Source organism: Oryza sativa, chromosome 1 (genome assembly GCF_034140825.1).
Source record: "Oryza sativa Japonica Group chromosome 1, ASM3414082v1".
Taxonomy (NCBI): Eukaryota; Viridiplantae; Streptophyta; class Magnoliopsida; order Poales; family Poaceae; genus Oryza; species Oryza sativa.
In genome coordinates this window covers 40963425-41023270 of record NC_089035.1, presented here as the reverse complement: position 1 = coordinate 41023270, position 59846 = coordinate 40963425, and the positions used below count along the sequence as shown (strand labels likewise).

General features: G+C 39.9%; 4 protein-coding genes and 3 long non-coding RNA genes across 9 annotated transcripts; 3 read left to right on the top strand and 4 right to left on the bottom strand.

The window, feature by feature from the left end:
• Positions 1 to 927: 927 nt before the first annotated feature.
• Positions 928 to 1509, bottom strand: LOC4327249 (uncharacterized). The gene has a single exon (XM_015772262.3). It carries the CDS (start codon positions 1372 to 1374, stop codon positions 1147 to 1149), a length of 228 nt encoding a protein of 75 aa, XP_015627748.1. The 5' UTR covers positions 1375 to 1509; the 3' UTR covers positions 928 to 1146.
• A 4898-nt stretch (positions 1510 to 6407) lies between these two features.
• Positions 6408 to 8673, bottom strand: LOC4327248 (uncharacterized). Of its 3 annotated transcripts, none has more exons than XM_066310503.1 (2): positions 8246 to 8673; positions 6408 to 6675 (listed from the first exon to the last, which is right to left on the bottom strand). In XM_066310503.1, exons 1-2 carry the CDS (start codon positions 8591 to 8593, stop codon positions 6670 to 6672), a joined length of 354 nt encoding a protein of 117 aa, XP_066166600.1. In that variant the 5' UTR covers positions 8594 to 8673; the 3' UTR covers positions 6408 to 6669. The 3 variants fall into 3 exon arrangements, with proteins under 3 accessions (XP_066166600.1, XP_066166599.1, XP_015611393.1); XM_066310502.1 differs by lacking the exon at positions 6408 to 6675 and adding an exon at positions 6978 to 7556; XM_015755907.3 differs by lacking the exon at positions 6408 to 6675 and having other exon boundaries at positions 8079 to 8673.
• Positions 8674 to 15027: 6354 nt separating this feature from the next.
• LOC112937617 (uncharacterized) lies at positions 15028 to 15925 on the top strand. Its single transcript, XR_003240265.2, has 3 exons — positions 15028 to 15157; positions 15526 to 15634; positions 15755 to 15925. It is a non-coding gene; the product is annotated as an uncharacterized lncRNA (long non-coding RNA).
• A 350-nt stretch (positions 15926 to 16275) lies between these two features.
• On the bottom strand, positions 16276 to 36190 carry LOC4327247 (MADS-box transcription factor 51-like). The gene is given in 6 exon segments (XM_066310499.1): positions 16276 to 16690; positions 16692 to 16760; positions 17635 to 17731; positions 17819 to 17865; positions 18278 to 18359; positions 35925 to 36190. Coding segments are annotated over 6 exon segments (522 nt in total). The 5' UTR covers positions 36110 to 36190; the 3' UTR covers positions 16276 to 16648.
• Positions 36191 to 41172: 4982 nt separating this feature from the next.
• LOC107278893 (uncharacterized) lies at positions 41173 to 43826 on the top strand. The gene is made up of 2 exons (XR_001539810.3): positions 41173 to 41364; positions 42665 to 43826. It is a non-coding gene; the product is annotated as an uncharacterized lncRNA (long non-coding RNA).
• A 1074-nt stretch (positions 43827 to 44900) lies between these two features.
• Positions 44901 to 49594, bottom strand: LOC4327245 (squamosa promoter-binding-like protein 2). The gene is made up of 3 exons (NM_001409063.1): positions 48241 to 49594; positions 46927 to 47057; positions 44901 to 46106 (listed from the first exon to the last, which is right to left on the bottom strand). Exons 1-3 carry the CDS (start codon positions 48654 to 48656, stop codon positions 45415 to 45417), a joined length of 1239 nt encoding a protein of 412 aa, NP_001395992.1. The 5' UTR covers positions 48657 to 49594; the 3' UTR covers positions 44901 to 45414.
• Positions 46063 to 46869, top strand: LOC107278895 (uncharacterized). The gene is made up of 3 exons (XR_001539812.3): positions 46063 to 46202; positions 46303 to 46452; positions 46695 to 46869. It is a non-coding gene; the product is annotated as an uncharacterized lncRNA (long non-coding RNA).
• Positions 49595 to 59846: the final 10252 nt, after the last annotated feature.

Sequence of the window (59846 nt, the reverse complement as noted above, 5' to 3'; positions counted from 1 at the left end):
TTAAAAAAAAGCTTAATTCTTGAAAATGGATTGCCAAATCGAAATGTTTCTTATTATCAAAATCCTCCTGAAGCCAGCATGGAGCTGCTTTTGTGGATTGACAGATGTTTGAGATATGATGTTTTAAAACTTCATGTAATAGTTCTATATAAATTTTATATTTCATTTGTATATCAAGATCCAAACACACAATCCGCTCTAAATATCTAACTCTTCGAAAGAAACAGGATTGTGAAAAAAAAAAGCGCATTGCGCAATTTCTACAAGGCCTGGGCCTGTTGGGCTTCAAAAGTGCGGAGTCTGCTGGGTGTACTACTGTGTGTATGGGCCAAATATTTTGAAGTTCGATTTTGCTATATCTCACACGAAAGATTTTTTCTTATCTCTCACTCGATTTTCTCACTCAAATTTACAGTGCATTTTCTTGTAAGTTACAGTGTAATTTATGAAACTTACACTGTAACTTTTGTAAGTTACACTGTAATTTTTGAATCTTCGCATGTAAATTTTAAATTTTGTATTGGATTTGGTCTTTTTCTTGAGGATATGGTAATTTAGTGTCCATTATGGTGTTTCTTAATTGCTTTTTGCTTTTTATTATATCTATCGGATTTTAATCTAAAGATTAAAAATCTGTGTGATACGATCATAAAAATCTTTCGAAAGATGTATAGGTACTCCCATCACAAATAAAAGTTCGAAGCGTGTGTGCAACAAACTTTCATCATCTTTTGGCAACACACAAAAAGGAAAAGGTAAAATGCCAGCAGCATCGAACTCCGAAATTAACCAGCAGCCAGATTCGCGTGAATTGAGATCCAGTGCAGTTGCTATTGTGACTGTACAATAGCAACTGCACACAATCTCAGCCCTCTATTTGTTGATCCAATGGTCTAAACTGCATACAATCTCAGCCCTCTTATCGAGTGAACAAATCGTTCTTCGTCCCATCTATATTTTAAAGTTGCGTCCGCCGCTGTTCTGTAAATACACACAGACTGAAACAAACGGTAATTTTAATTTCTCTTCACCAAGAACTATACAAATATACGCATGCACATCCTGTTCCTGCTTAATGCTACTCGCAAGAACTGACCAAACAAGCAGGCAGAACGGGAAGAAGAAGAAGTTCAAGTAATTAAGTAATTAGGCGGCGTAAACGTGGACGCCGATGGCGACGACGAAGATGGTGAGGAGGCAGAAGAAGATGACGGCGTGGACGAGGATGGCGATGGCGCTGGTTGCCATGTTGCCGAACTCCACCACCCTCGCCCTCGCCGGCAGCTGGAACAGCAGCCCCGGCGACAGCACCACGAACAGGATCACCGCCACGATGATCGGCCCCCAGTCCGTGCTCGCCGCCGGCGGCGCCATAGACGATGCTCAGCCTCAATCGATCTCAACTAAAACCTACTCGATCTCGACCTCTGCTGGTGTATGTACAATGTATGCCTCGCTATAGCTGATCTCTGTATGATTATATCGCATGTACATTGGAATTGGGAATGCAGTATATGTGTGCAAGTTGATGCTGCATATGTAGGGGGGAGTGAGGTTGGAGCTTGCTTGGCCATGGCTGCATATGGCGGTGGAGAAGGAAGGAATGCATGCCATGCTTGTGTGCTAAGCAACGGAATATTGCCACCGGGCCAGACCGCCAGATGTTCGTGTGTCTCTTTTCTCCTTTTTTTTTTCTTTTCATCGTTTGCTTTACAGATTTAAAAGTGTTCAAGCTTCATTTTTCATTTTTTTTCTTCTTTGGTTAGAAAAAGAGAAAATCCTGGTATACTATATGATGATACTACCTTCGTTCACAAATACTTGCGGTTTCAGTACCGAGTGTAGATGATTTTAACTTTTGTTTATTTGAGCAACAACATGAGTTAACAATGTACTCTTGATTAAATTAAATGATACAACTTTAATGCTAAATAATTAGATTGTTCAATCAATAATTTTTAGTCAGTCTATAAATCCGACAATCATTTTCAAGCAGAGTGAGTAACAGTTTCCAGTATAATCTTTTTATTTGCATAATAATTGAGAGGACCTTTAGCTTCACCATTTTTTCTTTTATATTCATAGGTAGAAAAGCAACTGATTGTTATAACTGTTTAGGGTAGAAAAGGCACTACAAGGTATTCAACTCGGTGCTCTCCTTGGTGTCCGTGGTTTTTGTTGATGAAAAAATCGAATACACCGGCCTGAGAAATCTGCTTAGCTCCTGTGCAGGTTCTAAGATTAATGAGATGCGGGCGTGCCAGTCAGTTTAATCCTACAACTGACAAGATTTGCAAATAATAGATCAAACAGCCGATCGGCTAACAAGCCGATGGAGTAATTCCAGCCGATAGTCGATAATAGCCGATGCCGATACCAGCCGATAGCGATAGGGTTTAAGCAATCGGCTATATGTCTAAGGTAGATAATGATATAAATGCAATCGACTGATGATAATATAATATAGCAATATAATTCAGTAGAAACCTATCGGCTAACAATATGAAATAGTAGAACAAATATTAATCCGAAGGTTAAAGCACACATCGGCTGGAGGTCCGATGTCATAAGATCCACAAGATTAGATTAAACAGTGAAACCTTTGTTGCCATCGGCTAAATCCAACTTATATGTATATGCAATCCCTACAAGCCGATGCAACGTCCAGATAACTTATCGGCTAGCACCCCGATAAAACATTAGCATGAACCTATCGGCTTAACAAGACTTATATTATCAACAACAATCTAATAGATCGAACCTAACCGATGCAGCACGAGATTGTATATGATAATCTAATACTCGATGAGCCGATAGATCTGTCTAATGTGATGGATATAACAAATCTATTTAGAACAGCATTATGATTGTAGAGATATATCGGCTAAGACATGAGATCAGACCTAACCGAGACAGTCCCAACTAAACCGATGCGTCTCTAAACACAATGCAATTAGAGATAGAATTGAGATATCAGGTAGGCAAACATATCAACCAAACCAGAGCGATCCAAGAGATCGAATCGATGCAGCCTTGAACAACACCAATGTAGCCGACAGATTCACCAGGGCCTGACAGAACATAGGACTTACCCCTTCGCTGGAGATCGAAAGCCGATGCAGCCTTGCGTCAGGTGCCCAAGTTCCGCCGGAAGATAAGTAAAAACCTCAGGGAAGAGGGTGGCGATGCGCCAAGAGTATTATTGATCGATAGATTGATAGATTACAATGACCTCGGGTGTACATATTTATACCCATAGGGAGATACTAGTCCTTGTCGGACAAGAAAGAAACTAAAAAGGAAAAGATAAAGTCCTTATCGGACACTAAACACACTTTCCTAAAGATAAAAGGAAACTAACAAACTATGCCTAATTAATAGATAACTGTCATGTCGCATCCTTCTTGAACTCGAACTCTTCTAGATAAGCTTCCTTTGATTGATCCGACTCCACCAAGAACACGACATCGTGGCGACTTGACTCCCATCGGCTGTTTCTAGAACTTTGAAGCCGATATTGACTCTAAACCGATGGTAACTTTGGGCTTACCAAATTTCACTGTTAACACATGCCCCCCAGTTTTGGAGTATGAGAACTCATGCTTCAAAATTTATTGTCTTGATAACTCCAAAACCGATCTTCCTTTGCTTCGTGCAATCGGCTTTCATGAGCCGATATTGTTTGCATTAGATGAGCTAGACTGTCAAACTCATGGAAAAAGAATCTATCTCTGATAGGTGCTGATAATCCTTGGAATGCAAGATCCGCTAGCTGTTCATCGCTTAGGCTCAAACTATAACATCGGCTGCGGACATTACGGAATCTCTGAATATATTCCATAGCCGATTCTCCTTCTTGCGGCTCAACTGATATTAAGTCTGCAAGCTTCAACTCACTGACTCCAGCAAAGAAGTAGTCATGAAATTGCTTCTCAAGATCGGCCCATCCTTGGATAGAATTTGATGGTAGCGATGAAAACCATGTGAAAGCCGATCCAGTCAAGGATAATGGAAAAAAAAATCTAACTTTCAGAGCTTCTTCAGCCGATGCCTCCCCACATTGTGCTAAGAATCGGCTGATGTGTTCCATTGTAGATATATCATCTTGCCCTGAAAATTTAGAGAAGTCTGGAACCTTGTATTGGTATGGCAATGGAATCCTATCAAATCACTCAGGATATGGCAGCCGATACACAGAAGTATGTTCCTTAGGTTTGATTCCAAACTGCTCCTCTATTATCTTTGCAATTCTATCGGCCCAATCTTCTATATTCTGATATCTTTGAGATTCTTCTGGCCGATACTGTTGATATAGCTCATCATGCTGACATTGATGTGCCTGCCCCCCAAGCTGATGCTGTTGTTGTTCTTCAATCTGCCCCCCGAGCTGGCTTTTCTGACTAATTAACTCATCAACTGTTACCTTGATCAAATGTTGTAATGTATCTGCCACAACTCAGATTGATCAAACAATGCGCGATGAACTGCTTCATCAACTGTATCTGGAAGTATTTCAACTATCGGCTTGGGGAATCGAGTCTTCTGAGTTGGCCCTTCTGTTGTCTTGATGAAACATTGAAGACAACGCATTTGAAAATCAGCTACAAACTTCTCTATCTGTTGCCTTTGTTCCTCCGTTAAATTCTCCACTGTGACAATGATCTTGGCATTGACTTCTTCTTCAGACATGTGGATATAAAATTCGTGGTCCCACCGGGCGTGCCAATCTGTGTTGATGAAAAAATCGAACACACCGGCCTGAGAGATCTGCTTAGCTCCTGTGCAGGTCCAAAGATTAATGAGATGCGGGCGTGCCAGTCAGTTTAATCCTGCAACTGACAAGATTTGCAAATAATAGATCAAACAGCCGATCGGCTGACAAGCCGATGGAGTAGTTCCAGCCGATAGTCGATAATAGCCGATGCCAATACCAGCCGATAGCGATAGGGTTTAAGCAATCGGCTCTATGTCCAATGTAGATAATGATATAAAGTCAATCGGCTGATGATAATATAATATAGCAATATAATCCAGTAGAAACCTATCGGCTAACAATATGAAATAGTAGAACAAATATTGATCCGAAGGTTAAAGCACACATCGGCTGGAGGTCCAATGTCATAAGATCCATAAGATTAGATTAAACAGTGAAACCTTTGTTGCCATCGGCTAAATCCAACTTATATGTATATGCAATCCCTACAAGCCGATGCAACGTCCAGATAACTTATCGGCTAGCACCCCGATAAAACATTAGCATGAACCTATCGGCTTAACAAGACTTATATTATCAACAACAATCTAGTAGATCAAACCTAACCGATGCAGCACGAGATTATATATGATAATCTAATACTCGATGAGCCGATAGATCTGTCAAATGTGATGGATATAACAAATCTATTTAGAACAGCATTATGATTGTAGAGATATATCGGCTAAGACATGAGATCAGACCTAACCGAGACAGTCCCAACTAAACCGATGCGTCTCTAAACACAATGCAATTAGAGATAGAATTGAGATATCAGGGAGGCAAATATATCAACCAAACCAGAGCGATCCAAGAGATCGAATCGATGCAGCCTTGAACAACACCAACGTAGCCGACAGATTCACCAGGGCCTGACAGAACGTAGGACTTACCCCTTCGCTGGAGATCGAAAGCCGATGCAGCCCTGCGTCAGGTGCCCAAGTTCCACCGAAAGATAAGTAAAAACCTCAGGGAAGAGGGTGGCGATGCGCCGAGAGTATTATTGATCGATAGATTGATAGATTACAATGACCTCGGGTGTACATATTTATACCCATAGGGAGATACTAGTCCTTGTCGGACAAGAAAGAAACTAAAAAGGAAAAGATAAAGTCCTTATCGGACACTAAACACACTTTCCTAAAGATAAAAGGAAACTAACAAACTATACCTAATTAATAGATAATTGTCATGTCGCATCCTTCTTGAACTCAAACTCTTCTAGATAAGCTTCTTTTGATTGATCCGACTCCACCAAGAACACGACATCGTGGCGACTTGACTCCCATCGGCTGATTCTAGAACTTTGAAGCCGATACTGACTCTAAACCGATGATAACTTTGGGCTTACCAAATTTCACTGTTAACAGTTTTAGAGTTCATTAACTCGGAAGGTCGTCTGTGGTTTTCCGCGGGCATTGCTGCTTTTGGGGGTTCTTTGGGAGTGTAGTGTGACTCTGGCTCCACCACTCCACCCTCCCATTGTTTGGAGTAGCTTTTTTTTCCGCAGTAGCTTTCTCCTTCTTTAACCTAGCTACAGCTTTGGTTTTTTCTTTTTCTCCCTGTTAGAGTATATGGATAAGATCATATTGTATCTAGTTTGTTATGGTAGGATAGGATTAGTTTCCATCTCTATCTATCTAGGTTTACTTAAGATCCAATCAATGTACTCCTGTATATATCGGCTCCTGAGGCTCAATACAATATAAACAACGTTACGCAGTATATCTCTCATCTTGTGCTATCCAACTCTTTCCCTCTCTGGCATAGGCGTGTCTGGCCGATTACGTTGCTTTCGCGAAAAAAAGAGTAGAATAGGCTAAAAGGCAACGCGTTTAGGGGCGGCCGTTTTGCCTTTTGCCAGATGCTGCCTTTGCGTGCGAGCTCTCTGCAGGCAGGCAGACAGAAACCAGAGCTCAATGCTGCAAAGAAGAATCTGAGATTTACTTTGCCGTTTAGGTCACACGGAAAACATCGAAAACAAACCAGACAAAATTTACTAAAAAATTAAACTTCTGTTCAATTTTATTGAACATAGTTGCAGGGTCATTATCGTTACCGCGCCTAGCAATAAGCTTTGGTTACCTTAGTTCGATAATATGCAATTAGCTAGTGGCCATTGAACAGAATAGCCGTGTCCTATGGAGAAAAAGAAACAAAGAAGAAAACAAATACTAGTAGCAGTTGTAAATTTGTACAGGGCTATCTAGTACACGTCACCTGATACGGATATACGACACTTGCATTGACAATTTATTCAATAGGACTACTTAAAAAAAAGAGTGAGACATCATGTACAATAGCAAAGCTATCAGCTAGCTATAAACAATAGAGGAGAGAGAAGCAGCAGGCTACAGATTTATAGCCAGTTGTAATACGAACTTTAAGACACAATGTGTATGACAAGTAGGACCATATATTAATAGTGTAGTATGTAATTATTGTATGATTTAGCTATTAAATTGACTATAGATAATTTGAAGCCAGTAGTTGGCTGTACTATTAAACTTGCTCTCACAGAAACGAAGGTCTCCCGTCAATCGAAAACGACCAATTAAACTATCTCCCGATCGCTTTTGACACGCAAGCACCACTCCTTGCGCCACATGCTGGTTGCTCAAATCCAGTGAACAAGCTCAATCACTTGCATCGCTTTCAGGCACAAACGCGCAGGATTGTCGTGCGGATCGATCGGTGTCTCGCCACTAGCAGACACGCGCGAGTAGTCACCGTAGCAAAGTCGCATCGCAGTGCTACTGCTCATGACGCCAACGTCTCACCGTGCAGCCTCGCGATCACCATACTTATCAAGAAAAATTGGAGATTCAGAGTCAAGAGATTGAGGCCATTGGAGAGGAGAAACTCGCAAATCTACACTCCTTTTAAATATCTTAATTGTGATGATGAGCGATAAATCTGTCACCACCTATCACTAGTGTCAAAAAATGAGGTAGGTAAACTTTTATACCTTCTCTAATCGTAAGCTGACATGCATGAAAATTTTCTTTTCAAGTGAGGTATAAAATAAATAATATGATCTACTTCGATTCATTAACATTAATATAAATATGGAAAAATGTTATAATGGCTTACATTATGAAACCGAGGAAGTACGAGGATAATTTTATTTTAATTTTTACGGTTTTAAAGTATAAAAAGTAACAGATGCTGTATAATGTTTGACGTTAACAAAGTGAACATTTTTTCCTTACGATTTGCGGATCAAGAAGCAAAACGTTGTGTGATTAATACATGAACGTGTTTGTGAGAAACTATCCGGATGAAAGAACAATTCTCTTTTTTTTTCATCCTTTTGGACGCATCATGCAACGAACAAAGAAGCAGAGCATCTCAATAATTCAGAGGACAACAACAACAAAAAGAGGATGCGTTTTTCTTTTTACAAAGGGATCACCAACCAATTAAAGGCTAATGATCAATCTCCTAAGCTACCACTAATACAGGCTTATTATCCGAAGAAGCGTGGCTCACCGGAGAAGAGGCGGCGGCGGCGGCCTTGCCGAAGACGCCGGAGGAGAGGGTGGAGACGGCGGCGGAGAGGCCGAACAGCAGCGCGACGCCGGCGACCCACGGCATGAGGAGGAGCCCGATCGCGAACGTCACCGACCCGCACAGCATCAGCGCCACCGACGCGCCGAGCAGCATCGTCGCCGCCGCCGCGGGCGACATCCCCGGAGACCTCGCCGCCGCCGCGGTGGAGGAGGAGGAGGAGGGGGAGATGATGGCGGCGAGCAGCGCGCACAGCTCCCGGATGAGCCGCGAGTAGTGCTCCCCGTCGCCGCAAGTGGCGGCCGCCTCCTTGTACATCGTGGACACCATGGTCAACCTCTGAATCGAATCATTGAGCTCTCGAGCAGCGAAGCGAGGAGGAGGAGGAATCAATGGCGGGGTGGAAGGGGAAGAAGAACGGGTCGTCGTCGACGATTTATAGGGCCCACGGCGCAGTGACCGACGCGCGGGCCCCACCACGACACGCACCGATTTTGTCACGTCAAACCACGCAGACGTGTGGGGCGCACCGTGCTCTGGGACCCACTTGTCAGTGGCGGCTGTAGGTCGCCGTTACGTACGGTTAGGTGGACGGGGTGAGGCGTTTCTGTTCCGGATAGGGCAAGGAAGAGAGAGAACGGAACGAATTTATATCTCTATTATAAAAATCGAAGGTGTTTTTACGGTATTTTAGTACATCATCTATATTTGAGTTATTTTTTAAATTCGTTTGCTTTTAAAAATATAAAAAAAGTTGTATAAGAAATCTCTTTAAAAAAACTCACATACTAACTTGAGATAAAAGTCGGACTTCTAATTGTAGTTTATAATTTTCTAAAAAAGAAATATCTAAGCGAATTCTCAAAGTCGTATAACAATAATATGATTAAAATATCATTCCGATGTAGCGCATGGTTTTTTTAGTTTATATAAAAATTGAAAAAAAAATAGGAATTAAAAAAAATGGGGAAAAGGTGATACACGCGACGCGTCTCGGTCTCTCGGATTAGTGTTAGACCGATCGCTATCCTGCGCCGAGTCATGGCCGCATCGTATTCGTTGATGGGTGTTATCCCTTTTCCGACATGTGGGGCCCGCGGGTCAGGGGGAGGTTTTGTGGCTGGGATGATTCGGGGTGGGGGTGACGTGGCGGCACGGGGGTGTGGGGCCGGCGCGGCGGTCGTTGTGGCTGTGGTGGCCGCCATCACCGCCGTGCGGGACCAAGAAAAGGATAGCGCGAAAAGGGGAAAGAAGGGAGAAAAGCGTAGAGCGAGGTGACGTGGGGGTGACGGCGAAGGTACGGGGAGGTGGACCGGGCCCCACGCCCCTGCGCTTTTCTAGTCTCTTCATTTTAATTTTGAGAAGAATAAGGGCATCAATTTGCTATGGTAATTTTTTTGGCAAAAGTTTTGGTGGTAAAAGATTTGGCATTAAAGTTTTGCTAGTTGGTGTTTACCAGTAAAGACAGAGAGAGCACGGCACCTAACGCATTTTTTGACAAAATATGCTACTTTAGACTCCTAAATGATAAATGCTAAATTGCTACTAATATTTAGATCCATTTTGGTGAAAAGTGCTCCAAAACAACAAAATTTTTGCTATTTTAGAGGAACTAAACAGGGCCTAAGTTTGTTGGTGATATGGGCCCGGGGATATCAGGTTTAGAGGAAGGAGGCTGCCCCCCGATGCCACGTGGCCCTCCCCCGAGGGGAGTCAGGCCCGAGGTAGGACGGCGGCCACTCCTTCCCAGAGACTGGATGGAGGAGGCTGCCCTCTAATGCCACGTGGCCCTCCCCCGAGGGGGGTCGGGTCCGAGGTAGGGCGGCGGCCACTCCCTAGCCGAGACTAGAGGGTCTGTGACCGGTCGAATGACCGATGGGACTGGCTAGTGCGCCTGTGCACTACTCGTGTGTCAGGCGGCGTGCAGCCTGACATGTCCCATCAAATAGTGATGGTGAGAGATTCTCATCCTCTTATCCCAGCCGGAGTCGGTCCTCCCGCTCTGGTCAAAGCAAGGCTCCCATTTCTCGGTGTAATAGGAGCCCAGAAGTCTTCACCCATTAAATGGTGAATGACAGGGGCACCCCCCGTGTCAGGCGGCAAGATTTGACATGCCCTATCATCAAGACGACGTGTGCTTGGCTTCCCAAGTCAAGAGACAAGACATGCATTTAATGCAAAGATTATAATACTTCTCCACCGGAGCAGGTTAGGTTGTTGGGCCCATGTGGTAACCCCTTGAGGTATAAAAGGAGGTCCAAGCCTAGTGGTGGAGGGGGGGGGACTTCCGAGCGAACGGGCGCTTGAGTCTCGCAACCCCAAACACTTGTGTTCTCCACTCAATCAATCAAGCACAGGAGTAGGGTATTACGCTTCTCAGCGGTCCGAACCTGTATAAATCCCTTTTGTCCCATCGTCTTTGGGGGATTGAACCCCCTCAAGATCACACAGCTCTGCTCACCAAGCCCTCGAATCTCACCTGCTGCCCCCGGCCGAACTCACAAAGGGGGGCCTCACGGTTCCCTGGTGGAGGAGTTCATTCTCCGACAAAGTTAATTAACTTTAAGTTTACATGCTCTAACCACGGTATCAAAAATGTTGAGCCCTTATGTTTTATAAAGCCGAGTTAAATATGATCATACAATATGAATGTTTGTCTTGGGTGATGTGACATCCTAGTTAGCAAATAAATAAATAACATGCGGAGTTCATACATAAACGGCTTCCACCTCTCCTCACTCTTCCCCCATCTCCACCTCTCTAATCTCTTCCCAAGAGCTCGCCGACGAGGAGAGTGGTGGCAGTTAATTAGCAAGCCTATCTATGGAAGACGGTAGCCACAGTGGCTAGTGGGAGATCGGCAAAGAGGGAACGTCGGTGGTTTGCGGTGACTCACATTGCCATGCAAGCCGCGCTGGTCCGTCTCCTCGGCCCTGCTATTGATGTAAAAACACGAGGCCTGGGAGATCTGTTTAACTCCAGTGCAGGTCCAAAACTTGTCTTTGGGTGTGTGAGCGTGCCAGTTGATTTAATCATGCAATCAATAAGAAACAAAGACAAAGAAACCGTGGTTAAATCCATAAACGATAGCCGATCGGCTAGTCGCCGATGACATATCATTTATCTTTGAGCCGATATCATGTATGCATTGATCGACAGCCATTACTAAGTAAGAAAGAACTAAATCTACTCGATCAGCTGTAGATATTAACAATATATAATCCTTATATCGATATATACTTAAATCAAGTGATTGGGATATATCGGTCACCATGCAGAGACAGTATAAATCACTTAGATCGAAATATATACTAATAATGAGACTATATATGTTTATAGCATAGCTGATCAAATAGATTTAGCATGTATCGGCTAGTACTCCGATACCACTCTATATTAAGATATTAAAGCAAGTATAATATACCAAACAGAAGCCTAATATACTTAAATGCAACAAGATCTTAACATAAAGGGGAGATTTAACATGTCAACTAAGCACATAAGATAAATATAGTCAAATCAGATAAGATCGGCTGAAACCCCGATGCTACCCTAATTGGCAACCAAAGGCAGGCTAGAGATTGAGATTCTAATCACGATTCATAAGATCAAACTCAACTGATGTAGCTATAAGTATGAAAAGAAGGACAATATCAAGACAATCAAGTCGTTGGATGTTTCATAGGGTGGTGGATATCGTATATAATCTAAGTCAACATCGGTATTTAACCTAATCGGCTGCCTTCTACTGATAGATGTTAGCCGATTGTAGGTTAGATAGCGATATTTGCCGGAGATTATATAAGATATATGATAACTCGACGAATTACATAAACAAGATTAGAGTATCATGGAGATGGAAGCACTAATCATGAGAACGCAAGCCGCCATAACAAGTTTTACCTATTGTTGAAGATCGAAACCGATACAGCTCAACCCGAAAGCAAGAACTCGTCGATACAAAACGAAAGTAAAAAATGGTGGCGATGCGCCGAGATTGTATTGAACGTGTGTTAATTTGATTACATGGGGCTCGGAGTCTATTTATACCCGAGAATTACAAAATACGTCCATATCAGACACGACTCTTATCTCTAACAAACTCTAATATACCACAAGTCTTTGCGGCAGACTTTTGCGCAAACATATCTCTAAGGAAATTACATAAAATATCATAATTAATAGATACTATTGCCTTCTAAGGACTCTATCCATGCATGGCAATCATCATGAAGTACGTCAACCTAACCCGACAACGTATGCCATGTCATATTGTCGGATTCGGCTCAATCGGCTAACCCTGTCCGACTCGAACTCTGTCGATCCTAGTCGCAGCCGATTCGGACTTCAGCCGATCCTTACTCTGTTTCCGGGACGATCTCTATCTCGAACTCCGTCTCGATTCCTTCTTCATCTCCGATCCTTGGATTACCAAATTCGGTCGTTAACACCTGCCTGCCATCTCCACGTGCAGTTGGCATCCATGGACCACCGTGCCTAACCCCGCGCATGTGGCCACCACCATCATCGCCGATTTGCACAGATGCCCACGGGAACTCACAGCGGGAGTCCAAGTCCTGCGGCGCCAAATCTCCGCGGAGCACTAGGGCAATGCGGCGCGCTGCTACCTCGCCATAGCCGAGAGGCCCCGATAGTGGATTAATGGGACTGGCTCATCACCATTGCGCAGGCGCTAGTGCGTAGTGAGGAAGAAGTTAGGAAGTTGAATTGCGCCGTCCTCCGCCCGTGCAGTGGTGACACATAGGACACCGCACTTCTAGGCAGCCCCATGGACGGGAGCTCAAGCTGTTCACCGCTCCATCATCAATCCTAGTCTTCTCTATCGACACTATGCTGGCACCAATCCTATATGTTGCCGTCACCTCCGAGCCTGGACTTATAGATGGATGAGCAGATTCGATAATGTTGTGGTCTCGCTTCCGCCGCTCCTCTTTCACCTAGCCTCCCGCTGCTCCTACTCCACGCCCACCTTCGCTCCCCCCTCCGCCCGACCTCTTCCTCCTAGCCTTGCTCCCACCGCTTCTCCTCTGACTAGCTTTGCTCCTGCCGCTCCTTCCCACGATGCTCCTCGCTCACCTCCCCCTCCTCGCCCTTCTCACGGACGCAGTCGACAGAGGGATAAGAAGGAAGTGTTGTTTCACTTATATGTGGGCCCCATATAGTTTTTTATTTTTGCTTTGGTACCACGTTAGCACCACTTCAGCCAAAACCACCTCTAATACCGTCTTGGGACTACATTGCACCGGTTTTAAAAGATAAGGGACACGATATATATGGTATTGCGGTTGAAGGACACTTTTTGAACCGACGACAAGATAAGGGAATTAAAGTGAACTTATTTCTTTTGAGATAGGATCTCTGGTTCTGCAAGGGAAAGTGGGCTGGGCTGAGTCGAGGCCCATCTTTCAAAAAAGCCTTATTTTGAAAGGGCCGAATTCTCGTCCCACTGTTGTTTCTGGGCTGGTATCGTAGTTTAGTTTTTCAAGCACATGGACGTATATGGCCGGACTCGAAAGCTGGAAACGAAACCTTATGAAAGAAAATGTGTCAGAGAAATATATCTTTAGAAATCCCATCAAAAGGTTTATTCCAGCAAATTACAAAACCAGCTTTTTGAGCAAATACACCAAAAATATATAGCGATGTGGTCATGTGAACATGGTTTAAAACGGCACAACATGATCTATACAGAAAGGCAAATGAATAAATAAAAAAGAACTAGTAATTAGATACCGCTTACAATAAAAAATAAAAAGGAAACATACAATGTCTTATCTCTATGATATGTATCCCTGTACAAACCAAACCATCACATATTACCTTGGTATGCTCACACCAAATTTAACTGCAAATTTATATCAATAGTACTAGTAAAGAGTGGTCGGGGCGGCCGCCATAGCGGAAGCAAGGTATTCCCCGCTACTGCGACGATGTTGCGCTTTCAGATACCATGTGCAAAACATGGTCATGGACGAATTGCCCACCATTTGGTACGTAAAAAGGTACTCCAATCCGTCCTAAAATATAGCAATCTTGTTCAGATTCGTTGTACTGGGATATAACCAATCATAATCACTCACCATTCAACTTTCTTACCTATCTGCACTTCTTAATCAAGCATAGCTTTTTTCAGTTTAGTTCTAGAACATTTTGAACGGAGGTAATACTACTCCACATTTTATTTTTGTTTGTGTCAACATGAGTAGTCGTGTGGCGACTGGCGAGTCGGCAGGGAAGAACCAACCGGAGTAGTAGTAGTAGTGGTACCGCGGTTTGCCGCTTGGGTTGCGACAGGTGTCGACGCGGGCGCGTGGCCAAAAGCCGCGGCCCCGCGCCACCCGTCGCACCCCGGCCGCGACACTCCATTCCGATCTCTTTCTCCTCGCGCCCTCGATCTGCGTCTTCTTCCATTCCCCTCTCCCTCTGCCCCCCTCATCGTTGAGCTTCTTCTTCTTCTTCTTCTTCTTGCAGCATTTTTGTTGGATTTTTTGTTGAGGGAGGGAGAGGGAATGCGGCGGCGGGTTGGGCTGCATGGTCGTCCAACGTGTCGACGGGTGGCGGCCGCGTGTCCGCGAGTGGGGTGATGCGTCAACACGTCGTGGGGCGAGGACAGGTCAACCCAGCAATGCCGCATTGCCACCTAGACCGACGCCGTACGGCCGCTCGATCCGCCTCCGCTCTTTGTTTAATGCGGCTCTCCACGAAGACGAGGCGGCAGAGGGAGGGCGATGCGCGCCGCCATTGCCGCCGGAGAAAGGTCGCCGCCGCCTGCCGTTTTATCTTCTCCGAGCGGCTCGCCGGCCATCCCTGGGGGGAGCGGATGGGAGGGGACGGCCGCAATGCTGGCTCGGATCTCCACGCGCCGCCTATAAGGTAAGCGAACCTACCCGCCTAGCTAGCGCTGCCAATATAAACCATCAAGCTAGGCGACCACATTTGCTGTCTCTCAGTTTTTCTCTCCCTCACCAACTGCTGCTCCCTTCATCTTTGCCTAGCAACTACTCCCTTCATCTTAATTTTTTCCCGCTCATAGAACATCGCTCTGTCTCGTGCGAGACGTCCAACAAAAAAAAACGTTGCTACGATAGGATTTGATCCACCCCATGATTCGTTGTTCTAGCATACCATCCTAAGTTTCCCATCCTACTTTGTCGGTCTAAAAAACAATTTAGGATGAAATAAAATAAAATATATAGTACAACAAATCTCATCATACTTTCTCTATCTAAAAAACAATTTAGGATGAGATGAGATACAATCTAGTACAACGAATCTGAGGTTATAACATTGTGGAACGGAGGAAGCACTAGTGTGTCGCCGACATTGCTCTTCATCGAGTCCATTTCCAAGGTCAGGAACAAGAACAACCATCCATACAAAACCACCCCTCTTCTACTCTGTGCTAATCATATGCGACGCACATTCGTGCATCAAATTCATATTTGTTTTTTCCACCCTGCACATGCACAGGAAGAGGGATATGGATGCAGCTCTTCTACTTTGTTATTGTTGTTATTGTTACCTCCCTTATGGGCCAGGCCCTCGCATATACGCAGATTCGTTCACCAGGCGGCCGGCCCCGGCCCAACAATCACTTTTACCTGATCCAACAAATCAGGACATGGGGAAACATCAGCACAGGTATCACTTGTACTCCAGTTTGTACTAGTACTGCTATCTTTATATTACACATAATAAAAGAAGCTATATGGATCTTACACAATTACACCAACATGATATAATTACGATTATGAATACTCCCGACGCAGGCACAACTTATAATTATTTAAAAATAAGATTGTATAAGCATCCACTCACTCACACTTACAGATACAGCAACGTAACCATCTATCAGTTATTTTCAGTTCCTCGTCAGATTGTTCACTGCCAGATTCGAATAAACAACACACATAGACATAAGGGTCCCTAGACATAATAAGGACAGATTGTATCACGCGTAATAATCAGATCTGGCAAACAGCAAACCACAGTTCCTACAGAATCAAACAGATTCATACCAATAGGTTGAAACAAACTCCATACACAAGTCAGTGCAATTATCAGGCTTTCAGTATCATGGTCAGATGACACATCAAGCAACACAACCAGTCAAACACAGGTAGCACACATATCAAACATTGCTAAAACACCACAGCATAGGTCTTCATTACAAGAACCTGAATACTTCCCCATCCTTTTATTCCATCTCCCCCCCTTGATCTAACAAGCAGAGCCAGAGGCCATGGCAACTCTTTTCTCTACCTGGGATCAATCAGTGGGAGAAACTGGCAGCAAACAGAGCATGCACCATTTTCTCTTTTTTTTATTAGCTTTTTAATTTGGGAGGTGCATGCACTGCCAAACTTATGCACAGGACACCTGTGCTTCCTGCTCATGCACTTCCTTCCTCCTGCCCCCTAGAGCCACTGGAGTTTGCTCTGCTCCTACTCCCTTCACCATTTTGTTTTGCCAACATCTGCAATCCAAAACAAGGAAAGGTAAACGGACAAATAACAGGGACAAAAAAAAACCACATTTAGGAATTATCAACATCTTCAGGTAACTGACAGACATGTTCTGTTATCATGAACTGAACATTTTAGTTGTCATTTCAGGTAGCTGACAATATTGCAAAACTATCAGGACTGAATCCATGGGTGCCAATCATTATATCCCTGTTCTGTTACTAGGCTTACTAAAACGGCAGAACGGAGAGGTGGGCCGGTTTCACGGCCTTCAGTTGAAGTATTCAAAAAAGAAAAACATCACAAGAAGCTTGATTAGAGTACAACCAGAAAATATCAGTTATTTTTGACATCAACAGTTTATGCAATAGTATTGCCCGCATACAGAGTTTTCTCGCAGCGCTTTTGAATGAAGCACACCAATCTCAGCATCGATGATAGATCTCCCAGTTCATTTCAATTGATTATATGATATCCACGAATATAGTTATCTGTGCTTAAGGACGACTACATAGTAGTTATATAATATATCCTGGTGTGTCACACTGAAAAATCTGAAATTATCAAGACAGCCACATGCAAGGAGAGATGCTGCCACTTTTTGAGCACCCATTTTCTCAAGACAGCCACATTGGTATTTCTTTGAATCCCTTTTCTCTGGCTGACTAAAAATATGCTACATGAACTCCACACCACTGGTCCACTGGATATTTGCAATATAATACCAATAGGAAAAACAGAATCTGTAAACCATCAGAACTAATGTCTAGCTCCAGGAAAAATGTGATGCTGAACCAGCTACCAAAATAATCACATCTTCTACTCCTAGCCTTTTTTCTAAACCAGGTTGAAATATTTGGTGGAAACAGTGACATTACAATGTACCTTCTTTGATTTCGTATCCCTCAAAGCATTTGTCAGCAGTTTCTCCAGTTTCTCTAGCTGATTAGCATCCGACTCGTCAGCATTGTTTTGGAGAGACCTGCAGGTTGGCTAGAATGCTCAGATTTCTGTTGAGCAAAGTCAATAAAGATTTGGGACGTGTAGTCAAAACTCATATGAGTGTTACCAGGCCGTTATGTCCCTAAGCCTGGAGTGTATACTTGCATTTTCATCCTGGTACAGAATCAAAATACCTGTCAGGGGTATATATACGAGAGCAGGCAAAGCCATACAATTTGGTCATCTTGGATGCAAAATGTACCCCTAGTCTAATTTAGATGGTTCTCCAGATATAAACATAAGCATTTCTTTGTATGTAACACCTCTCCTTTCCCCGCAAAAAAAAAAACACCTCTCCTTTAATTTAATATATTAACTGCGGGGCCTTCCTGAAGTAGTTTTAGTTCAAAAAAAAAAACACTCTTGCTTTAATTTTACCAATCCTGTGCAACATGCAGCCACACATTCAATCCTTATAATAATGGGAAGTTGAAGTTGGTTGCAAAAACAACAAAAAGATCAAACCTGGCGGCAACACGCTATAAATCTATGGACAGATTAAAAAAAGGTTTCACGGGGATTTTACACTGTTGATGCTTGTACTTCCTTCGTTCAGGTCTCTCCTGGCTCCAGCGAATTGCTGATAGCGATCATAGGTACCTTCAATGCTGAAAAAGAAAACAAGGCAGGTAAGAGTTAGATAAAATATCCTCCTAGGCAGTCGATATGATTCAACTTCAAGGCTTTGGCTAAATACCAAAAGGAACTATAAACAATGGGGACAATAAAAATGCTGAGTTCATGCCGTCTTCTCCTATAATTCACTAAGAGTTAGATTTATGATCAAAATGAAATATTTACAAAGAGCTCTATTGTGTTTATGCTCAATCTTTTGAATCTCTGATTTAAACTGCATGTTTATGGTTATTCCAGAAACAAAAAGCTCTAAATTAGTAATAGAACGCCTTAAATCCTTTAGTGCACTTATTTTTGGTGCCAAAATTCAGAAATCAAGACAATGCATATTTTTATGAACTAGTTTCACCTATAGTACACTGAACTAATATAAAATTGTCAGAACTTTTGTTCTGGCAACGACAAACTAGACCAATGATTTTTCATATTAAAAAAACATACTAATGGATTTCATTTCAAGAAATCACCATTTTAGGTTTCCACTGTAGGATCATTTTCTATGTAAAAGGTGATAGATTTCACCTTCTATACAAAACTATGATACTAGTGTTGGATCAACTCCTACGCAAACACTTGATCAACATGTTGGCCATATGATTGCCAATAAGTATGTTGACATATTGAGACTTTATAAGTAGGGCAGTTAATAAGGCCATAGTCAAGAGGAATTGAGATAATTCATTGGATGCCCCTCATATGGATGAATATTGTGGTCTTAGGGAGATAAATGTATAGCAACCAAGATATAGTGGCCCCTCTAGGGTAGAGGATATATGTGTTACCAATATAAATCACCTTTTTTTTGTTACTTTTTTGTTTTTAAAATAAAATTTGTTAAAATCAAGTTTAGATGCATGTCCTCATATATACATGATTGGGAACATGATTTGTTGACTATGAGATACATGGTCTTTACAATCTTATATTTTTAGGTGTACAAATAGTATCTATGATTTGGTATGAATAATTTTCTTTTGTCCCGTTAGAGTATATAGAGAATTAATAATTCACAATGATTTACATTTGGGAATTATAAACTCCAGTAATGTTTCTTTAACCGAATTTCTACAAGGAATGTGGTACCAACTAACCAAGTACCACAACTAACCAAGTAAGATCATCAAGGCCACTAACCACGATCCTAGGATGACTAGAGCCATGACTCCAATGACAATAAATATATAGCTAAGTCCAAGATGAGCCAAATTACCAAGATATCAACTAAGCCTAGAGCAATGAGACATCGAAGGAAATGGCAAACAACCCAAATGATAACTCCAACCATATCCTTCCTACATAAGTTTAGAGCAAAATGTGGTGAATGAAATGGCAAACCACTCGAACAAAAACTTTACCCTTTGTTCATGCAAGGTCTTGCAATGATATGCCAAAGGAAATTTCAAACAACTCGAAACAATAACTTTACCCATCCTTCCTACAAAGTTTAGAGCAAAATACGCTAAAGGAAATGGCAAACAACTCAAATATAAACTTTACGCATTCTTCATGCAAGGTCTAGAGTAATGATATGCCAAAGGAAATTTCAAACAACTCAATCAATAACTTTACCCATATCCTTCATAAAGTGCATACTTTTGATCCACTAGAGGAATATAATTATTTTACACTTCAACACCATGAGTCCTTGGTGCATCTTGATAGCATGTTTTAGTTATTATTATCAATAACTTTACCCATATCCTTCATAAAGTGCATACTTTTGATGATTATCACTCAAGTAGGGCAAATAGTAATGAAAATACTTCTAAGAACCATTATGTTACTAGAATTGTAGCTTATTCTTTTTATTTTATTTTAGCTAAATTTGAGTGCTACTTGCATCTCACTACCATTTGTGAATAGCATATTGTGAAGTTCAACAAGTAGTCATAGTAGTATGTTTTGCTTTGGTGTGTTGAACTTCTATACAATATGTATTAACTCTTTCGATTTTGAATTTATAGATTAAACATGCACTTAATTCAATTTTCTTTTCAATGTTCCTTATGTTTTCAAAAGCCTAGTAATACTAAAAATGGAAATAATATCCTGACATATTCCTTTTATGCACTTTTTTTAAAGGAACACAACATGGGAGGCCCCCCACTGTTAAAAAACTATATTGATAATAAAAAGAAACATAAATGATTACAACAACCTAATCCAGTTTAAGACTACATCTTTATCACCCTCACTCAATCTAAACAACAAAACAACAAAAGGAGATCACCCTTAAGGGATTGTCTCCAAGAAACCAAGGAAGGAAAAATATTTTCAAAGATGAAACCATTCCTTTGCTTTTAAATATTCCAAGCCCCAATAAAAAATTTCTCCATAAAACACCGGTCATGATATGTGCGCCCAACCTCCACCATCGTATTATCAAAAGCCACCTTTTATGCACTTTTAATTCCTAGATTACGCTATTATGTTCTAACTTGATTTTGTATATTTTCATGACTAGTATAACCTATTTTTTTTGTTGTGAGACCAACTATGACACATTTGAATCGGTTTCCGTAATGGAGAAGGTTTTAACCATTAAATATGTGTCATATTTGTTCCATGTACCCTCTATTAGTATAATAAATATGAACTAGTTTTACATAACAAATCTAAAACATAATTTGAAGGTGATGAGGTTAAGCATGTTAAATATGACCCAATTTCTTAGAAGTACCAACATGAACCTCTATTAATATAACAAATATAAACATCTAGTATGTAAATAGCTCAAAGTAATATCAATAGTGTGATTGAAACTTTGATTTGAATGAGGCTATGTAGGAGTTGCTATTTTAAAATATTCTGAAGGCACTAGTTGAGAGCAGTTTGCATAGGAAGCTTCGAAGTGCTTTTTTTCTACATTTTTCATGATATTAGAACATAGATATATAATTTGTTTTGACCAATAATGTGAACACAAGTGAGTTTTCAATTTGGATTTTATGGCACAAATGATTTAGCATGTCAATTCTTGACAGCGAAATATCGGTCCTTAGTCTAATTTCATATCATTGTCATCGACCTTTTTCATAAAACCTAAAGGTAAATTACATACATGTCATAGAAATTTAAGAACTATCATGAAGATAAACATGCAAAATGTAAGTAGTACAATGTATAAGATTAGGAGATGTTGACTAATTTAGAAAATAACAACTACTATATAGAATTGAAAGCTATGTTGATCATGGGAACTTATCCATCTTAATTCAAAGTCAGAGTTTTTGCAAAATTTAAGAAACGCCAGTTAAAAAAGGTTCTTGGATGAGACTTCCATGATAATGAATTGTGAATATGTTGTTTTGGAACATGAGGTACAATCTTTATTTCTTTTCATTAAACGAGTACCTCATCATGAGTATGCATAAGAGCACCAATCCTAGGACAAATATATCTAGAAATGTAAACAAAACAATAAGGCACCAACTCCGCAAAAAAGATCAAACACAACTATTAATAAAACATAGCTAAAACAATACAAGGACGGATATTCAAAAAGTCAACTTAAAAAGTTAAGAACTAATGATTATATTGTTAACCAAGTTTCATCTAAGTACCAATGATAATATTGTTGCAAAATACAAGTTTACAAAAGAGAGTAGGGTTTGAATGAATCCAAATAGTTATGTATAAGACAATCACATGAATATAATAATGATGAAACATAAGTTTTTATATAAATTATTTTCAGTATGATGGCCACCCCATGTAGTAAATTTCCTACAAAATCTTGTCGATGCACCAAGTTGCACTTGTTCAAAAGCTAAATCAGTCAGCAGATCCTTCTCTATTTCCACGAAGATCAGAGCATGAAGTCAATATGATGAAATATTTACCCAAGTTGAATTTTCCGATGAACATTTTTTGACCCAATTTAGCTTGAAACTGTCAAATTGTATCAAACCATAACATGATGATAATAAAATGTGAGCACCGAATTCAGCATAGTTGGTAACAAACTAAAGTATGTATTGTGGAAATAGGATATATGAGTATACTTCAATTCATGCATATTTAAATAATAGAACATGATAAATATCAAAACACACATATTTAGCAACACAGGGAAATCAATGCAAAACATGATGTTTATGTTTAAAACACAGCAAAGGAGATAAGCACAAGAATGACATTGCTATAAGAAATACAAAAGAACCCAAAAAATAAAGTACTAGTGTAAAGCAAACCAACAAGTTACACAGTGAAAAAAAAGGTATTTTAATAGATTCCTTAGTCAACCATTCTTTATCTTCATACCAATTTGAGATAACATCTATTTCCTTGTGAGCATTTATTTGTCCAATGAAAAAATTGTTTTGGATGTTAATAAAGTTTTAACTAACATCATTATAACGTGAATGTTATGTTAAAAGTGTTACATATTTCGCAGTATTGTTAATTAGAATTCACGAATCCTATGGATACTCACATCAAGGTTATAATAGATGATCTAATGCAAGTATAAAATAATTCCCAACCATATTAGCATTTCTTTGAATGGTAAAATGTCTACATTACAACGGAGTTTCAGTTCTTAAAAAAATATATGATGGAATAAGGTTTTAGAAAAAAAAAGGTATTGTTGGACAATCTAAATTTATTTCTTCTATATAAAATGACTAGTGGTGGCTCTAGTGTGCCACCTCTTTAATGAATGATTTGTATATCTTGTCACATAGTTTGGCTATTTTTAAATTGTGGTTTGTTTAGAATTTAAATAGACTTCAAAATTACTGTGCACCTTTTGAGATTCATTGCAATGCATGGATGTTCTCTTATTTGCACATTTAAATATTTATTTCAATTAATATATGAGTAGCGAAAGTATAAACAATTTGGACTAACATGTCTCTATTAACAATCTTTCATGTTATCATTTAGATTTCGTGTCCCAAGTGGACTTTTGAGATTCCATATATTTATGATAGTCATTTGTAAATTAATCATGTAATTATCATGTCTACCTAGTGAGGATATGTTTCGTTGATAATATGCCCCCAAACACCTCATACCTACAATTCAAAAAGTGTAATTCGAGGGTCATTATATAAGTTTGCATGCCCCAAAATTCAACCAATATGTTGATAACAATGTGGCTAAAAGCACAGTATGGAACTACGCAAGGGATTACTCAAAAACTCATTAGGAAGTTGGCATATGACTTTTTCTTATGTGAAAGTTCTATCGAATTAAGATTATCTTTGTTTGCATTTAAAATTTGATAATGAAATAGTTCATTTCATCATTGGATAAGAAAATGGGCAAGTTTTATATTTGTTAGGAGCTTTCTAATATTATCGTAATCATGGCAAACCAAACATTGTATAGGTTAACACATGTAATTACAATGTTGTTCTAGTGAAAAATAACATACGTTTTTATTGTCATTGTTATACCAGTTTTTGGCACCAATTAAAACTTGTATACAATTAACTTATTGAACATGTGTTATAATAACTCAAAGAAACTATTTAGGCTGAGTTCTTATCTCTACTTTCCCAATTCATCTCTCTCGTTTTTCGCGCACACGCTTTTCAAACTGCTAAACAGCGTGTTTTTTTGCAAAAAAATTTCTATATAAAAGTTACTTTAAAAATCATATTAATCCATTTTTAAAATTTATTTTAGCTAATACTTAATTAATCATGTGCTAAACGATGCTTCGTTTTGCATGCTAGGGACTCACTCCCGAACACAACCTCAGTATCTTCGTAATATTATTAATGCCTCTGCAAACAAGATTTAACCTTTGTAACAACAAGAGCAATGTTGGACATGCTAAAAAGTTCATGCAAAATTCTTAAAAACAAATTTCTTAACTGTTTGATCTAATTAGTCCAAAGTTATAGAAAATCAATATTAAATCACAATATCTTACATCATCGTTTGTAAAACATTTGTAAGAATTTTTGTTTTGGAAGTGTAGCACTTCTCTAATGGCAATATAGTTACATTAAAAAATGTTTAATGTATTTGTTTGTCCTACTTAAATAAGGAGTGATTACACTCTGGATAATAAAAAAATTACAGGTGGGTACATTGATTGCAAAAACTTGAAAGTTTACTATGTCGGTGTGGTAATTTGGTAGCGGGTTTAATTCATTCATTTCAACAACTAGCTAAATGTGACTTGGCTATGTGTGTGTTCTTGAACAAACCAGGTGCCATGTGCGTTTTTGGCTAAATCAAGGGGTTCCATACTTTTTTTTTTTGGAAAACTACTAATTTTTTTTGTCCTTGATGTTTTGGACAATATCATCTATATCTATTTATGTGTTGTTACTTTTTTTCAATGTAACTACAATTTTAGTTTAATAATGGTATTCCATGCCAAACAATGTCCTTAATATGGCTAGATCATGACCTCCAGTACAATACTTTTTTTCAATGTAACTACAATTTTAGTTTAATAATGGTATTCCATGCCAAACAATGTCCTTAATATGGCTAGATCATGACCTCCAGTACAATAATAATGCATACTCTCTCCGTATTCATGTTGGACATGCTAAAAAGTTCATGCAAAATTCTTAAAAACAAATTTCTTAACTGTTTGATCTAATTAGTCCAAAGTTATAGAAAATCAATATTAAATCACAATATCTTACATCATCGTTTGTAAAACATTTGTAAGAATTTTTGTTTTGGAAGTGTAGCACTTCTCTAATGGCAATATAGTTACATTAAAAAATGTTTAATGTATTTGTTTGTCCTACTTAAATAAGGAGTGATTACACTCTGGATAATAAAAAAATTACAGGTGGGTACATTGATTGCAAAAACTTGAAAGTTTACTATGTCGGTGTGGTAATTTGGTAGCGGGTTTAATTCATTCATTTCAACAACTAGCTAAATGTGACTTGGCTATGTGTGTGTTCTTGAACAAACCAGGTGCCATGTGCGTTTTTGGCTAAATCAAGGGGTTCCATACTTTTTTTTTTTGGAAAACTACTAATTTTTTTTGTCCTTGATGTTTTGGACAATATCATCTATATCTATTTATGTGTTGTTACTTTTTTTCAATGTAACTACAATTTTAGTTTAATAATGGTATTCCATGCCAAACAATGTCCTTAATATGGCTAGATCATGACCTCCAGTACAATACTTTTTTTCAATGTAACTACAATTTTAGTTTAATAATGGTATTCCATGCCAAACAATGTCCTTAATATGGCTAGATCATGACCTCCAGTACAATAATAATGCATACTCTCTCCGTATTCATGTTGGACATGCTAAAAAGTTCATGCAAAATTCTTAAAAACAAATTTCTTAACTGTTTGATCTAATTAGTCCAAAGTTATAGAAAATCAATATTAAATCACAATATCTTACATCATCGTTTGTAAAACATTTGTAAGAATTTTTGTTTTGGAAGTGTAGCACTTCTCTAATGGCAATATAGTTACATTAAAAAATGTTTAATGTATTTGTTTGTCCTACTTAAATAAGGAGTGATTACACTCTGGATAATAAAAAAATTACAGGTGGGTACATTGATTGCAAAAACTTGAAAGTTTACTATGTCGGTGTGGTAATTTGGTAGCGGGTTTAATTCATTCATTTCAACAACTAGCTAAATGTGACTTGGCTATGTGTGTGTTCTTGAACAAACCAGGTGCCATGTGCGTTTTTGGCTAAATCAAGGGGTTCCATACTTTTTTTTTTTGGAAAACTACTAATTTTTTTTGTCCTTGATGTTTTGGACAATATCATCTATATCTATTTATGTGTTGTTACTTTTTTTCAATGTAACTACAATTTTAGTTTAATAATAGTATTCCATGCCAAACAATGTCCTTAATATGGCTAGATCATGACCTCCAGTACAATACTTTTTTTCAATGTAACTACAATTTTAGTTTAATAATGGTATTCCATGCCAAACAATGTCCTTAATATGGCTAGATCATGACCTCCAGTACAATAATAATGCATACTCTCTCCGTATTCATAAAGGAAGTCGTTTAGAACTATAATTTTAACAATGCATACTCTCTCTTTTACTTTAAATTACTTTTTGCAAAATTTGTAAGGAAGTTTCACGCAATCAATGTGTCTAATGGAAAAAAAAAGGAGATCATGTCCAAGAATGCACCTACGAACTAAGTAATCAATCAGATCAATACACTTATTTTTAAAGTTGTTATACTCAAGTGCATCCTCATTGGCATCGTTGTCTAGTTTTTTACACCAACAACGCAATACACTCCAATATCTTTTTGACAATTATTTCTAAGAAATTTTGGTCAAATTTTTTTTTTTGAAGATAATCTCATTTGCGATACTTGTAATATTTGCTCTTTTTTTTTGTATTACTCCATATAGCATTTCATGGAAATTCAAACTAAACAAGGACATAATGGCATTATATGGATAGTACGATAGGCACTTAATGTTGAGTGCTCGCGAAATAGATATACATTATACCAAAATAGTTCTAGGACAAATGACATATAGGTATTTGATCGACGTGATCGTACACTAAGGTGCTCCTCGTCAGTTGTTGGAATGACGTGAACCGGGTCGGGCCAGACCTCGATTCCTTTCATAAAGACTTTCATAGAGATGAAGAGATAAAGGTGACTAGTTCCCCATCTCATTTGGGACGGAAAACAAATCGACATTTGATGTGATACAACCCTTTCCATTTTTGTTGGGAAAGAACGACGAAGTTCATCCAAAACCTCCAATGAAGAAATAAGAGATCAAAGTGCCAATGACATACGAAGCGCATGCGGAAGGGCACAGAGAAATAAAGAAGTGTAAAAGAGAAGTAGTTGAGCTCATTCCCTTCGCTTCATGGGCCCAAAGCGATGATAGAATAAGGCTAGAATAAGTGGTAGAAAGAAAAAAATAATATGTTTATCTCTAATGATCCGCGTGGGGCAATTGGTAAATAAATCTTACATCTAAGAACCACAACACCACACGTTGGTCCACGATGTAAGTGAAGGTGTGGACACATGTTTGGCCTAGGGATGGCAATTGTGCCCGTTTGCCCGTTTACTCGTGGGTAAAAACCCTATTAGGGTTGGGTTTGTTCTCCATTTTATACCCATGGGTTTCTTATTAGGTCAAAAGCTATGTCGAAGGGTAAATGGGCATGGTATGGGTAATCACTACCCATGCCCGCTTTACCCATTTACCCGCGAAATCTAACTTACATGTAGGCTAGGAGTAAAATCCACTAGAATACATAAGCCTCTTTCTTTGTTTTCTACGGTTTCCGTTTTATTTCCCTTATTATTTCTCTCCCCCTTCCTCTATCGCCGCCTAAGGAGAGACACCACACCGAGGCAGAGAATATTTGATGTTTTAAGTTCGATTCGAACTTAGAAGCTTGTAGACTTTTTGTTCCACTGATTTTGCTGTGGCGGGTAAACGGGCACGCCCGCAGGCATAAGGCGCCTGCGGGCGATGGGCATGGGCAACAATCCTTGACCGTCATGTAGTAACAGGCATACCCACGGGCACAAATAATCTCACGGGCACGGGTATGGGTAGGCACTACCCGTGCCCGTCGCGCCCGATTGCCATCCCTAGTTTGGCCGATAGTGTGGTGATGGTAGAATAAGTCTGGGTGGAGTCTTAACAGGTAGGTATCAACATATAAAATACATGCGTTCTAACCATAGAATTTTTGGGTTAACCATTTTACATATCGTGTGGATTAAAGTGTATGTAGAATTCTGAATGTACAGGAGTTTGCTTTTCCTAAAATTTAGAATAATGCGGGTATTAAAGCTAGGGTATAACATGGTATTAGAGTACAAACCTTCATTACATGACAATTTTTTATTATTTAGACCTTTTTTAAAAATAATTTTAATAATAGACCACGCCAAAACTTATTTTCAAAAATAAACCTTTTGGCCACGCCACATATATGGCATGGCAAAGAATACTGCCACGTCACCGGTCCTGGCGTGGCAACATGTTCCACCGTGGCGGTCGTCGTTCGGACTTGGTGGAGAGGTAGCCCACGTGGTAACTGCCATGCCAGGCTCGGCGATGTATAGAATTTGAGTTATACATGAGATAGAATGGACATGATATTTGTAGGGTATTTTGATTATGTAGGGATGATAGGTTCGTGCACGCAGTGCTTATTTCCTTATAGAAGTCGTTTGCTTGCTCGGTCACGTGGTTCTATAATGAGTATTTGATTTGCATGTGAATATTATGCATGTAGATAGATCCTGGGGTGCGTGTATATTTCGGTTGAACCATTAGTGCAAATAGAAAGTTTGATGGTATGGAAGTAGACATGTTAGTGTTTACGACCAATCCTATATGGGTAGAATCATGTGATCGGGTCTGATCTAAAGTGCAACATGTCGAACCTATGGACATGCCAAGAATGGAAGGTTGCAGGGATTGGATCAAGGAAATACTTTGTGGCGATGCTCATATCATGTGAGTTGAAGTGGTCGACGTATGTTGCATTCGTTTCAAGATCACAAGTTTGTTCTATGGATGTGGTTGTTACAACGTGTGCTAGAAATTTCTCTTCCTACGACACCAACCGATGGTTGCTTACGAGGGATTTAGTCATTTCCACCCATCTAAATTGTATTAAAGACAAAAACAACAATGCTTGAACCATTCATATCTTTAACACATAAATCAAGTCCATCAAAACACTTCTAAAATGGACCATCCAAACCATTCGTTATTGTGGAATTTTCTAACAATACCTCACAAATACCGCTAATACTTCATCTGATCTTTACTCGTTATGTGCCAAATTTGTAACTATAAACTTGTCATGTTCATCTATAAACCACAATGGCTAACAAAATAATGAAAATACATCCTAACAATATCGATCTCCCAATGAAAATTACTTTCTCACAGGATGGGAGGAAGAATTGAGAGAGGACACTGCCATGCCATCGAGCCAGGCGTGGCAATTGGCAGCTGCAACACTAATGAGCCTGGTGTGACAGGAAGTGGTACGTCGGCGTTCACTTAATCAACACGATGACAGCTACGAGGTAGCAGGTGCCACGCTGGGACCAACGGTGCGGCAAAAGAGTTTGGCCACGCCAGTTCCAACGGCATAGCCAAAAGGCTCATTTTTGGAAATAAGTTTCGACGAGGTCTATTATTAAAATTATTTATTAAAAAGGTCTAAATAAAAAAATTCTACTCAAACATGTGCATTTGGGACGATGGATATTATATAGCCTAATAGTGTACCATGGACCATGGGCTGGTTTTGGTCTTCTGGACATTCAGGTGCATATGTTCTTGGGAGAGAGATGGTCTCAGGCAGTAGATTTACTTTGGAATGGATAAATATGGGTTGCTCTTAGGCAACTAGAGACTAGACTCTATTCCGGTTAATCTAGTCAACTCTTTTTATTGTATCAGCACCTAGTTCATTACTCATAATGAAGGTGGAGGATCCATCTTTTTAGATTATTTTTCTATTTATTTTTCCATCTAAGATTAGAACAATATACTTGGTATATAGTAGGAAGAACACATTATGGTAAAAAAAAGTTTGATTCAGATAGACAAAAGGTGTGAGCTCACTGGGTGTGAATGTGATACCCAGCTTGGTAGTAGAGACCCATATGGCCTCTGGTGTTTGTGTGATTAATTTCACATTGAGAGTCTAGATAGATAGCGGCCTACATAAATCCACATGTTCTTATAGTACTTTTGACTTAACACTTTCACATGGAGAAATGACAAAAGTATAAGTCAGATGTTATGCATATTTGGTCCCTCAAAAGAGTTTGGTGATGCAGATTTTTTGAAACATAGGAATTTCCGCGAGATAGCTAATAAGGACAATTATATAATTAATAATCATAATTTACAAAATTTATTTGGTTAGTATTAATCCATCATTAGGCCGTATGAAAAATACTTCATGTGTGGCATATCAGTTATGCTTATCAATCATAATAGCATAATGCACATGCCTTTTAAGAAAAAATGGCTCCTTGTATATATTTTCAAGTCCCTAAAAATGTTATTTGTATTGACTAATATATTATTATCATGTTACTTTTGTTGTGCCAATTGAGCTAGAGGTCTTAGGGTCTATGGCTTGTAGGGGTTGGGGAATACGGAAAGACTCACTGTTTGCGGGTCTAACATCGTAGTTGGGTGGTGGTGATGATAGATTCCACCGCTAGCATCTTTTATATTAGTATAGATGAATGATCAAGATACATATAAAAACAAATGCATGGATCTTCATCAACGTCTGACAATTGTTGTCTTCCACAATCCCCTTAAGTTCATCTAAGAGTTCGTCATCTATTTGTGCCCATAATTATTTTGAAAATATTATCAGCCTTGCTCTAGTTGATTAGCATATCTATGGTGATGTTGACATTAAATTGTACTTCCATGAAGCAAGACTAATAATACCTAAATCGTACTACTAGTACGCACCAAATCCCTAAAGAAGATTTAATGGTCATCATCATCATCCATATCATGGTTGCCTTCATGTGCTCCATGAACCTTATATGGCATGATTTTTTTTTCTACTATAGACGTGATTTGCGATAGTCCTCACATCATACCTTCTGGCATGCTTGATAGTGGTATGTGCAGTTGTAGACTAAGAGTTTGTGGTCCAAAGGTAGAGATGCAAATTAGGTAAGAAATATGCGACAAATGGTAGTGCAAATATCTTATGGCAATGCAAATTGCATATTTGCATGGTTAAGTGTGATTGGCGATCCCATAGAATAACAGTGCTTTTTTGGCCAAAAAAAGGTTATATTTTAAAATATCTTGCATATGTCTTCTCTTTATATCTAAACTTTGAAAGTTGCCTCAATACTATTTACTTTTTGTGTGAACTACAGGTACGCTATGAACTAAAATAGTGAAACCCATATTTTTCTAGGTTAATAATAATCTAAGCACATGTTTTCATGATATCTACAATCATAATGTAAAAAATTAACCCGTCAGGTTAATTATAAATTTGGCATGCCTTAGGAGTAATATAGTATCCAAACTAATGAGATAATTGGGATCATTTCAGATAAGTGTGACCTTTTTAAAAAGAAACTTTAAAGCTTGTCAACATCCTTGCTTGCATGTTTGACATAAGTTGATTATAAATTTTTGAGATAATATTTTGTATATGCTTGCATGTTTATATTATAAGACTGAAGATAAGAAAAGCAAACCTAATTTTGTATAATATTGTGTAAAAGTGTATGCATGTACTTTCATCCGTACGATATCTTTTCGAAATAAGAAAATGCACAATATTATTTGCCTGTAAGTTGCAATGAATATCCATCACACCCATGGGAAAACCAATATCAGAATTATTGGTTACTAACTAGATAAACATCTCTTTCATAAACGCTAGATTATGTGGACTTGTTTTCTCCCTGGGAGCACCTTTGCACTTCACATTGTTAATGTCGTAAGACAAATCAATGATCCGACTACGGAGAGGCATAAGGAAACCAGATGAAACTATGTGCATTGTTGAAACATTATAATAGATGTTCTAACATATTTAGAATTGATTTGTTAAAATATTTAGGAAGAATTTTAAAAACAATGGCATATGCTATGTTCTAATAATTATGTAATACTATAGATTGGCAGGAGGCAAAAAGGTTGTGGACTCGCATGATGTATTATTAGGTTGTGCATAGAGATAACTGATAAACATTACTGCTCGATGTAATTTACTCATAGGAAGCAGTCTAGCAAGGAATGATTTGTGCCTTTTGAGGGAATGATATGATGGTTAGAGCTTTTGAGATGATTTTGTTCAACCTTGGACAAGCTTTGTAGTAATGATGCTAGTTAGTTTGTTTGTAACATACTCCATCCGCTCTAATATATATATGACATCGTTGTTTTCTGTAAAATCACCATTTTAAAATTTTGACTGATAATTAAACAAAAATATGTTGTTAATGCTACACATGTAGTATCATTAGATTCAAATTTAAAAAATACTCTCATATGATATTGTTTTTGTAGTTGATAATTTATAGCAAAAGAAATTAATGTTCAAAGTTGGAGATTGTGTAAAATCATAATACACCCTCTAGTTTTAAACGAAGGGAGTATAAAAGATATAAGATCATTCATAATTTATCACATATATGGTCAGCATATTATGTGTGTCTTACGTGCGTATAAAATACATATTAGTATTCATAAAACAAGTTTAAAAACGATTGTTAATGATTCTAGTATGTGTGCATAATTCACTTCTTTGGGTGCATTTCAAAATGCAACACTTTAATTAGTATGGCAACAAACTAGATAAGAAATCAAACTTGACCAAGTTGTAGTGATAGCCATAACTTCATGAAGTACTAAACACAACTAAATCTTCTAAGCCAACAAAGAAGAGATACCTAGTCAAATTATATTCAAGGGGATTTTTAACCCCCACCCCCTCGTGTGCCGGGAATTGTGGGGATTTTTTAACACTTTAACACTTTTTTTTGCTATCTTAGTTGAATGCAAGCCCGAAGCATTGCAAACATAGCTAATAAGTAATAACCGTAGACATTGTGGTTAGAATGTGATATGGAATAGCAGGAGGTAGTGCGTGTATAGCCTCTAGGCTTTGAGTATTAGTAACCATGGACAACTTCAATAGTGAGATAACAAGAAAAGGTAAGAAGAGGTAGGGCACATGTTAACCATTAAGATACGCGTCAAATAAATCCAATGGCCCGAACTTTGATTGAAATCCTCAACATTTTGCCTGGATGTATTCAAGGACAAACCCTTGAATAAAATGTTAAGGTTTGCTGGAGATCTATATGCCCCAATTTCTAATAGTGGGTTGTCATAGAGACTTTTGTCGTACATTAGATGTTCAATAGATTTATTAGCGAAATTTTTTATCCCAAATGTTAGGACAAATTCCTAGATGATTTAACACATGAAGGGGACGACCCAACAAATATTAAATAATCTATGACATACATGTACGAGTTATTTTATCAATTTTGTGTTATTTTGTTGTCTACAATCATGGTCATTACTTAAACATCGCCGCATTGATTTCCTAGTTTTATGTTAATTTGGGTCTATTGTCCCATCCTAGTTCAAAATTTAGAGGAGTTTATTCATTGTTAGTGAAAGATCAACCTCACATTTAGTAAGGAAAATCATACACTGGTATGGCTTTGGATCGATTTGGTCAGATTGAGGGGGAATAAAATTCTCCTTCCGTTCTAGTTTACTTGTCACTCGTGTGCAAGGCAAGCTAAAATGCCTCTAGTCTATTTCATTAGCAAAATAGCAAAATAACGGTTACTACAAGATACTTCTATATGTTGTGGTGGAACTTGATGGTAGTTAAATTCAAAAACATATGCTACAAGAAGCATCTACTCCATCCGTCCCAGAATAAGATCATTTTTAGCCCCTCCCATTTATCCCAAAATAAGTTCATATTTTAGCAATTATTGCAACAGAGTTTGTAAAAGTAGGGGGAAAATACATTAGGAGTAGATAAAGTGAGGAACAACTGCATTGGAATTTGATGAAGTGAATGTATTCTAGTTTTTTTTCTTAGATATTGGTACGCGTGAGATGCGTGAAAAATAAACTTATTTTGGGACGGACAGGATATAATGAGTTTTAGAGTTGGTCACGGTTATTAAGAAAATAAGTAGAATTAAATGGTGGAAGATTGTGATTGGTTGAGAAATGAATGTAGGTGGAGAAATTGAATGGTGGAGGGTTGTGATTGGTTGAGAAGAGAATGTTGGTGGAGAAGTTGTAATATTTTGGAACAAATTCTAAAGGCTAAAAGTCGTTATATTTTGGGACATATGGAGTATTAAAGATAGGAAATGCCCTATTTAAGAAAGCTACAGATCCTAAAAAGCAATTGGTGAGTATCTAGCTGAAGCTTACGTTATCCAACTTCTGGCTTCCAGTTCATTGATTATTGATTATGCACCTTCTGACTCGTAGAATCTGAAATAAGAATCTAGACCATTTGGACAAGCTAAGGGCCTGTTTGGCACAGCTCCAGCTCTAGCTCCACTTCTCTTGGAGCTGGAGCTCAGCCAAACAATTACAGCTCCATTAAAATTGGGAGTGAAGCTGGGTGAAGCTCGCACAAAATAAACTAGAGTTGTGGAACTGGATTTAGGCAACTCCACTCCAGACCTAACTCCTGGAGCTAAATTTTGGAGCTGTAGTTGTACCATATTGGTGGTGGAGGGGGTGCAAAACTAGAAAAATGTGGGTTGGAAAATGTGTAGGGCGTACATTACCAAGAAATAAGAAAAGTTGCCATTTGTTCATAAGTGAATGCGAATATATGGAATATGTGATTTCATCATTTGTTCGTGGATTATCGGCCAAAGCCAAACGCGGTTCTCCTTGAGAGTTGATTTTAGGGGGCATTTTTTTTATTGAGGTCTATTTTTCAATCTTGGTTTTTAAACCACTTAATATATATATAAAATATTATACCTATGAATTATTCTGGGTTGTCGCTCAAACAATCAGAGCGCGCGATTTTTAGCATCATGGTATGAAATGGACTATTGTGCACAATTGGGCTAACTTTGTGAGTGATGTGCTTGTTTTTCAATCAAGTTGCTTGACATATATAAATATATTATCAATGTTCTTTATAGTATATCATTAATAAAGGTTAATTAGATAAATATGTTATCCCACTACTATATCACTAAGAATAGTCCTGTTCGATGTGTACACTAAAATACAAGAAATAAGCCATTACAAAAAAATCTTTAAGCAGTTGTATCAAATAATATTATTTAACATATGCCACTCAATACCATAACAAAAGACTATTTATGAGAATAGGCCGGTCGCTACAGAGCAAGCCGACTTCGTCCCTGTCGCTGAAATAAATTAAAGAAAACACACACAACTGTACTCCTTCATCACTCCCTCTCAGAGAAAAAAAAAACAAGATGCCGAAAAAAAAGTTGGGAGAAAATGATAAACTCCTCACTCGCCGTAGGCCGTACACTGCGGTGGCTCTCAGGGTGATGCGCGTATTGCTGCGCGCCTCCGCCTCTACGAAGGCTGGTGTCTCCTCATGCGAAACACGTGTAAAAGCACACCAGGGGAGGAAAAACAACGCGGCCCACGCCGTCGGGGAGACGAAGCGCGGAACAGTACAAGGTGTCAAAGCTTCATATACTAGATACAAGCTGCTGGCTGCTGCTACTGTACAGGCTAAGAGAACAAGATCCTACTAATCAGAAATCACAGGGCTGTCATGCAGCGCAACGCCGGTAGGTGGCGGTGGGGGGTTGGGGGGGTGGGGGGGGGCCTCTGCGAGATAGTCTCGAGCACATGGCGTGCACTAGGCTTACCCATTACGATACAGTATAGCAGGGAGAATCATCGATCGATCCGGGATAGCAGAACGAAATGGGATCGGAACCAATCGGCAGATCCTGCCGCGGCGGGGGGTCTCGATTCGGCCGCGGCTGGGTTTTGATCGTAACTAACAAACTAACAACAGGAGGAGGCGGGGGGAGGGAGGGGGATGGAATCAGAGAGCGAACCTGGAGGAGGAGTACTCGTAGAGCTTGCCGACGGGGGAGAAGACGAGGAGCGCCACCTCCACGTCGCAGAGCAGGGCGAGCTCGAACGCCTTCTTGAACAGCCCCGCCCTCCTCTTGGAGAACCGCACCTGCCGGCTCGCCTTGTCCTCGATCCGCCTCAGCTGCACTCTCCCCCTCCGCGCCATCCCCGCCCCGAAAAACCCTAGCTCCCCTCCCTCTCCGCCTCTCGTCGGTGGGGGAAAACGGAGGCGTGCGTGCGTGCGTGCGTGTGTGTGGTGGTGTGGTGGTGGGGAGAAGTGGGGGAGGAGGAGGAGGGGATCGATGGAGTGGGGGGGGGGGGGGGGGGGGAGTTGACGAGGCGGATGTACACCTCAGACGCCGCGTTTCCGGGGCTATTTATCGGGGGCTCCCAAGCCAAACCGTCTTTTACACCCCCGCTGATAGGTCGGTTTCCCAGTCCTTTATTTTGCTCTGCGCACGCAAGCGCAAAAGCCTCCCTCTCATGTCAGTGTTTTTGTCCTTTTCTAAAACTAGTAACGCTTCCCCTTTCCCTTATTGAGCACTCTGGGTGTCCGTAGGGAGATGCTTTCTCCCAGCTAAACACACATCTACACTACCACCACAAATGTCGGTTTAAACTAGCAATGGTAGCTAGCAGTAGTAAAACGTTGGCATCATTTCGGTGTCATACTAGTACTTTTTTCTGTTTACGCAAGTTGGTCTTTTGGCAACAATTGCTAAATTTTATAGTGGTAAATAATTAATTTGCTAAGAGCACTCTGGGACTCTGGGTGTTCATGGACTGCCTCTGACTCTCATAATTATTTTCTCAAGTACTTCAGTTTTATTATTGCTTGAAAAAGGAAAAGTATGCGAATTACTCCTCCGTCTTAAAATAAATTCATTTTTCACCTATTCCACACATACCAATACAAAACCATAATTACTAGAATACCCCCCCCCCAAAAAAAATGTATCAAATCCCCAAAGCAACTATTTTTTCTATTTCATCTACTCTCAATATAATTATTTCATACTTTCATAAACTCGGATGCAATAATTACTTTAAAAATAAATTTATTTTAGGACAAATAAAAGAAGCTAAAAATAAACTTATTATAGAACACAGGGAGTACGTATATCATACTCCTCCGCCCAAAACATAATAACTTGACACGTCTAGATTTATACCACTAGGATATGTCCCTCACTATCCTGTGTTGTTATATTTTACTTTTTTTGTTTTATATTATAAGTTATTTTAATTTTTTTAATTAAATTTATTTAAGTTTGTTTTATAGAAATATATAGTTTGAATGGCATGGCAGGTCAAATGAAAAATCAAATTCTAAAATTAGAGAAGAGCATTACCCTTAAATTGCTCCGTTTGCACATCAGCAGATGGCAACTTGCACAGGTCGGTTCCCCAACTTTTTCCCCCCCAACTTAGGAATAAATGCTTTGCGCACACCATGCAAACGATTCGCTCTCATGTTAATGTTTTGTCCCTTTCTAAAACTAGTAACGCTTGCTCTTTCCCTTATGAGAAATTTGGGTGCGCATAAAAGTAGTATTATATTTACAAATAAACAGATATCATACCTTTAGTTTGATGAAAAGGACGCATTCATGTGCATATGTGTCGATTTAAAATTGTAAATGTCAGTGGCATTTGAAAGACTTAAAAGATATTGAAACAAGTTACTAAAAAATGTTTGTGTTTGTGATTTTTAACGATCCACATTAGAATTAGGCTTTTTTTTCTATTTCCCTCATTCCAGATCTATGCACATCTAATTTTCTTTTACCCGAAACTTCTTCCCGCCAACAATCATAGCTGATTTTTCATACTCTTACCGTTTGCATTTATTTGGCAATCTTGAGTTTTATTACTTCGATTTTAACTACAGATAATTTTAAAAATGGCTGGCTACAATTACCAAAAGTAATTTTAAAATGGTTGGATGCAATTAACGAAAGTATTTTAGTTATGTTTAGCATGTAACCAAATTTGATAATACGGTACTTTTTTTAATACTTATATTTTGTTTCAAAAAGAGACAAGCTGTGCACCAGCATAATTTTTTTTAGTACTCCGTGCTTGGTTGATTACCTAAAGTGGATATTATTAGAATTTATTTTAATAAGATAAAGAGACACATGCACTTGAAACGTCTCTTTCAGTAACATTTGCAGTGATATGTATACATGCATGGCTAAAGCAGACAATTTTCGTCTTTTCTTAAATTTTTATCACCGTGCTATGAGTAAATTTTTTTAGAGTAAATTTAATTTGGGCTAGTTTTTATTGCCGGTGTTTTCCTTTCAACAACCCTTTAATCAGTGTTTTTATCTTGGTCCTGGTAATTTTATCTTTGTGGCACTTTGCATCACTTAACTCTTTTATCCATATGCTTTCAATTTATCATATGTAAAAAAAGAAAGATCTACATATAGCTAAGTGTGTTTATTGATAAGTATAAGCCACCGTACTTGAAGTCGTTCGTAGCTTGAGAAAATAGTTGGGATGGTTTATAGTGAAAATATTGATTTAAAGGGTGATCCAGAGTAAAAAAGGTGATCAAAATGAAATTTAGTCAAAACTTCAAGAGAGTGATTAAGATAAAGCTGTAGTACCATACTCCTACCTCTTTGTACCTTTACTAATTAAATATTACGTCACCCAAAGTTGTAGACTGATTAAGATAAAGAGGGCCGACGCTGTCCGGTCCGTGAATCTGTAAACAGTTTTATAAACCAATCAATAAGTGCCATATAATCACTCGCAGAGTAGTATAGTGCATTCTTTGTACTACGGTCAAATATTTAATTATAAATCATTGCAACTAACCAGATGGACAACCTATCAGTAATCACGAACAGTTTAATGCATCAGAGCGACTATCTTAATGGTGGGTTGTTCTCCAATTTGTCCATCACAACAGTTTAGAATTCCAACTCTAGTCAGGCAGGAACAGTATAGTACTCGTCTAATTTAAAATATTTGACCGTAGTTTGGAAATAGTGGGCCCAGAATTCGCTGTAGCTGTGTACACGTAACAAAAGTAAAGAAAACACAAGGCCCGAAATGAAGAAGGCTGTGAGACCTGACCTGACCGACCCCCGCTTTGGCTCGGGGAAACTAGTAATTTTCCCGATTAGTAAAGCGCGGTGGCGTTGCTTGCACCTGTCCCTCGGAGGTTTGAGGTGGACCCTGACAAGGCGCGACGGCGGCGACGTGGACTGAACGGCCTGGACGCGTGTCATCACCCCACCGCTCCTCTCCTCTCACCTCCCCGCGTTTCAAACCTTGTCAGGCGTGGGCCCCACACCCGACGTGTGCAACCTCGTCCACAACCTCCGGGTACACGTCCCGCTTCCGCTTTAAAAAATTAGTTTCTTCAATCCTTTTGGGGGCATGGTGGAGTATATGTGGTGCGGCGGCGACGAACGGACCAAGCTCGGGTCGGGCGGTGTGGGGCCCGCGGATCAGCTTGCGTGGTGGGGGTGGGCTCCAGCTAGGACGCCGCGCCTTTGGTGCAAAATATCTCCGCCTGCCGCTCCGGCCAAAGGCCGCGAGAGATAAGCTCTCTCTTTCTTTATCTTTCTTCCGTATGGAGAGATAAGCATTGCTAGTGCTACTGATACTGCGGGTAGTAAGGTCTCATCGGTTGACGGTTGTCCATAGTCTCATTTTAAACCGTCACGGTTTTATTAATAACAAAAAGTAATTTGGGTATAAAAATATTATAGCGACTTCAAAACTAATGTTAGATAAACAGTGCGGTCAAAATATCTTAAAATGAACTTCCAGATTAGATTTTAAAATTTAAATTTGAGTAAAGTGCAAGGGCGGTCTCTAAACTTGTTTGTGTGGGTGTCACCTAGGTCCCTACACTCTCAAAATGAATTTTTGGGTCCCTCAACTTGTCTCGAGTATCGTATAGGTCTAAACGGGTTTCAACCCGCTCAATGTGCTGATGTGACATGCCATAGTGACGCCTACGTGTCAATAGAACCCATGTACCAGCACATATAGAAAAAATTAAGAACATTTTTTTTCTCCTCTCTTTTTTCATTTGTTTTTTCAAAATTAAAAACATCATTATCTCCTCTCTCTCTCCCCTCTCTACTTTTAAATTTTATTTTTTCTATATGACTGACATGTGGATCTCACTAATATGTAAGCGTCACCGTGGCATGCCACGTCATCTCACGGAGTAGGTTGGAGCCCGTTTGGATTTATATGACACTCATAACAAGTTAGGGATCTAAAAATACATTTTAAGAGTTTATGGATATAGATGACATATTCATACAAATTTAAGTACCGCCCGTACACTTTACTCTTAAATTTTAACTTTGCTTTTAGCTTTTTTGGGATAACTGATGGAGCTCGTAGTACTACAGGAGTGCTACTACTCCTAGCTTAGATGCATCTCTTTCTTCCGCATGGAGAGATAAGCATCGCTACCGCTATTCCTACTCCTCCTACTGCAACAGCAGGGACTCATCGGTGGTCCATAATCTTATTTTAAATCTTAACGACTTATTAATGATAAAAAATAATTTATTTAACTTTTATATGTATGTTCACACCGACTTAAAAACTAATGCTGAAAAAATACGTTTAAAATATCCTAAAATCTATTTTAAAATTAAATTTTAAAATTTAAATTTTGGTTTTGATTTTAGCATTTTAGGGTAACCGATAGGCGGTGGGGTTCGTAGTACTACTCCTAGCTCGAGATGCATCTCTCCTGGCCCCCTTTTGGAAATGACGCTGCTTTTGTTGCTCCTCTAGTACTTTGCGGCTGTACGAAACGATTCCCAGCTGCAGTAGTGTTTTTTTTTTCACACCAAAACTTTACGGTAATCAGTAATCACAAAAGCAAAGCTCGAACCGCCATTGAGCAAGTTGCAGTGTAGACGACCACTTTGTTACAGGAAGACGTACAATTATTATTCCTACCCACGTAAAGATGTATGCATCCGATGCTACTAACGTACAGGTACAGTACAATACTGGAGTACCCTTTTTTGTACATCATTTTTTTTTGGGTGTTGAGACAAAACCTTTTTGTCGCAGCGTGTGTACCAGCAACAAATGGGCCTACGCAGGCTCGGCCCATACTTCTCCCCCACCAAGCCCAAGCGCCCCCACCGGAAAGGAATGACAGCTCAGCCCGGCCCATTCTGCAACCGACGACGAACCGACTTTTATTCTCTTGTGGGCCATCGGCCCGGTAGCAGTTTACGCGGGCCCATCAGATGGCTCTCGCGTCCCAAACAGCAGCAGCAACCAGCAAGGCGGATTCGGCGAGCCGCCGGCGACGATGCCTTCGCGGCGGCCGGAGAAGCTGTATGCGCCCGCGACGTCGCCGGAGCGACCGACCGCCGAGGTTCCCACCGCCGCGGATCCCGCCGGAGAGCACCAAAGGTTCATCGCCACAACCATCCTCACCATATTGGCATATTCCTCTTCCCTTTTCCCTATTTTATTTTTACATCCAATTCCTCTTTTGTGGAACAATCGATCCTAACATCGAATGAATGCGCGGTTCATCTTAGTAATTGATTAGGATAAATCCAGAGGCATAGAGGAACCTCCTACGAAGTAGCTACTAGATCGGCTTCATGGCAGCAGTAATCTGATGCGGCCGGTGCTTGCTTAGTCATCCGATTCTGATAAGAGATTCTTCAGTGAGTCAGTCACCCGGCCGGCCACCCAAAGCATCTGCAAAAGTACCCGATTGGCCAATTTCCACCAAGAGAGCTGCTACAAAACGGGATCCCGTTGCAACGGGATAGATATATTAACTATTCTCTTGCACGAGTATGATAGGTATCAGGTCCTAGGTATCACAACGGGATAGACATATTAACTATTCTCTTGCACGAGTATTATAGGTATCAGGTCCTAAATATCACATGTACCGGGTAACATGTATCATAGGTATCGGGTACCATGCAACTGGTACCACAACAGGTATCAGGTATCAGGTACTGTCTCTCATAGAAGGGTATCCCGTTAATGGGATACCGTTGTCTAGGTTTTAGGTTTTCTGTACCACCAAATTATTTAGCAAAAGTAACTGCACTTTCCCTGCATCTGCGTCCATGCTTCAATCGGTCAAGTCGTCACGGAACATCCCAGAAAGAAAGGAGAGATCAGACGCGGAGATGGTTGGAAGAGATAGTTTCAGAGTGGATGTAAGCGAAGCTCGATCGATTCTGACCTGGCCAGTGTTAGCTGAATTTGCCGCATCATCGTCCAGCACAGGCGATCGAATCCGGCACCCAGTGGCTGTTACTTGCTAGCGATTGATTTGGTTGCATCGATCTGATATTTTTGTTTGCACACATCACACATCTGTTTGTGCGATTGATTTGGTTGCACCGATCTGATATTTTTGTTTCCACACATCACACATCTGTTTGTTTTGGACATATGTGCAAGTGTGCAGCTAGTGGTTGCTTCTGTTCATCCATAGGCTTCTCTTTTCATATGCTACTATAATACAGTACTCCATATTTCCGTCAGAAATGAGAAAATATCAAAGGAGAAGAGACCATGCATTGGCTGCTCAAAAGTGGAAAACTACATCTGCCAATTTGCCAAAGCAACTTTTATGTGGCCAGATCCTTCTGGCTCTTTTATCTGTTCTTCTCTTGAGACTCTCAAGAATTGGAGGTTGATCACCTGGGCCCTTGGAAATCTGATGCTGTCACTTGTACAGGAGGAGATCTCTACACACAAACCTACAGCATACAGGTGAAGGAAGAGCGATGGGTACTTCGCAAGCAGATAGAGAGGAATCTGTCGAACAATCTCCTTTTAAATTTGCAGCAAAGGCACAGGAATAGAATATCCAAAGGGAATCCTTTATGATCTGGAAAAGATCAAAAGAGCTGGAAAAAGTGAGCCAAAGAACCAAACCTTGCAATGGAGGTGCACACCTGGATATTTGCAACAGTATATCTGAAGATTTGTGATGCTCCATTGCTGAAACTACAGGACCTCTCTGAGCTCTTCTGCCACTCACTTGTCAATGGGCCCTTCGTAGCATACTGGGCTCACTTGTCAGTGACTGTCCTTAGGCGCATCATGCGTTCAGCCCTGCACAACAGCTGATGGATGATTCTTCTTCTGGTCGGATGCATGTTATCCATTGGCATCAGAAATAATTCTTCTTGTTTACATGCAATGTTATCCGTTGGCATCACAGAGAATTTCTTCTTGCTCCATGCATGTTATCTACTGGCACCACAAAGAAGCAGAGATGTGACCTCCAGAGTCTACTCTGATCATCTCATTCACAGAGTTTGCCACACACCCAACCTGCATATATATATAGGGGTTATCTCCTCCTGCATTTCACAGCAACCACAGCCAAAGCAAATCTTTGAGCAAGCTAGGCAAAACTTAGACCCCAAAAGAAAAAAATGGAGGCAAATCTCAAGAACAGTGCTAGAGGAGGGGCCAAGGGGAAGGTGGTGACAGTATACTCCAAGTATGTCAAACCCCAGAGCAGCCCTTCTGTAAGTGTCACACAGGCCTACTCCTACCAGCCAAACTACTCTTCCTCCATTGATGTAGCTGCAGCTGCAAACGGCTCCTATGGTGGCGGCAACGTCGACGAGAGGGCGACGGCTTACATCTTGGCCGTCAGAGAGCGTTTCAAGAAAGAATGGATGTAGGAAGATTGTGTCAGGATCCATTCCAGAAGAGGTTTATATTTGCAAGAATGTCTTCTGGGTAGCCATGCCTATGCTTGCATGGATGTAGGTAGTAGCTCCTTACTATGTCATGCTTTCCCATGTTCTTCCTTCTCTTTTTCTGTCAAACTACAGTTTGATTGGATGAGTGTAAGGGATGAATAACAGCTTCTGTTTCTGAAACCTGGTTGTCGTTTTGACTCTCCAGAATATTTACCTTGCTGGTTTGAAGAGCTATTTTAAGTAGAATCCGAGCTTAAGAAAAAACCTATGGTTTGAGAGCATGACAAATATGACTATGTATTCTCGATCATGCCTTGAGCATGAAGGGGAGCATAATATGAAAATAGCTAACACAAATTGGAGGAATTTTGTTGACATAAACATCCAAATAGCGGAAATTCGTACGTTCTCTGTCACATATTCTTCACCTATGTAGCTTTGTTTTTTCTGTCCCTTTTAAAGAATACCACTTTACAGAAACCGATACAATTGCTTTTCTGAATGATCTGTTTCTTTTCACTTCAAATAATGCAACTTTAAAGCATGAAATTACGCCTCTGCTAAAGATCAGCAATTTCCCATGCATGTTTCTTCTGTGTTTTTTTTTTATAAAAAAAATATCAAGAACCAACCAGTTTGCACTGGAAGTTAGTATATAACTTTTTTTTTCCTGTAGCATCTCAGTACTTGATCTTGATCTTTGCTTCCACTGAGCTGTCCTCCTTGACTTCTTTAGCCAACGAGGGTTAAACATCAAATAAAAAACAACCAATTGTATTATAGAAAGCATAGTCATCTGAATTCAGAACTTGTCCTCCTAGTTAATATCGCTAAAAAAACAGAAAACTTGATCTCCTAGAATAACGGCTACAGAAGTGGTCCAAAACCTTAATTTAGTCACTGTCTTTCAACAAGATCTCTGTTGATGAACAGCATGTGAAAAGCAAGCAGCTCCACACGTCATCATTTCATCTTGGCATATGCCACAAATGCAATGATTTTGTTTTCAAGAATACACAGGAACATGTGTAATGCAGTAATTTTGTACTAGCATCTTCTCTCTCTTATTTTCAGAAATACCAGTACATATAAACCACAGTTCTCCTCCATGGCATCTTTTCAGCTAGCTAGAGAAAAGTCTTAGCTCAAGAGGGGTGAACATCAAACAAGGAAGCTAGAAGGGCAGACAAGCAACAGAAAGAAGACCTATCTGAAATCTGAAACTTGTGTTCCTAGAACAACGGCACCAGAAGTGGTCCAAAACCCTTAATTTAGTCCCTGTCTTCCAACAAGGTCTCTGTTGATGTACAGCATGTGAAAAACAAGCAGAGCCACACGATTAGAAATAATCAGTAATCCTCCAGCTTTTGAGGCTAATTTGACTATTCAAGTACAGTTAACTTATGTCTAGTTCCTGCTGAACTAGCCCCTACACCAATCAAGTGGATAGCCAAATGTACACACAACAAAAGCTGTACCACTACAGTACAAGTCAATAACCCTCCAAAAATAATAGCACTAGTTCTAATAATGCAATTGTGAATCATAAGCTGGCTTGGGGGTATTTCCCATAAACTGGAAATACCAGGCAAAGTTGGAAAATGTGCATATCGTGGTGAATATTTTTCAGTATCACCAAGATAATACAACTATTATCACTGACATATTTTGTTGAACAACATTACCATCTCCCTAGCATCTGATCTATCAGGAATTCAGCTCAAGAACAGGGCCTCGCTGAGATCGAAATCGGAACCCGGAATCTCCACTACCACGATGAGAAAGGAAGAGCCTGGATTGCAGCATCGGAGCTACCCTGATCGGCGCTGACATGGTGGTGGTAGTAGCCATGGTATTGCAGCTGTGCACTTGTGGTAGTAGGAGTAGTAGCAGTAGTAGCAGTGGTAGTGGCAGATTTTGCCAAGATGGACGTGTCCTTGCCGGCCATTCTGACGTAGGACAGGCCGGTGAGCGACACGTCGCCGCCGCCGCCGCCGCCGTACTGCCCGCCGCCGGCGAAGAGAGGCTGTGGGATGGTGATCTGCGCCGTGGGTGTGGGGTTGTCTGACAGAAGAGAGAGAGCACAGTTGTCCAGACCCCCGTCGTGGGCGAACATCTTGCCGTTGCTGTGCCGGCTGCTGCTGCTGCTCCTGCTCTCCGAGGAAGGCGTGATGGTGAACGGCTGGCACCCGAACAACGGCGACGCCGCGGCGGCGCCGCCGCCGTGGTCGGCCGTCAGGAAAGGGAAGTGGTGCTTCCTCGCCTTGTTGCCGCCGTGGTGGAAGATGGAGGCGGCCGCGGCGGCGCCGGCGCCGTTGAGGTGGAGGGCGTGGTAGTACGGCTCTTGGAACACGTCGGCGGCCTCCGTCTTGACCACGTTCGCCGGCCACTTCGTCTCCTGCGGCGACATGGACGCCGCCGTCGAGAAGATCTGCGGGTACGAGGTGAATCTTGCCGCTCCTGCACACAGAAAGCGATGGATACCAACAGTGAGGCCGACGTCTCATGAGCCAAAACATTGTCACTCAACTATTTGCGTTTCTTGGCAGAATTCAGGTACAGCTCCTGTTCTTGGAAGATATTCTCTGATGATAAATTTGTTACTGCTAACGTCCAACGCTATGATATGATTTATTTTTATAATATTGTTTTTCAGATATGCAGCGGCGAGTCAATGCTCTAGTTTATGAACGATTCCTCAGGGAATTGTTGAAAATGACCTGTCCTAGATGATCCAAGATGCAAGGTCCAAAAACTACGGTGGATTTTCCATGATGACATGATATATCACACGACTCCAATTCAGGTCAACTTTGCGCTTTCAGACAGCTACAGTAGTTTTACTTGTATCATGTAATGCAAACGTTTACTACTGCCAGTCAACTGGGAGGAGATAAGAAATGTCAGGTTTAGTAGGTCGCACTAAAATAGTTCGATCAAACCGAACGGGGATGAAAAATGTCAAAATTTTCTGCTTCGCTTTCAAGTGCTATTTCAGCTGTCAGCTATGAAAACGAAAACTTTATTCACGTCCTTTCCAAACTGTAGGCTGATGCATGCGGCTTGCCAATTATGGAGAGCTTTTCTACGGTCCCTCAGGTACAGTATCAGTGTATCATACTGTATTTTTCTAACTTAATTCATATTACACCTTAATCTTAGGAGATATCACAAATAGTATTACTACTTAACGACAGTAAAAAAAAAGGATTGTTGTGGATAATTTTCGTGCTGTCAAGAACAGAACAATCTCAAGAACATATGGTTTGCAATTGCATACCGTGGTGATTGGCGAAAAGGTTGCCGGGGTTGAGAGGATCAGGCTGCGGCTTCCGACGCCGCTTGTTGTGCCCGTCGAGCCGCTTCCTGCAGCTCCTCTTCTCCTCATCGAACTCCCCGAGCAAATGAAACCTGTCAAAGAAAACAACAACATCAAACAATCAATTCATCCATCCGGTCACAGGGGCTTCCCTGAATCTCTGAATCTGAATCCATTGTTATGTACTTATGTGTGATGCAAATCTCAAATGAATGATCATTCAGAAGTATCCAAATGAGAGCTAGATCTACTGGTTGGTGCTAGTAATTGCCGGAGTGAAACTGTGAAAGAATTAAGCTGAGCATATGGATGGGACTGGAATATCGTTTGTCGTGGCCAGGTGAGCATCTGGAACGAGGAGCAGCAGCAGCAGCAGATGCAGGGTGGAAGGTGCCAAAATCGTTGGTGTTGCGCGAGTGAGCCACGAATGCGACCGGGAAAAGCATTGGCATGGCCCTGCAAGTAGTGCCAGTTCCATTGTATCTTGCCTATTCTGCTGCTGCTGCCATGGTGGTGCGCTGCTGCGTCGTCGTGGGGACAGAAAGACAGTGTCCCTCCCGAGGAAGAAGAGGAAGCACGGGTGGCCAATGCAAATGCTTTGTCTGGTTCAGATTCTTCAGGCTCCAGGGACCAGATCACCACCCAGAAATCAAAATTGATCTCCACCAAAGGTTAGTTGGTCATTCTAGCCTAATCAAAAACTCGAGTTTTTTTTTAACCAAAAACATTGAACTTTGAGTTGCTATGTCTAAATAAGTTAGTTTCTCTTTTTTTTTTCAAAAGGAATTGAACTTTGAGTTGCTCTGTTTGGATAGGCTAGCTGGTGATTCTAGCCTAATTAAACTTCATAGTTTTTTTTAAAAAATAAAAAGGATAAGAATTGAACTTTGAGTTGCTCTGTTTGTATAAAGATTCAAGTATTCAACCTTTGGGGCTGCGTACGTAAAAGGATTGAACTGGTCTGAAATTCTGAATTACTGTGGGGTTGGAAACAGATGGATACCAGAAGTTTCGGGGTGTGGTGGTGGCTGCACGTCGGCTTGTTAATTGCAAACGCCAAAAAAGCGTCATGATAGCAAACGGACAGAAACTAAAACAGCGCCAAAAATCAAATCCACCCGTAATAACCACACAAAAAAAATTTACACCAACTAAATCTGCATGCAAATTCTCGTTTTCTGAAAAGGAAATGAAACATGTATATTTTGTTTTTCAAAGAAATGAAATGGAAATTGAGGAGGAAGTAGAGAAATGCATGGGGGTGACGTCACGTACCTGCTGCACTGTTGGCAGAAGCGCTGCTGCTGGCCGGCGACGGTGACGACGGCCGTCTTGGAGTGCGCCTCGCACACCTTGTGCCGCCGGTGGTAGTCGCGGACGCACTTGGACAGGTCGGCGGCGCACCCCTCCACCGAGCACGCCGGCACCGCCGCCTGCTGCCCCTGCCCCGCCCGCGCCCGCTTCCCCGCCGCCGCCGCGGAAGACGACGACGACGCCGGCGGCGGCGGCGGTGGCGCCACCGCCGCCGGAGCAGCCGACGCAGCAGACACCGTCGTCGTCGTCTTCCAGCTCGTCGGCGCGCCGAGCTTGAGGTCAAGCGCGCCGCCTCCTCCTCCGCCACCGCCACCGCCACCGCTCGGGCCGACCACCGTGCCGAGGTCCCAGGAAGGCATCTTGGCGTCCCAATCCATGGCGAAAAAAAGATCGAGCAACGAAACGTAAGTACTATCACGAGATCTCTTGTTATCCTCTCGATCTTGCTGCTGCTGATGCCTCTATCTGTTCTTGAGCTGAGCTTTTGCGCTCGTACAGCAGCAGCTGAAGCTCAGCTCCTCGTCTCACCACAAAAAGGAGTGTTGATTGGAAGCAAAAGCTCACAGATGACAGGGAAGAAAAGGAGAAGAGATCACAGCAGCAGCAGCTGCATGCAATTAAGAGTCCAAGAACAGGTGAGGCCAACCACCTCTCCTCTCCTCTCTTCTCCCAGCAGCTGCAGTTTAATGCAAGAAGAAGATGAATGGATGGATGGAGGTAGGAAGCTGCAGCTAGCTAGCAGCAACCCCAATAAAGACCAGCCTTGGAGATGAGATGAGATGAGAGGAGAGGAGAGGGGAGACACAGTGGTTGCAGGCACAGGGGGGAGCTGGACTCCTATTGGAGGACTACAAACTCCAAAGGTGGCAATAATTGCCAAGAAGAGGAGAGGGGGGGTCACCCCTCTGCTACACTGTTCACTCACTTTAATTGCCAATGCCTCAAGACATAGAGAGACAAGTGTGTGGTAGGAGAGAGTAGGTGGGAAGGAGAGAAACAAAACCACCACGACTACACCATTACCATGGACCAAGGAAGAAGAAGAGGATGCAGAAGAAGAAGAAGAAAAGAGTTGCAAACCAAAACCAATCAAGAACAAGAGGATTCCCTCTCCTTTGGAGAGCTAGTAGCTGCAGCTGCTGCCTTCACTCTCTCTTCTAGCCTTTGCCTCTTTGGGTGTTGGATTGTTCCTTTTAGGGTGGAAGCTGTAGTATTCTGTAGTACCAAGGAAAGAGAAGAGGATGAGGAGGAGCTGCACTACTTCACTTGAAATAACAGGACATGTGAGGGCTGAGAAGGACTAAGTGCAGGGATTGCCTCCCCCCCCCCCCCCTCCCTTCACCTTTTGTAGGGGGGGTGCAGTGTGGAGGCAAGAGAGATGAGAGCAAAAAAAAAAAAGTACAAAAGTTAGGAAAGGGATGGATGCATGGAGAGGAAAGGAAAGGAAAGAAAGAAAGAAAGAAATGAGAGGAGGAAGTGCTGCTGTGCTGCCTGCTAGCTACTGGTGGTGCTTGCTGGAGGAGAGAGAGGCTTTTCTGTGTGTTGCTGGAGGAGAGAGGGCTTTTCTGTGTGTTCTTTTGCTGTGTTGGTGTTGCCTCATCTCAGCTGACATGATATTCACAAATCATATATAAAAACCCCCCATGTAATCATCCACTCCCCTCATCATTATTGCTTGTTGCACTTCTAGATGAACACCCAAGTTCACATCCTGAAATGCACTACTAGGTGGTACTAGCCTTTTGTACCCCCTCAGATGGTTTTTTATTAGACTAGACGGTTTTAGAACATACATGTACTTCTACGCGTGATTTATAGAATCGGACTTAAGCAAGACTAAATAGTTTTAAGTTTTACGTAGCAGACAAATAATTATCGGGAAAGACGACGACAATGAAAACAATGCAGGAAATCGCAATAAGATACTAGTAGTATTAAGATATTTATGTGAAAGTAATTTATTGTAATTTTAGCTTCTCAACGATAAAAGTACACCGTCTATGACTAAAATACGCACCTAACGAATCAGCTTCCATGGAATTAGAACAAACTAATAATTTATTCGCAACTTGACGACAACTTTTTTATACAAGTATTATCAGAAGTATTATTAAAATTATAAAGTTCTGGCTTAGGGGTTAGGTTTTCTTTTTTCTGAGCATATGAATGTGCTGTGTGCCCATGATGTGGTCCCTCTAGCAAAGGTATTTTCCCCAAACCTTGTGCATTGTTATGCTCCTGATGAGATTATTTAGCACAATGGCCAATGAAGCTATGTGAGGTCCAAGTTCCAACTCTTAATTAACGAGCTAGTATTCCTAGTTCTCACACGTTGACCAATGGTCAAGAAGGCATATGGTTACTTCTGAATAAAAGAAAAAAAAAACATGTGTCATTGCTTCATCAGTATCTAGAATTACCTTTTCTTTACTGCCACCTTGTTGACAAGATGGCAAGAGAAGTCTTGAATCGATCGGAGAGCTGGATGTGGGTCAAAGCTATGGTCATATACGAGATTAATTGAGTAGTAGTTCCATGAGTAAAATAAAAATGGAATAGTTTCAGTCTTGTTAGTAATGTTTTATTTTCTTCAAGGTAATTATGCAATGAGACTTTGATTTATATTCCTTGGAACGTAGTATACCCACCTGACAAGCTACATTAAGGGAATTCAAGTTGTATCCCTGATCCTGAATTATGGGGAAAAAGCATGGTCTGTATTACTTCTATTATGAAAGAAAATCAGTTTTCAAATGAAAACAGAACCCTTTTAAAACGAAGGGTGTGTTTAGTTCACATAAAAATTAAAATTTTAATTGAAATTGGAACGATGTGACAGAAAAGTTGAAAGTTTGTGTGTGTAGGAAAGTTTTGATGTGATGGAAAAGTTAGAAGTTTGAAGAAAAAGTTAGAAACTAAACTAGGTCCAAGTTGAAAACGTTTGCAAGGGGTCTGCTGAATGCTGAGAAAGCTAAGCTATACAATTCAACATTTGGGGTTTCTTTGGGGGAGTTTTTGTCCGCTACAATTTAGTTTAACTTTTTGTCTAGACTAAGAATTATAGTTGCAGAATCTAAAAATACGAACAAACAAAAATAAATAGGTCCTGTTTGGGCAGCTTAAGTCAAAGCTGTTGTTTGGTAACCAACTTCTAATTTATTTTCCTGCATTCTAGTATAACTATATCTTCCTACAATATAAATTAAAAACTAAATTATTTTAAAAAACTTTTACTAGTTCGAAAGAAACTAGAGCTGAATTCTGACCGATACTTCTCATAATTAAAGCTCCTTCAAACTGGCCGTTGAGATCGCAACATTGCAACATTGCAGGAAGGCCAACACAGTGCACGCACTTTGTAGTTTATACACTTGTACTACGGTCCTACTGGCACGCAGATCCAAACTGCTACAGTTTAGCCATGCATCAGCGCACAGTACATATATGTCAGGGATGTACTACGTACTACACCATCTTGTACCCCCCCCATTGCACTCCTTGCGATTATTTATGAGGGAAAAAAACAAAAAACAAGTTGACACTTTCAAATTTGCAATTCATGCTGCCTCCAAGTTTCATTGAAACTGTCCAGTTTAAACTTTAGAATGGTTCCCTGATGACTTATTTTTAGGATATATAAACCCTTTTGGCTACACTATAAAATGGCTATAAGTCTACTTACCATGGCACAAAGGGTGGCCTCACCAAAACATTTATAAATAAATGCAATATTGTCCCTAAAAAAACTATGGAGCCGATTATTCTTAAAATAATTTAAAAATGTTTAAAATAAATAATATTTGCGCAGCTGACTTTAGATATTGAAAAAAAAAAATCAGTTTGTAACTCCGACAATTTAAAAGACCAACAATTCTCAGCTATAAAAAGAACTCGCATGAATTTTACAAGAATTTCATATAAAGCGGTTCATTCCCGCGAAAATCATAAAACATTCCACCATGAAAGATTAAACACATCATAATAACAAGAAATGCAGAATTATTAATAAGTGGCATCTCATATCATACTGTTAATCAGCACAAGCTTTTCACGTTTATTACTAGTATAGTAGGACATGGGTACTTACAAAACATATACTGTAACACAAATGTGACCTTATACCAAGTAATACTACACGTTTTTTTGCAACAAAAAAGTGTATAGTAATCTCATGAGAATTGGCTGGCCGGTTGGGCCTGCAGGTTGCATGATACTCCTGACAAAAAAAAAAAAAACGAGTTGTGCCTGTGTCAGCTGTCCCCTCTCAATCTAGCCATAGATTGGTCCAAGTCAGCAAAAGCCTCCTCCATCTCCATCTCAAATACTATCTCACCACACACCATGATGCATGCATTGGTCATGGTCGAAGGGTTAAAAAAACTCAAAAAAAAAAAAAGAAGAAAGGAGAGAATATGCTTTGCCCCTATCTTGCCTTTTCTGCCAATCTGCATTAGTGTTGGAGAAATTGACGTAAAATATTCCGGTTTTATTTGGCAGTCCATGAACTACAGTAAAACATGACAGAAAGTCTTGTTTTCTTATTTCTCAAGGTAGGAAAAAATCCAGCTGATTGCTACAGTACGTGGCACACTGTACTCAAGGATGGCGATCTGATGTTTCTTAGAAATTGGGTCAACTCATTGATTGATTGATTAACCAGGGTTACACATCTACAGATGCTGTGTTTGATTTAATTTGTAGTACTGTTTGCAGCATGGTTACTCTTTGGAGTAATTAGCAGTGGCTTTTACGGCTTACTTCCCCGTCAAAAAAAAAAGTAACCAGTACATGTAACGGCGAATCTGAATACAGAGTACGTCTAAATATTGTTTTAGGATATTTTAGGTGGTGTTTGGATTCAGGGACTAAACTTTAGTCCCTATCATATCGGATGAATTTGAAATATTAAATATAAACTACTTATAAAACTAATTACATAAATGAGAGCTAATTCGCGTGAAATTTTTTAAGCCTAATTAATCCATAATTAGCGCATGTTTACTGTAGCATCACATAGGCTAATCATGGATTAATTAGGCTCAATAGATTATTAGTTCAGGGTTATGGAATGGGTTTTATTAATAGTCTACATTTAATATTTATAATTAATGTCCAAATATCCGATGTGATAGTGATTAAAAAGTCTTAGACCCATCAAAACAGGGTCTTAATGCGAGGTTGGTTAGTCTTTTTTACACGGAGGGAGTAGATATATTAGAGTAGAAAACTTTCTTTACAAATTTTCTTTAGTTCCCGGGCTAAGTCCCCCATCAGCTACAGAGGCCAGAGAATTGAGAGGAGATGCGTCGCATCTGGCGTGGTTCAGTTGCTTACATACTCATGTTTTTTGTGGTTATTATCAGCTTGTTGACGTCGAACGGGCGAACGGCTGCTGGCTTTCTTGCTTCTAGAAGCTTTGAACACATCTCAATTATTATTATTATTATTATTATTATTGAAAAACACACGGTACAAAGCACTCCCTCCGTCCGAAAATAAGTGTAGTTTTACACTATTTATATTCAACGTTTGACCATTCGACTTATTTGAAAAAAAATTATAATTAGTATTTTTATTTTTATTACATGAAAAAAACATAGATAGTACTTTTAAGTGTAACTAATTTTTTAATTTTTTTCATAAACTTTTCAAATAAGACGGACGATCAAACGTTGGATATGTATACATACGGCTGTACTTATTTTGAGACGAGGTAGTACTGGGAAACTATAAACACGAACACATCCTGTACTTATAATCTACTCCTACCATGATGATCTATAATCTACTGTACTTATATTGTACGGAAAGCCGGCAAAGCTGGCCGGAATTAATCAAATCAAGGAACAAAGATATAGGAGTATATGTTCACCAGATCAACATATGGTCCGATCGATCGATCATCCGGTCTTTATTTTCATTTCAAAGTGTTTGTATATATATTTTTTTTTCAGAGACATTTTGGATTGGAGTAGTTATTTACAGGTGATCAGTACAGTACGGTCGTCGAGTCTACGCAGAGAACACGTACGTGCGACTAGTGTCGACGAGCCGTTGTTGCTGCCGTGTCACCATGAATACTGGCGGTGTTTAGTTTTCCCCGTATTTCCAACTTTCCATTACATTATATCACATCAAAAACTTTTTTACACAAATAAATTTTTAACTTTTTTTCTAAACTTCTAACTTTCTTTAAACTTTCAAGAAACTAAACACACCCTAAATTCAATGAACAATTTAATCGTCCTTGCATGTACAGTACGACAGTCCCAGAGTTTACTTTGGCCAAGTAGCCGTACGTATATAATAAGTTTGTTAATTATTTCGTCACAGTATTCATTTTTTAAGACTAACCTAAAGCCCGTGCGTTGTAACATAAAACAATTTAAGTTTCTACATTATTAAATCAATTACTCCCCCTCTAAAATATAAGCATTTTGAGTATAGTGCCAAGTCAACCATTTTTAACTTTAACTATTAATAGCAATAAAATAAAAAAGATCAATCATGTAAAAATTGATGTTACTAGATTTAGCATAAATCAAACTATTATAATATACAACTCTTTTTATTTAAAATATTTTATTTTATAGATATTGTTGGTCAAAGTAGCATCTCGAAGACTGTGACTAGTTCTGAAAATGCTTATATTTTTGGACAGAGGGAGTAAGAAGTATTTATTTAGTTTAAACAATACTATGATTTTTCTTATTAAATAAGTAGGTGATTTTGAAATTTGGGAAAAAAAATCAATAGTAAAACGCAAGATATCGATGACTAATTAAAAAGTGGTGTAATAGTATAGATGGTGGGGTTCACATGTTAGTGATAATGGTTATGTGAGAACGAACAAAACTATCATTAATATTAATATTTTAAGTAGTATAGATAGATATTCGGTATGTGTGTGGAATAAACACGAAGAAGAACATGTTTATTGCTGATTTGGACGGCGTTAATTTAATTAAGTGTACACGTGTTAATTCGGTTTTGATTAGTAAACAATCGAATTTTTGCCGGTGTGTGCAAATTAAAACAGTGCAACGTGTTGTGCGTGTATGCATGACGTGGCTCGTGGTGACGTGCGTGGGGCGTCTACTTTGTCGTCATGCGTAATTAATCTCCATGCTTAATTAGCACAAGAAGGTCCAGGCCAGGATGGTCCATGCATGCATGTATCCATTTGGTGCGTATAATAGTACGGACCATTTTTCTGTCACGATTTAATACTGGTCCTTCATATGCTACTGGAGTACTATTTTATAGTAGTAGCTATTATGGGTTTATCTTCGCCAACACCGCTGTTAATTCGGTCAGGGATGACTGCGGGTTTCTAGTTAAGGATATTATATGGGAATATGTTCCTTTTGTCCATCCTAAAATATATTATGCAATTAACACTGGCGCAAAGACTAAAAACTATTATCAACTTTTCATTTGGAACATCGTAGTAAATATAACTTATTGTTTGGGTCATCGTAGTAAATAGTACACAACTTCCCGTTTGGATCATCATAGTAAATACAACTTTTGTGTGGATCATCATAGTAAATAGGAGTACGCTGCATGCACCGGCCAATAAAATTAGAGATCTTGAGAGTGGATGATTTAAAGAACTAATTAAAGATGAGGGGAATGCTAGTTAATACTATATGCAGACACGTCTTATATAACGAAATATTGATAAAAAATGGTTGCACTTGTGTCATATTTTGAGATGAAGAGATTACGTACTTTATCTCTATTTCATAGGAAAAAAAGATAAAATTAGCCTTTTTTAAATATAAGTTAGTTTTAGGCATTGACTGACAGATTGACTGCAACAACCGGATCATGCCAGAAATGATTTAATCGCGTTCAGAACGTCAGCGAGCCCCGCGCGGCGAAGTGCGAACACGGTAGATCGATCTCTAAATTAACCAGTCTTGATTAATTAGTTAGCTTTTATATATCCGACGTCCAACAAGTTGCATGCAAGAGAGAGGTTTTAATTTGAAAAGAAAAGGAATCCAAAGTTGCAATTTGAAAAAGAAAAGGAATCCTAAGTTTGCAATTCGTAAACAAAACGGATCCTAAGTTGCAAACATGGCACGTAGTGGAAATTAACCGTCGATGCATGGGATAGCTACAGAAAAAACCTGGAGCCGTACGTACTTACTGCTCTAATAATTGTGTGTTGGCCGGACATGGCATGGCACGTAGCAGTTTGTGTCTTTACTTGTAATGTATATAGTATTACCCCTCCGTACTAGTAAAGAAAGTCGTTTTGAACAGTGACATGGTCTCTAAAACACAACTTTGGCTTTTTGTTTCTATAAAAAATATTTATTGAAAAGTGATACATGTATATATTTATGAAAGTATTATTCAAGACAAATCTATTCATATATTTTTTATATTTTCAAACTAAAAAGCTTAAGAGCTATTAATGATTTATATTTCTAATATTTAACTTAAGCATTGCTCTAAACGATTTTATTTACGAGTATGGAGGGAGTACTTACTATAGATCGAAGCTGCATGCATGTGTTGCTACCGTATGTACGTATGCATGTGGCACGGCGCACACGTGAAGCTGGCTAATCTAATTACCTAGCTCTATGCATCTCCCTTCACGTGTATATACCGTACTACCAGTGGCTGAGTTCGGGACTTAGGGTAATTAGCAACCTTCCCTCCAAAACGTATCATTCCATTAACGCTGATTAATTAAGTATTACTTCCTCCGTTTTGTAATGTAAAACTTTCTAGCATTACTCATATTTATATAGATGTTAATGAATCTAAACACGATATTCGTCTGGATTCAATAATATCTATCTATATAAACGTAGACAAATGCTAGAAAGTCTTAACATTATAAAATATATGGAGTAGCTATTTTAAAAACAACAACATATAATTTTCTAAAGCAATTTTCCTATTTAAAACATTTAACAGTTTAAAAAACAAAATTGGTTGGAACGATCGAGTACAATTAAGAATAGCCAGACAATTACTCCCTCGTCAAAAAAAGAAAAAAAGAAAATTTAGGTGGAGATTTAACATCACCTATTACACAATAAATTTGAACCACCTCATTCTCGGTCAGGGGATGATGCCGATCGATTACGAGTGCATGCATGGTCGGTCGCGCGCGGGGACCTCGACGGTGTCGTGCGTGCGTGCGTCGATCGTCGTACGTGGCGCGAATAATCCACTACTCCTACCTTACCTTATCAAACCGGAAGAGACGACGTCGCGCACGCACTGGCACGCGTGTATACGTGGTCCGTCGATCGCTCTCGCGCGTCGTCAGAACGCGCACATCCGGCCAGCGCGCGGGCGCTCATGGACCCCACCACGCGCCGGCCGTCGAGCGGCTAAGCGCGTGCACCACTACTAGAAAAAACATTTTTGACGATGTAGGGGTTTCATTTTCGAAGACGGACATAGCTTTTGGAGCTAAAACCCTATCGACAAAAACGATACCCGAGGAGAAGGGGATGGTCCACCTACAAAGATAGTTTATTGCAGACGGACCACGTAAGCGACGCCTGCGAAGATCCAACAACGTTCCCGTTGATCTAGCCGCCGCCGCTGACGCGCGGCGGCGTCCCGACAAAGGATCGGCCGGGGAGAGGAGGGTGATGGTCCCCCGGCCCGACCCGACCAGGGCATAATTGTAGACGACGACGACCACTAGCTACCTACCTAAGCATGCAACAAGCAGAGAGCAGCAGCCAGCGATGGCCCGGGCAGATACAGTGTACATGCATGCGTCCACGCCTTCTCACCATTTCACTCGCCTAACTTTGCAATAATGCAGGGGCCATCTGCACTACTGCACTGCAGAAATCAAGTGAAGCACGCCCAAACTCCTCCCTCCTCGCACCACATTAGCTAGCTCAAAGCTATATCTAGCCGTACGTATATATATACATCCATCTAGAATATAATACTTCCTCAGTTCTATAATATATTTATATATGACGTTGTTGACTATAATAATACTATTTAACTATTTATCTTATTAAAAAATTATATATAATACTACTATTTAGTTGTGATCATTTTATTTTCAAAGAAACTTATACTTTTTTTATATTTATATTAAATTTTTTAACAGGATGAGTGGTCAAACGTTTATATTGAAAGTCAGCGATATCATATATTTTGGTCCGGTGAGAGTATCACTGTCTCGATTGCATTGCATTGTCATCTGCATGCCGAGCTCGACGACGATATATATGTCTTTGAGCTTATCTGGCTTGTTTGAAAATCGTGACTCCTCCATATAGCTAGGTCTCTCCACTATGTCCATATGCTGATATGCAAAGTCCTACACCTCCACGATTTTTATATATATCTCCCAATATAATTAGCACATGGTACGGCATTTATATATAAATCACCACTTCATCATCGCTCTTCTATCTAAATACGACATTTAGGTGGCCCCCTGCCAAAACTTCTCTCAGACAGCTTGTGCGCGTGTGCTCGCTCAATGTTTATCCACTTGCGGCGGTGCTCTAGTCAATGCAAACTACATGTTAGCGGGCCTTTGGAGGAGAGCGGTTTTATCCTTCTCTTTTACCCAAGGACATAGAGTTGAGTGCAGCGCTCGCTGTTAGATTTTGGTTTTGGGTGGTACGGTGGTAGCTTCTTTGTTAATCTAGCGGCGACCGATCACGTTTAGTGGCGCCTAGTCCAGCACTAGTCTTCTTCTGGCTTTTGTTTAGGTGCTATCGGTGCGTGGTGCGTTGTGGTGGTGATTTTTTTTCTTTCCTGGCTATTGTCTTTCATGGTACTAATCTTGCATTTTTTTTCAAGTGCTAGTTGTTCAGAGGGTGTGTTTAGTTCACACTAAAATTAGAAGTTTAGTTGAAATTGGAATGATGTGACGGAAAAGTTGGAAGTTTACGTGTGTATGAAAGTTTTGATGTGATGAAAAAATTAGAAGTTTGAAGAAAAAAATTTGCAACTAAACACAGCCAAAGAAAAAATACAGATCACCACAAGAATTAATGTCAAGGGATGCACAATCGAGAAGACGTACTAGCTATAGCTACCATGATCTAGCTAGGGCGTTGAAGAACGAAGAATAAGATAAATGTGCTAGATCAAATTATATGCATACGACGTTGGCACACATGTACTTCCTCCATCCCATAATGTAAGAGATTTTAAGTTTTTGCTTGCAACGTTTGATCACTCGTATTATTCAATTTTTTTTATAAATATAAAAAATAAAAAGTTATGTTTAAAGTACTGTAGATAATAAAGTAAGTCATAAATAAAATAAATAATAATTTCAAAAATTTTTGAATAAGACGAGTGTCCAAATATTACAAGCAAAAACTCAAAATCGATGGTGACTCTTCTTGTCCAGGGTTGATCGATCATCTCCACTATATATATCAAGCTTCTTTCGTACTCCTACCACGACACATCAGCATATGGATCAGATTAATTGCATATTTATGCATCCAAAAATAAAAGCCTAGCTAACTTGCCCATGAAGTAATTAAGAGCCTGATTAAATTGATCAACACACATTCCAGTATTCAATTGATGAGTGATGATGC

Excerpts from the sequence above, each read along its gene's own strand:
- LOC4327249 (XM_015772262.3), bottom strand. The coding sequence starts at position 1,374 with ATGGCGCCGCCGGCGGCGAGCACGGACTGGGGGCCGATCATCGTGGCG.
- LOC4327248 (XM_015755907.3), bottom strand. The coding sequence starts at position 8,593 with ATGGTGTCCACGATGTACAAGGAGGCGGCCGCCACTTGCGGCGACGGG.
- LOC4327245 (NM_001409063.1), bottom strand. The coding sequence starts at position 48,656 with ATGGATTGGGACGCCAAGATGCCTTCCTGGGACCTCGGCACGGTGGTC. Across the intron at positions 47,058-48,240 it reads TTCTGCCAACAGTGCAGCAG|GTTTCATTTGCTCGGGGAGT; the intron begins GTACGTGACGTC and ends TTTCTTTGACAG. Across the intron at positions 46,107-46,926 it reads CCTTTTCGCCAATCACCACG|GAGCGGCAAGATTCACCTCG; the intron begins GTATGCAATTGC and ends TTCTGTGTGCAG.